This window comes from Sphaeramia orbicularis, chromosome 21 (genome assembly GCF_902148855.1).
Source record: "Sphaeramia orbicularis chromosome 21, fSphaOr1.1, whole genome shotgun sequence".
NCBI lineage: Eukaryota > Metazoa > Chordata > Actinopteri > Kurtiformes > Apogonidae > Sphaeramia > Sphaeramia orbicularis.
Window position 1 is genome coordinate 24,186,307 of NC_043977.1, and position 60,948 is coordinate 24,247,254.

The 60,948-nt window shown below is 36.4% G+C and overlaps 6 protein-coding genes across 9 annotated transcripts in view; 1 reads left to right on the forward strand and 5 right to left on the reverse strand.

Annotated features, from left to right (window-relative positions):
• uggt2 (UDP-glucose glycoprotein glucosyltransferase 2) overlaps nt 1-5,458 on the forward strand; it is a 57,069-nt gene extending 51,611 nt beyond the window's left edge. For all 3 annotated transcript variants that reach the window (XM_030125107.1, XM_030125110.1, XM_030125108.1), the window contains 2 exons: nt 3,563-3,728; nt 4,815-5,458. In XM_030125107.1, the coding sequence (XP_029980967.1) occupies nt 3,563-3,728; nt 4,815-4,837 (189 nt within the window). In that variant the 3' untranslated portion in view covers nt 4,838-5,458. The remainder of the gene's footprint in view (nt 1-3,562; nt 3,729-4,814) is intronic.
• Nucleotides 5,459-8,271: 2,813 nt separating this feature from the next.
• dnajc3a (DnaJ (Hsp40) homolog, subfamily C, member 3a) lies at nt 8,272-22,267 on the reverse strand. The gene is made up of 12 exons (XM_030125816.1): nt 22,186-22,267; nt 20,676-20,786; nt 20,471-20,595; nt 20,190-20,264; nt 18,769-18,921; nt 18,428-18,609; nt 16,121-16,240; nt 15,699-15,804; nt 15,487-15,607; nt 11,569-11,701; nt 10,461-10,609; nt 8,272-8,903 (listed from the first exon to the last, which is right to left on the reverse strand). Exons 1-12 carry the CDS (start codon nt 22,265-22,267, stop codon nt 8,755-8,757), a joined length of 1,506 nt encoding a protein of 501 aa, XP_029981676.1. The 3' UTR covers nt 8,272-8,754.
• Nucleotides 22,268-25,214: 2,947 nt separating this feature from the next.
• LOC115411834 (claudin-10-like) lies at nt 25,215-29,845 on the reverse strand. Of its 2 annotated transcripts, none has more exons than XM_030124041.1 (5): nt 29,489-29,845; nt 29,222-29,383; nt 29,045-29,126; nt 26,018-26,130; nt 25,215-25,932 (listed from the first exon to the last, which is right to left on the reverse strand). In XM_030124041.1, exons 1-5 carry the CDS (start codon nt 29,718-29,720, stop codon nt 25,781-25,783), a joined length of 741 nt encoding a protein of 246 aa, XP_029979901.1. In that variant the 5' UTR covers nt 29,721-29,845; the 3' UTR covers nt 25,215-25,780. The 2 variants fall into 2 exon arrangements, with proteins under 2 accessions (XP_029979901.1, XP_029979900.1); XM_030124040.1 differs by having other exon boundaries at nt 26,023-26,130; nt 29,489-29,842.
• A 3,105-nt stretch (nt 29,846-32,950) lies between these two features.
• On the reverse strand, nt 32,951-36,211 carry LOC115411833 (claudin-10-like). The gene is made up of 5 exons (XM_030124039.1): nt 35,868-36,211; nt 34,460-34,621; nt 34,281-34,368; nt 33,568-33,675; nt 32,951-33,480 (listed from the first exon to the last, which is right to left on the reverse strand). Exons 1-5 carry the CDS (start codon nt 36,097-36,099, stop codon nt 33,285-33,287), a joined length of 786 nt encoding a protein of 261 aa, XP_029979899.1. The 5' UTR covers nt 36,100-36,211; the 3' UTR covers nt 32,951-33,284.
• Nucleotides 36,212-46,255: 10,044 nt separating this feature from the next.
• LOC115411841 (claudin-10-like) lies at nt 46,256-49,182 on the reverse strand. The gene is made up of 5 exons (XM_030124052.1): nt 48,849-49,182; nt 47,767-47,928; nt 47,594-47,675; nt 47,410-47,514; nt 46,256-47,324 (listed from the first exon to the last, which is right to left on the reverse strand). The coding sequence occupies exons 1-5, from the start codon at nt 49,069-49,071 to the stop codon at nt 47,183-47,185; spliced, it is 714 nt and encodes a 237-aa protein (XP_029979912.1). The 5' UTR covers nt 49,072-49,182; the 3' UTR covers nt 46,256-47,182.
• Nucleotides 49,183-54,001: 4,819 nt separating this feature from the next.
• LOC115411842 (claudin-10-like) lies at nt 54,002-56,597 on the reverse strand. Its single transcript, XM_030124053.1, has 5 exons — nt 56,387-56,597; nt 54,697-54,858; nt 54,537-54,618; nt 54,347-54,447; nt 54,002-54,182 (listed from the first exon to the last, which is right to left on the reverse strand). The coding sequence occupies exons 1-5, from the start codon at nt 56,595-56,597 to the stop codon at nt 54,094-54,096; spliced, it is 645 nt and encodes a 214-aa protein (XP_029979913.1). The 3' UTR covers nt 54,002-54,093.
• Nucleotides 56,598-60,948: the final 4,351 nt, after the last annotated feature.

Here is a 60,948-nt window from a genome sequence, read left to right on the forward strand (position 1 = left end):
TGTTTTTAAAAATGTAAATAAAAGTGCTGGACAGGGGTCATTACCCACGTATTTGTCCACTTCACTTGTCACTGAATATACATCAAATTACTAAACAGAAGAGGTTACTTGGTAGTAACTAGTCAGACAACTGTGGACTAGTTTATCCTCTAAAATACAGGTGTCAAACTCATTTTGGTTCAGGGGCCATTTTTAGCCCAATTTGATCTCAAGCAGGCCAGACCAGTAAAATAATGACTTATTAACCTATAAATAATGACAAATCCAAGTTTTTCCTTTTTGTTTTAGTACAAAAAAAACCCAGTTACATAATGAAAATATTTACATTTTGCAAAAAAGATGTGAATAACCTGAAAAAACAGAAATTTCATTTGAAAAATTAGTGCAATTTTAACAATATTATGCCTCGACTTATTATTTATACATGTATATTTACACACAATGTTACATAAACATTTGGTAACAGGCAGAATATTGTTAAAATTTTGGACTTTGGAACTAAAATTTGAACAATTTCTACAGTATTACATCTCTTATTATTAACACAACTACAGATCACAGTGGATCCATGAATGCACAAAACATTTAGTAACAGGCAGAATATTGTTAAAATTGCACATTTCGGGTTGTTCATCTCTGTTTTTATTTATGTATTCATTTGCATTTTATTGTGAAAGAATAGTTTTGTAAATATTTCCACAGTGTAATGTTATTTTTTCACTTAAATTTTTTCCACATAATTTTTCACAAAGAACATTTATAGTTGTCATTATTAATGGGTTATTGTGTGGTTATTTTTACTGCAGATTGCATTGGTCTGTATGTGGAACCTGAACCAAAAAGATTTTGACAACCTTGACTGTTCAGGTTAATTTTTGCACTTTCATCCCGCGGGGTCGGAATGGAACGTTTGGCGGGCCAGATTTGGCTCCTGAGCCGCATGTTTGACACCTGTGCTCTAAAACTTGTACTTCAACACACAGTACTGAACTTCATACTCACACAATGGTTACTGTGATGGACCCAGTGGTCTGGTCTCTGGTCCCCGGGGTGCCGTGGTCTCTGTAACAACCCCATGTCTGTTTCCTAGTGCCTCGTGTCGGGTCTGTCCTCCTGCCAGTGTCTATCAGAGCTCAACACTTCATCCTCATGTCCACATCTGTTCTTAAGCAGCCTTGACTCGTCCCTTCTCATCAGTTGTGGTTCTGGGGGTGTGTCCCTGTCCCTGTTCTGCCGCAGCACACTGGCATAGAGCAGGGGTGTCAAACATACGGCCCATGGGCCAAAACCGGCTTCTGGCATGAATTTGTGAAATGCACAAATGACACTGAAGATCCGAACAGTCAAGGGTGTTGAAATCATTTTAATTCAGGGGCCACATACAGTCCACAAGGGGGTTGGATTAGTGAAATATTATCATAATAACTGATAAATAATGGCAACTCCAAAAGTTTGTCTTTGTTTTGGTGTAAAAAAAAAAAAAAAACGTGAAAATTCCCCTTTACAGCGTATCCTTTACACAAAATGTGAATAACTTCAACAAATACAAACGGCCTGAAATGTCTTAAGAAAAGTAAGTGCAGTTTTAACAATATTCTGCCTGTTACTAAATGTTTTGTGTCTTTTTGAGCCACTGTGATCTGTAAGTTATAAAGCACACGTGTAAGTGAGAAGCTGAGGCATTATATTGTTAAAATTGCACTTAATTTTCTTAACAAATTTCAGGTCATTTGTGGTTGTTGATGTTATTCACATTTTTAGTCGAACGTCCGTCCGTCGTCCACGTCATCCGTAAACAATTTTTCAAGAATCTTCTTCTCCAAAACCCTCTGCCAGAATCAGTTGAAATTCATTGCAGAGGTTCCTTGGGGCAAGGTCAGCCAGGTTTGTTCGAAGAAATGAGAATTATTGATTTTTAATTTTTTAATGAATTTTTGGTTGGTTGGTTTATAATGGGACAAATTTCAAAGTGCTATAATTTGAAAACAGTTAAAGATATTGATATAATTACTATTGTCAATAGATAGGAAGTCACATATGGGCTTTCATTTAGTGCCATGATCTTTGACCTTGACTGACCTTGAAAGATCAAACCCAAGGTCATCTACAGGGGTTGGACAAAATAATGGAAACACCTTAAAAAATCAACAAAATATAATTTAATATGGTGTAGGTCCGCCTTTTGCGGCAATTACAGCCTCAATTCTCCGAAGTATTGATTCATACAACTTGTGAATTGTTTCCAAAGGAATTTTAAGCCATTCTTCAGTTAGAATACCCTCCAACTCTTTTAGAGACGATGGCGGTGGAAATCGACGTCTTACTTGAATCTCTAAAACTGACCATAAATGCTCAATAATGTTGAGGTCTGGGGACTGTGCCGGCCATACGAGATGCTCAACTTCATTAGAATGTTCCTCATGCCATTCTTTAACAATTCTAGCTGTATGGATTGGGGCATTATCATCTTGAGGTGAAGGTGTTTCCATTATTTTGTCCAACCCCTGTAAGTCCACATTTCTTGAGACTTCTTCTCCAAAATAGTCTGCCAGAATCAATTGAAATTCACAGCAGAGGTTCTTTAGGGCAGGGTCTACCAAGTTTGTCCAAAGAACTGGGAAATATTAATTTTTGATTTTTTTAATGAATTTTTCAAATTTAAAAAATTCCCATTGGTTTATAAGAGGAAACATTTCAAAGTATTATAACTTTAAAACCGTTTAAGATATTGATATAATTACTGTTGGCAATAGATAGGAAGTCACATATGGGCCTTCATTTGGTGCCATGACCTTTGATCTTGAGTGACCTTGAAAGGTCAAACGAATGTCAGTTAATGTCTTTAAATATGCCATTGGACTACAGGACCCTTGGACCTGTTTTTTAAAGGATAGTTTGTAGATGTAAACATTTTTGTAATGTGATATTACTTTTTTCACTGTGGTCCGACCCACTTCAGATCATAGTAGCTCTATGTGGCCCCCGAAAATAAAACGAGCTTGACACCCCTGCCATAGAGTTCACTGTAACTCTGCGGGTGTAGGTTCTTAGATTCTTAGATTATCATTGGCAGGAAGTCGCTGCATAGTCAGTTACACACTTAAATACATGCATCATAAAGATACTTGGAGCCATAGATTATAGTCAGATAAAAATCAATAAAAGTCCATGACAGCCACGTGACACTTCTGTTTTATAGCTATGTTGGTTAGTGTAACTGCCTGCCTCAGCACTACAACAGTCATATTTCCAACTGCTGAGGTCTGAGACACTTGGCATTTAGGAAACAACTGAGGAGCTATCCCAGTCTCCTAAACTAATTTAGAGAATTACTGGACGGGCTCCAGTAGACTGGAATAGGAAGCGTTGTCTCATCGTGGTATAGGACACCACTTGGTAATTCAGACACAAGACATGCTCTAATGTCCTTTTAACAGAATTGGAAATCAGATTAGCTTCAAATGCCCGCCACAGACAGTGCTGCGAATTACGATCCGACTTGTTGGGGAGAAAGTGGGACTGATTGCATGAGTGATATGTTTTGTCTGCTTTTCTGCTGCAGTGTAATAACCCAAAGACAAAGGAGCCAAAGCTAACAGCGGCAGCACGAATTGTACCCGAGTGGGTCGAATATGACAACGAGATCAAGCAGCTACTAAGACGAGTCCAGGAACAGCAAGGCACAGCACCGCAAAGACCGACTTCATCATCCTCACAACACAAAAAAGGTTCAGAAAGAAAAACGCCACTGTGTCCAGACTTATATCAGGGTTCCCACAGGGTCTTAAAAAGTCTTGTACAAATCTGCATTTAATACCATAAAAAAGTCCTTAAAGGTATTGAATTTAATGTGGTAGGTCTTGACTTATGTTGCCATAAATGTGTTTAAATGTGTCTGGCAAGGTTATTATCGTTAACGAAAAGTGACGAAATGACGAAAACTAGAATTGTAAAAACATTTTTGTTAACTGAAATAAATAAAAATTATAATTGAAAGAAAAAAAAACAATAACTAACTGAAACTGTATTGTGTGTTTACAAAACTAACTAAAATGTCTAAAAATTATGGATAAAATTCCCTTCGTTTTCATCTTTGTCAATATCGGATTGATATGAAATTATATTTACTTCCCTCAAGCAATTTTAGCTGCTGGCACCATTTGATATTTAACGGTCCATCACTTCTCGTCACTTGTCGTTTAGAGTCGTCTTCTCGTCTCCACTCTACCTGGAAACATGGAGACTAAATTTGGGAGAAAGTAGCAGAGTCCTGTCTGGGATTTATGTGAATTCGACAGCGAAGAAGATAAAAGATATAAAAAACTAAACCAAAACTAAGCATTTAGAAAATAACAAAAACTAATAAAAACTAGCAAATCAGCTTTAAAAACTAATTAAAATTAACTGAATTAGAGAAAAAAAAAAGGCAAAACTAAATAAAACTAAACTATAATGAAAAATCTAAAACTATTCGAACCTTGGTGACTGGAAAATTAGAAATAACGTTAGTCGACTCGGTTCCACCCGTTCCAACCTGACAATTTGTATTGAAATTAGGAACTAATTATCGCTAACTTTGCAGCCCCCAGTGAGAACTGACTTGGAACGGTGGAAATCAAGGCTTTGGAGTAAATAAATACATTTTCCTAAATTATATGACACTTTTTTTTTGCCAGAAATAGGTACTGAATTCTGTTCTAAGTCATAAATTTTCCTTGTAGAAACCTGTGGGAACCCTGTATATGTTACACTGTTCAAACATTCACCTTCTCCTTTTGGTCTCATTCTCATGTTTTCCCTTCTCTCCCCCGTAGAGAACCGGCGCGATGAACTTTAGTGTCTGCCAGGATCACGCTGAAGAGTAAGGAGGCAGCATCTTTTGCACACAGGCCACCTGTGAATCTCCAAGACAGACATTTCCATCTAAACATAGCCACGGAGCGTTACATCCTCAGCCTGGGAGGACGGTGTATTTTCAGAGATGTCGTATCTGCTTCTGCTGTCAGAAGTCTTACTAAATCGACATGATACAAAGTGTTAACCGCCATCTGTGTCCAAAGGTGAGCTACCTGCACTACAGTACAATTAGATCTTAGGCTAGAATGTGGCTTCACATATATGAAGCAAACAGAAACATCAAATACCCAGTTTCAGAACCGATAACTGGCAGGGATTGCACTGATAAAGAACTGTATGCTCTGAATCAAATGGAGAAGCCACATCCCTAAGAGTTCTATCATTTTAATCCACTCTTTTTAAACATATGCATTAAGTATTATCGATCACACCTGAAATGGCCGAACGAGAGCTGTAACTGAAGGATATTTAGCTAAATGCTTTTTATAATTCACAACTTGTCACACAGTTGGCAGACAATCTACAAATGGGAAAACTGCTGTACCAAAAGTCCATGCAAAGAAATGGCAGATTGTTAAAACTCAACAGACTGATTTAAGTTCCAAAAAGGTCCTGATATTCACAGAATCCTCATTTGCACACTTAAGGTTATAGTTTATGCATAGAATATAGAATTTTAACTTATTACAGTATGTTTACAGCCCTGTGTCGCCAAATTTTTATGTTTTTGTTTCACTCTTCGACTTCAGTGAACCAGTGTTTTTTGTCTCAGGAATAAGATGGGTATTGCTGCTCGACAGAAACGGACTTTTTTTTTTTTTCTTTTTTGTCGTCTTAAAAGTCAGTAGTATGGGTGCAGCAAGTCTGCTCTCAGGGCACCCATCATTCACTGCGCTGTTTCAAATAGGAGTGTTTATATTACTGTCTTGTGAGAAACAATAAATCTTTGCTACAAAAGCTGTTTGTGGATTCTGCTGCAACTAGTGTGTGTGTGTGGTCAGAGAATGTGTGAATGTGTGTTCATGCTGGGAAAGGTGTAAATGAATGAATTTTCTTACACACTATGTTGCTACTGACGACACTGAAAATGCATTCAGAGCAAGATAATTAAGATGGATACTATAAGAAAAGCTCTCTGTTTGCATACACAACAATGCTTTTCTTTCAGATCACTTTAATGTACATAAATAACTCTTTATTTACAGTACAGAAAACCCCCCCACTGATAATAGTGGCATTTCACAAACCAAATCGTAGGAATGCGTGCAAATTTAACCCATAAAGACCCAGTACTACTTTTATAGCAGTTCCCAAATGAATTTTTCTCTATTTCTACCTTTCTTAACTGATTTATCACCAATTTTTTCATAATTTTATCCTCTGTAGTTTGCATTTTTTGGTGTAAATCATGTATTTTTCTATATTTAACTCACCGATCATGTACATGCTCCTGAAAACTCAGGGTAAATTCAAAGTTAATTCTATCAAAACAGAGAAAAATGAAGAAAAAGTGACTTTTTCAGCAAAGATATTGCTAACTGAATGTAAAAACAAGTGTGTCCATCCACTGTCATCGATCCAACTCCACAGGTTTTACTGGTGAATCAATGTTGTAGAAGATAACAGTGTTTCCATGGTAACTACAGAGCCTCTGAACATCCAAATGGGTCATATTTGAGGACCATGAAAAGGTGACAAACTGCATTTTACATGTACTGATAGGATTAATGGATCAGCAGGTATTAAACAGTTTATATCGGTAGATGGTTTGGGTCTCTATGGGTTAAGAGTGAAACAAAAGGAAGGAAAAGAAAGTAAGAGTTGTGAATTTACCACTTACTCTGAAACGATAAAAGCTGCTTCACAAATGTGCAGAAACTTGTTAGCATAGCAACAGACCTTTCCCTAGTGGACTCAAAGATGAATCGTTCAATACATCTTGGACCCTCTATGGTACATCACATATTCCCAGTGGTTAGAAAAATATTGCAATGTATTTTTTTTCCACATGACATAAAAATAAATTTTGTAAGAAAAAAAAAAGCTACAGGGGTATGCTTTGGGGTGCCCTGCCTTAAAGCAACACTGTACCGGTTAAAAATGTACAGATATAATGTATCTGAATGGAACCTTCAGGCGCCGCTGTAGTACAGTGTAACAGCCTGTTGGAATGAATGCATAAAGGAAACTAGATTTCAAGGGATTTTACATTAAACACAACCTAGACAAGCTGCCTTCCACTTGGATCCGTCTCTTCAGTTTTCTGCTGTGTCTTTGCATGTTAGCGTCTTTGGCTCAACCTTTATGGAAGCTGATAAAGCAGTTCTGTTTTTTTCAGCAGTGAAGCACAGGTGAGGGTTGACTTTTACCGTCCCTGTAGATACTGGAGATCACGTCGGGCCAGCCACTGTTCTTAAAGTGCAGTCTGGTTTTTTTGTGGCAAACGTGGCTTTTTTTCTGAATTTTATTTCAACTACGACAGTCAAATGTGAATCAATCAGAAAAATTTATAGTAGAAAATACCAAAACTAAGGCCTTATTACATTATGGTGCAATGTTATGTTTTTAGACAACATTACACTTGATGTACAGTGGTGGAAAACAGTTTTTGGACACCCCATTCATTTGTTATGTCGCATTAAGAATCACTCTTAAAGGGGTCATATTTTGCTAAACCCACTTTTATTAGTCTTGGTACATTTATTTGTGTATTTGGACCCGAATAGTTCAAAACGTTTGAATTTGAATCCTCCAGGTGCTGCAAAGCTATCTTTATATTCATTTTGTCAAAAATCGAGTGGACTTCTACAACCTGTTTTAATTCCTGCTTAATTTGTTGCGTCTGTAACTGGTTACATCACGACATTTGCTCATATAAGGTCAAGACTTCTGATGAACATTTCTCAGAGTACGACATAACTGTTTGTCAGCAGCAGCGGTTGTAGTTAAAACTGAAAATATGTCCAAACTTCGAGCCGATTACCTAAAATGTTCAATTGTTGGCTGAACGGGCAGCTACCTGGAGGGGGGGCGGGGGGGGCATGAAGTGGCTCATTTGCATTTAAAGGGCCAGCGCTCAAAACAACCTTTCTGGTGTCATTACTCAGAAATAGGGTTGAAGATGGACCTGTGGAGTTGAATTAATGAAGAATTCCGACCCAAGCATAGCATTTACAGTTTATGCAGACCACAGGGAAATGTTTTAAAATGTATAATTCCATTTTTTAAAAAGCTAAATATCACTCCTTTTAAGTCATTGATGTCTGCCAAGTATTGTTCCGGTATCCAAACCCACATGCTCCCTTCTGCACGTGCTCTGTTCCATCGAGGTCAAAACTGGATGTTAAGATAATGAAGCACATCCAGGGCATGGCATGTTGAAACTATCAAGATTTTTTTTTTATTTGTATAAAAAAAAATGTAAAAAAAAATTTGCATGTTTGTGTCTGATGCAGCCACACCTTATATAACGCAAAAAGGCAAATATTTCGTGATAATATTTGAGATTGTGTAAAATTTTAAGGGGATCCAAAAGCTTTTTTCCACTATTGTATTTTCAATTAAAATAAAATTGAAATCACTGGTTATGTAGAGAGCAGAGCTGAGCCATGTGTTAAAAGCAGCAGTAAAGGGATTAAAACAGGAGCATTAACATCACTTAACTATGCTCCTTCTTTCATTTGGTTCCTGTTTGATGTGAGTGCAAAAGGCCAAAAATGGTTTCCTAGTGGTGACACAGTACCATAGAGGGTTTATTAAGGTCACTGAATTAACGTCATCATTTGCTCCACATTGAGACGATTGGCTTGACCTGGCAGGACAGTCATTTTGCCAGGATTCTCCCTTTTAAATAGGGAGGAAAATACAAAACTCCAGATGTTCTGGATATGAGCTTCCTTAGTTAAAGCCAAATTTAAAGTTGAACGATCCAGAGCCAAAAGGGTTAAAACCCTGTGAGCCGTGGAAGCCATAGAAGGGATGGTGGTGACCCTGCTGGCTCTCTGGGTCCATGGGGTCTTCTCCACGGTCGAACTTGTTTCTCATATCTAGGAACACACAACATATCGTCATGTACAGCTTTAAATGCAACATCAATTCTCTCAGATTTTATATAAACAATAACGCTATATGGACAAAAGTATTCAGACACGTTGAACTCTGGTGTTTCTTTTCTAACGGGTCAGGGTTACAAAACACTGACAAATGTCATAATACAGTTTTATATTGACACAGACTCAGCTTATTGTTATTTGATCAATGGCACATGATAGAATGAAATATAGTTACTCAGGCCTCGGTTTTGTAGCATAAGAAAGATAAAGAATCAAATAGAAAATAGAATATATAAAAGGTACATAAAGTAGAATTAAAAACTACCATAAAATATGAAAATAAAAATAATACTAAATTCTTAATATGCTCAAAATGCAGCAAAAGTACAGTTAAAAAGTACTAAAATTGTGCTAAATATCATTGCATTGGTTAGTTTTGTTTAAATTATCTTTGCTTCCAAAATGCTTCCGAGATGGTTTTTACTTTATTCCTCTCAACATTTTTTTTTTTTTTAAATCTATGACTATGATTTTAAATGTTCTACCTCTAAATTTCTAAAACATTTTTCATGCTCTGACTGTAAATGATCATTTTGTACCACAACTAACTGTTTATGTTGTTCACATCTCACTTAGCAAGAAAAATATCCCGTTAAACTGTAAGGGAATATACTAACTAATGAACTAATGCAACCATATTTATCCCAATATAAACAGGGTTCCTCTAGGTTTCTACGAGGTAAATTTAAGACTATTTAGAACAGAATTTAATGCTCATTTCATGTTCATACTGGCAAAAATTCATGACTCCTAGAATATATGTATTGTAATGTATTTATTTACTCCAACGCCTTGATTCTCATTGTTCTAAGTTGAACTAACAGTTGCATATGTGTTGGGCTGAATGTTCTGTAATTATTTCACACTAGGGGATGTTATTAATAATTGGTTCCTCATTTCAGTATAAACAGTCGGGTTGGAACTGGTGGATCTGAGTCAACTAACGTTACTTTCTTTGCAGTTTGGACATTTAACAGACACATTTAAACAAAATACAGCAAACAAGTTTATACCAACATAATTTAAGACTTAACATATCAAATTTAATACCTTTTAAAGACTTTTTAAAGGTATTAAATGCAAATTTGTAAATTCAAGACCCCACAGGAACCCCGATATAAAACTGTATCACATTTGTTTATATTAGTTGTGGGTTGAATGCTAAATTAGGAAAAATGTATTGTTTGAAAAGCACATGAGGGGTAGGATTAAATAAGTTTATACTTCTTCCTACTCCTTTTCGACCATGCAAAATTCAGACTTGTATGTACTTGAACATAAATTTTGTTTTTGTCTTATTTTGCTTTGTTTTGTTTCTGTGCATGTTTGAAATAAAAAAAAATAAAATAAAATTATTGTTTTGTAGCCCAGACCCCTGTTAGAAAAGAAACACCTGAGTCCAACATGTCCCAGTATTTTTGTCCATATAGTATAGTTTAAGGCTAGAATACGAAAACTGCCTTTTTAGGTGGCTATAGACTGCACTTGTACCTGGATCAGTGAGAACCTCTTTAGCCTGAGCGATATCTATGAACTTCTTCTCAGCCGCCTTCTTTTCCTCTGGATCCTGGAAGTTGTCCGGGTGCCACTGTTGTGCCAGTTTCCTGTAGGCTTTGATAATCTCCTTTTTCTGGGCAGTTCTGTAGCCATGGGGAGAGTATTATCAGCAAGTTTTCTGAAAATAGCTCCCTGTTCCTTATTTTCTGCACCGAACTGGGTGTAATAATAATAATCAGATGATTTACCGTTGCCTTAGTGGCTCCAGTAAAGCAATACTACTAGTCAATGTCTGAAATGTGTTATGCGTTTCTGCTTTAACCCTTAAAGAATCAAATATTCACCCTCAACCAAAATCATCTCCTAATCTAAAATGTTCATTAACTGAACCTCTAACCCTATCATTTCAAGTAAATAACTGAGGTAAAATGCAGTTTCTTAGCTTTTCATCATCGTCATATTTGACCCATTTGGACGTTCAGAGGCTCCGTAGTGAACGTGGAAACGTCATCTTCTGCAACATTCATTCACTAATAAAATCCATGTGGTTTGACAAAGACAGTGGATGGACACTTGTTTATACACTCAGTTATTGATATCTTTATTGAAAAAGTCACTTGTGATATTGTGATTCTAAACGTTAAAGTCCAATTTAGTGTGACCCCTGATCCTCATGACAAGAACCAGCCACTTTTTCTTCAGTTTTCTCTGTTTTGTTATAATAACCTTTGAATTTAGTCTGAGCTTTTATGAACATCTACATGATCAGTGAATTAAATATGGGAAAATACGCAAAATACATGACTTTTACTGAAAAATACTAAATTCAGAGGATATTAGAATAAATAAACTTGGAAAAGGTTAAATGTAGAGAAAAATTCATGTGGAAGTTGCCACCAAAATAGCTGTGGGTCTTTAAGGGTTAAAAATATAAAATAAATAAATAAAATAACAGATGAATAATGTAATATAACGATTTATGAGGCACTGGATACAATTCCCTGTGACTTCAAATGTCTATGTAAATAAACAGTACCCCTCATCTTGAAATACACCTATAAAAATTCAATAATTTATCAAAAATTCAGAGATGTTCACCCACCTCTTCACCCCGAGGATCTTATAATAATCCCTCTTCTGAGATTGTTTGAGGAGTCTCTGAGCTTTTTCCAGGCCTTCTTTGATCTGACGATCATTCTCACTGTGCTGTCCGGCAGTCTCGTAGTCTTTAATAGCTACAAAATGAAAAGTGACACAAGAGAATCAGTATCGCTTAACAATTCACGACGGTTAATGGTAAGTGAGGTGGACGATCCTTCATCAGAGAAACGCCTTTGAGCAAAGTACAGAATGCTTCCACGATACAGGGTTCTCTGTCTGTATAAAAGAGTTTAAAGAGAATAATAATGGTCCTTCCTTTTAAGGGTTTTTACATCATTATGAACACCTTTCACACCTCATTTACTTTAACAAACATTGTGACCCTGTGTCTGAAGACGCTCGGTCCTATTCTGTAAACCACTTTACTCATCCGTGAGCCTCATCACCTTCAGATCATGTAGCAGAAGCTCCAGGGTGTGTGTGTGTGTGTGTGCACGTTTGAGTTGCTTTGAGGCTTGTTTACCCTGTGAGGTGTACTCAGGTGAAAATAACACCCATAGGTTTTGACAGTTTAAAATCCCTCTTCATGAGGTCTGGCTTCCCCACCTGCTGATGTGTTCGTGCCATGGTAATGACAGCACATACAAACCCGAGCCCCCCCACTCCCACCCCCTACAGCATCTCTACCGGCTGCTGGGTTTGTGGGATATTTATGAAAGATACCCTTACCTGTCTGCTGTGATGGTGATGAAAACCGTTGGGTTAATGGGACGTGCGTATGATTTATTATGCTCTTTTTCTTTGTAATAAATGTTTTGGTTCGCGACAAATTTAAAACAGTTTAATATATTTTCAGTATCTAGACTTTCCACCATGAAGCAGTGTCAAACCATAACTAAGAAAATCACCAATATTACAATCTAATTCAGTGTTAGGTTACACTGATTGTAAACAATGACTTCATTCTCATTTATTCAGGCTTGATTTTTCTGCAGAAGTGATTTTAATAACTTAATGTATAAAAATCAGTGGCATGAGGCTTTAAGTCTCTCTTATTATTTCTGTTTTCTCTCTGTTTATGACTCAAACTTCCATCATATGTTTGCTAAAATGAAAAATAAAAACCTGAGATATATCATTATCACTCAAAAGGACATGATGCATATTTAGTTAGGTTGTGACGTGCAATGTTCAATGTATGTGGACGTTCAGGGATCTAGAGGTGTTAGGTATGTTCACACACTGTAGTTAACCTGGTAATAATTTATTAAGGTGCTAAAAAATAACCATCACACTATATCTTTGCACATAAGTAATTTTTGTTTAGTTTATGCAGCACAAATCAATTGGATTATTGCAACCTGATACACAGAGAAGCTTCATGATGTTTTTTGTCAAGCTTTGTCAGAGAAACAATGTGTATTCTTGTTCAAGAATGTCTTGGATGCAAACAATAACACAGCAGAGACGATCAAAACTAATGCTTCATTTTTGAGTTTGCAAATAAATGTGCGCTTTTCCTTTACATGGCCTTTTCAAAAGTCCCTTTTACACAGCACTTCTGTTACAGGAATATTTCGCCTTTATTCCGGAACATCTGTGTAAACGAAATGGTGGAATCATTTGGTCCCACGTTCATCGTGGCTCTGTAACGCCTCTGGAGGTAGTAACAGAGCTGTGATAAAGGTGGAATCATGATTTCGGAACGCTACGTAAAAGGAACACCTCTCATTCCGCAACCAAGGTATGAGGTTTTGATGATGTATGTGTACGCGACCCCCACGCCGGAGGGATTTAAAAATGAGTGCAGGCCGTGTACAGTAAACAAACATATCAACGCAACCAGAAAAATGTTGAACTGGGGAGAGGCTGAGATCCGCGAGCTGTTGTCACTTCAGGCGGAAGACTCTATCCATGCTAACATTTGTGGAACGGTGAAGGAGAGGTGGAGGTGGAAAGGTTAGCAGCACCGCTATGTTTGGGGTGTTTCTGACACACAAGTTATACATCACACTATACGCTGTGTCACCGCCCCTTTGATTCCAGAACGCAGGTCCGCTGAGTAAAAGTCCAGCCTGTCTCACCTCTGTTACTCCTTTGGCTTGGCAGTGGAAATTGGTCAATGGTGGAAAAAAGGTGGGATCATCCTCTTGACTTTGTTCCAGGATCTCTGTAAAAGTAGCTAAAGATTCTTTTCTTTTCTTTTTTTTTCTTATTTCTTTCTCCCCCCTCCCCCCTCCCACCTCCCTCCTTCAGCTCATTAAAGTGATTGTGTGTAACTTACTGGTGAAAAAAGCCCAGATGAAGACCAGAGGTTGCAACGCTTTGGCTATATTTTAAATGATTGCCATGGAGAGATAAAGGCATTGTATTTTTACACAAATCTTACAGTGTGCCTTGGAATATTTTTTGAAATCTTGCAAGTTAATGCAGATTTTTCCTGACTCCAAATCGTAAGACACACCACAAGTTTCCAAAGACCACCTGTGGATAATGACCAAGAAGACCCAGCAGCTCTTCCACTTTGTTGGTTTAAGGCTTAAGATTTTGTTCCAATATATCATCCGTCATTGACATCAACCCTTAACTCAATTTTATTTGCACATTTTCCAGTCTGATTTTTGTTTGACAGGCAGATACTCTCACTCATGTGCTACATTATCAATTTTCTAAACTTCATCTTCTTCCGATATGTGGATTCGGTGTTTACAACAGAAGTCTGAGTAACACTTACACTTATGGGACTGAATAGGATCAAACTGTAATACAGTAAGATGTGTTATCATATTACAATAATAATAAGATTAAAAAATGTACGCAAGGGTGCTGACAAATATAGCCACAGCTTGCAATGCAGTAGCAAAAAAGGGGTAAAAAAAAACAAAAAAAAAAAAAACAGGTGACATGTAAATTGATGGGTCGGAGATGGACTATTCCCAGGGATTTCACCATCTGCCATCATTGGACTTTATGCTATTTGACAACAGATAGCAAAAGACCATTGTTTGAGACTAATCCCCTCTCTGCCATCAAAGGCTTTGTGGAGATAGTAAGTGATGTGTGTACATGAGTGTGTGCGTGAGTGAGTGTGTGCGCGAGTATGTGCGTGAGTGTGTGCGTGAGTGTGTGCGTGAGTGTGTGCATGCTCTGGCACTGTCAAACTAGAATGTCTTTAGGCTTGATAAACAAGAAAATCTGCATAATTTCAGCCATCATTGCAGGGGCAGCTCTACGTTTGGCAGGCTATATTTGCTTTTAACACCCTGTGCTCCACCCCTAATTCTATTTATACAGTACAGAAAAAATAAAATAAATAAAAATAAATAAATATTCACATGTTTCAGACATGACATTTTACTTCCATAGTAGTTTATATGCTTAAACCAGATTGAATATGGAAACCCTTGCTGTATTTATCTACATGTAGCTTTTGGTAGGCTTATATAAATTTATAGTCAAATTAATTTAGTAAAGAACAGAAAGTGGAGGTGTTTTTTCCTTTTTATCATTAAATCACAATTATTTGATAGGAGTTAATAGTATTTTATTATGGATGCTGGGTAGAGTTATAAGGACCCCTTGTGTTAGACTATGGCTGTGACATCAATTTCTGGGGCTTCAGTAACCCTTACTGAGCTTACTACTGTGAAACAAACACGGCTCAGCATTTTGAATTACCATATTGTTATGAAAAGTTTACTAAGACATTTAACAAAAGATAAAAATGTGTCATTGTTATTGAACTGTCATCCTTGTAATAATTGACCTTAGATTTCACCTCTTACCCTTTTCCGTGTGCCTTACAGGCAGATGAAGGTGTGCTAGAAATCCTTACTTGTTTGAGCTGTGATGCACCGAATCCTATAAATTGAAACACAAACAAAACTAGATGACGCACAGTTCCAGCTGGCAGCCTTACCTTCCTCATACTGCTCCTCTTGGACATAAGCCTCAGCTCTGTCCTTCAGCACGTTGACGTTCTGCGGGTCGGACTGCAGGACTTCACTACACACTGGGATGGCTCTGCTGGACTGCTGGCCCTGTTCACAACAAAATGTAAACACTTCGGTTGGACATCACACTTAACGCTGTCTGCTGATGCATCTTATGACGGCGGCGTGGGGGTCTCACCTGCACTAGTGCGTGGCAGATGCGCTGCTTTGCAAGGAGAGAGTAATGGTGCACATTGGGCTCGGTCTTCATCACTGCCTCATATTTGCTCACTGCATCATCATACCTAAAAGAGCACGAAGTAGGTAGGTGTTTCAACATGACTGGGACCCTGCCAGTAGTACAGAACGCAGCATGGATCATTGCACCCACAAACAGAATGCTACTCTCTTCATTTAGCGGAGTTAATGTGAAATCTTGTGTGTGTCAGATACGATGTGACATCCATTCACACTATGATGGAATGTGCATGCCTGTTTGTAACGCCAGGGTGGTGGGATGCTTGAGGATAAAGAAGCAGTCATCCGACAGCTGATGCAATCCAGAGGGAATGGTGTGATGGATTTACACGGATATACAATTACATAAACATACACACACACCTCTGCTCTTGGATGAGTTCCTCAGCAGACTGGATCTGTTTGTTGAGCTTCTTGACCAGTTTGTAATGGCTGTAACACTGCTTATGATCAGGATCCAGCTTTAGGCACTCACGCACCTCACTGCAGATAAAAGCACAGGAAGAAGGTACGTGTGGTTAAAAGAGTTTAGTGAACTTTTCCATTTTTACATCCATAATGTGAAATAAATCAGTTCTGGGCAATACACCAGAGAAAACAGACACGGTCTCCTACAGAGTCAAGACTGTAATGATTACGTTGTTGACATTACTTTTTATTTAAAGTTCTGATTTGAATCCTTTCATGCATGAATTGTTGATAAACTAGTGGTATCTTTGGCATAAAACCAATTGGATTTCTTCAATACATTTTTTCTTTCGGATAATACCCAGCTATTCACTGTAGTGGATTTCATACATCAACAGTTTAACATGTAATGGTATTTATTATTTAAGCGTAAACACATCCATAAAGCTCCTTCCACAAAGAGAACACATCGCTGCTTTAAGAAAACATCATTTCAGTGTAAAATGTAACTGTCCACTGTCATAAATCAGTGATTATATTCTGGGAAACATCAGTCACTGAGACAAAATGATAAAAAAAACAACATAAGTATTAAACTGTGAACAAACTATTCCCTAAACTGTAGCTTAGTAGAGACTTTATTTATAACCACATGTTTTGGATTCTTTAAGTAACATATCACAATAAGATAAGACATCATTTGACCCACAGTGGGGAAATCTAAGTGTCACAGCAACATTTATTGTAAAATGAGGCACAATTAAGAGTTGAAGTCAATAATGAAGCTTTAATTAAAGACTAAATAACTGTCCACTGTAGTAATGCCATGCATGAAAGGGTTAAAACATCACAGTTTGAACTATAAGATATAAACTTGTGTAAATGTTCACCCGTATTTTTATTTAACATATTGTATCATTTGGCAAGAAGTCAAGAAAGCCCTGTATTAATCATAGATTTCATTAAAACTGGTAAGACTAAAATGTTTTTATATTCTTTGTACTACAATGGAAAAACAAAGATCCAATCAGTCCTCTTCTTTTCTTTTCCCATCTTTTTAATTATTAAATATTGTTGCTATCATTGTCATGTTATCACTATGTATTGAAATTGAAATTGGGTATATATTTGTATTGACTGTGTAAGTAAGTTCTTGTTGCAACTATTGTAGAAAACAATAAAAAGGCCTATTTTTTTCTAATACAACTATATGTTTGTGTTCACTGAAACGTGTGCTGGAAAAATATTTCACAGATGATTTTCACAGGAAATAATGTCACAAGATATACACATAACTAAAGACAAGAGTGTTTTGTATAAAATGCACCACTGAGTTTAAAGGAATCACTCAAATGGCTCATGTGTGAATTCTCTGAGTGATTGAAAAGAGTTTCATTTCAACAATGGCGATTTTAGCTTCAAGTATCATGGTTCTTTGGGCTTTTTTGAGTTAAATTCCACAACAAATGACAAAACAAAAGACAAACAATGTACTACTACTACTAATAATAATAACAACAATGCTAAAATTTTATTAAAATACTACTACTACCACTATCACCACTACTTCTAATAATAATTACTGACTAAGGCCTTATTGAGTACGGAACATTTTAAATTAAGATGCAGTATGCAGGTGATTGACTATTATTATGATTATTACTATGGCTTTTGGAGATTTTAAGAACATTCTTTGGACACGCATTTGACACATTAATAATATACATGTCATCTGTGGTTTTTAGTGTTTATAAGATGTGGCCTTTTCATGTTTAACTCAGTGCTGTGTATTATTCACAAACTACTGAATCAACTGTTTTCAGGATGTGGTAGATATACATTCATGTTCAAAAGGAAAACCCACATACCACTCCTACTTTTAAAATATAATGAAAGAGTTTATTATCAACTCAAATCAGCAGGTCTTTGAATGTGTGCAAATTTCTCATCCTTTTCAGAAAACTGGTGGAAAAGGAACAGAAAAAAGTCTAATTTTGACAGAAACAAACACAATGTCAAAAGTTAATCAGAGGAAATAATCATTTTCAGTAGCTGTATTAGCTGTTTTGTTGGAATATTTTCAGAATACAAGCAAAAGCATATAAGTGTAGTCACTTGATGTAGAAAAACACCTGGGATTAAAGTTATCGGATGTATTTCTGCCACTTTAGATACAGGGATTCTCTTCTAGTGACACAGTGACATCTGTTTTCCGATCACGTTTTTTTATATTCTGCAGTGAAACATACAAACAGCACTTACTTGAGGGACATCTCATGGTCTCCGAGGTTGTAGTAGATGGTGCTAAGTTTGTAAAAGGCCTGGGTGTTATCGTTCCGTAACTTGGAGGTAGCTTTAAGGTCACTGATGGCTTTCCACATCTCTCCCATCTGAATGAAACACTCTGCTCTCATTTCACGAGACCTCACATCCCAATTGCAAGTCTGTAAGAGATGGACAACAGTGGTCTAGTTATTATCCAAATGGTCTGAGCGTTCTAGTAATGATAATGATAACAATAATGAAACCATAATGATAATGATAACACAGAGTTGCAAAGCTCACAGGAAAATTAGTCGCTGCAGACCAAGGAGGGGTCGTACCTCAATGATGGTGTCGAGCTGTGAAGCAGCTGTTACATAATCCTTGTTCTCGTAGCTGCTGTGCGCCTCCACCACCAGCCGCTGGATTTCATCCGACTTTGTGAGCTGACTCTGGGCTTCCTTCTCTTCTTTGTCAGTGGGGTTCGACTTCAGCTGGAGTGTTGCAAGGCAGGGTGTTACAATCATGTCTCCTCATCAGTATTTTTGCAGTATGCGCTCTGATACTTCTGAAGTGATCTTCATACTGGCTACATCTCCCCTTCTCCCTAAACCTATTACATGATAATCATCCCCATCATCGAGGTCATCATCTTCACAATGATCTTGTCTAATATTACATACTTTACAGTTTAAGTGTTTGATTCTAGCTCAGCTTAGGGAAGACGGTACTGAATAAAAGTGATGCAAGATGCGAGGCTGATGTTTGGGGCTGCACAGGCCTCGGGTTGGATCCCTTGACATTATAAATATAAAACTGCTTTAGCCAAGATGCTCAAAGAGTTATACTTTGGAATGCAGTTATTTTCCCTCTTGAAGAAAACATATGTTGACACAGTAACTATTTTAGCTGTATTAAAAACAACAATTACAGTTCAGCAGCTTGTACATTCTACAGTGTAACATACTACTATTAGGTTAAGTTTTAATGTATACGTGTTGAACTGAAGCTGATATAAATCTGATTAAGTCTGATTACTGTGAAAAATGAAAGGAATTCCTGAATACAACAAACCTACAGAAATGAAGTGACAACAAAAAGCTATTATTGTGTACTATTGTGTAACTTCATATTTAATATTGCAACTAATGGCCAAATACTTTAACTTGATATCATAATATCACCTGAAGATTTAAATGGAATCTAAGAATTGAAAGTAAACACAGAACATGCCTGTATGTCTTCTGGCAGTCAAAATGTCAATAGAAAATGATAATTCTAACGCATAATTCAATATTGCAAGAGGCAGTTTTATTTTCTAATAGTTAACAAGTACCTAAAATGACTCCTGGAGGCACAAATGAAAAATCACGGCCAATTTAAGTATTCTTTACGGTACATTTTGTAAGACGCCTAATGAATGCAGGGTTTCTCTGTTGTCTTGTGTGGAGTATGTGCATCTACTTAAATTAATTGCAACAAGCATGTAAACAAGAGAAAACAAAAAGTGAGATGAATGTAAAATTCCTGTTAGTGAGTACAGCACACTATGAAAAAAAAAATTAATCTGAAACCCTGTCATTAATAAAGAAAGATTCCAAATTTGGAAAAACATGATACCAAATTTTAAGACTCTGGTTCAGTTTATGGTTACAGGTCAACACTGACACCTCCTGGTGAACTCTGTATTTTCCTGCCAAAACACTCCGTTCCTATTCAGTCTTGCTGCCACAAAGTTTTAACCAATTACTGTGATACTTACCACCTTCTTAAAGTCACTCTCTGCTTCATCCAGCTTCCCATGCTTCAGAAGGAGATTTCCTCTCTGTAGTCGTGCCTGAAAAAGGAAGGACAATTTTTTTTTAGATACAGACCTATCAACCCAACCAACGAATGGCCTCCAGTTATGTTTAGAGCTCACATTAACTGTTATTTATGCCCATGCATGCTTCTCATGCTAATACATCAGAGGTATGTTCTGTGGCCAGCATTGTGCCGAGGTGAAAACAAGTTCCTTTCCCAAAATACAAGTGTCAAACTCACAGATGTAAAGTCTGGTTTGAGTTCAATAACTTTGCTTAGATCAGGTAATGCAGACTTTGACTTCCCCATTGCTAGAAAGACTGTTGCTCTTCTATAGTAGGCCAGGTAATTATTAGGATCTCCATCTAGCAAAAGAAAACACATACATTTAGTGAATTATATTTCCTGATGTAAACATTTTCCCCATAAAAGGCTTGTCACTTACCTACAGCAGCATGGAAATGAGACAAGGCATCAGCTAACTGTCCTGCAGCCAGCAGCTTCTTTCCCATCTCCATGTGATTGTCCACAACTCCATCCCTGCCACATTTCACACCTGATAAACGTGGACAACACTGATGAAATCCATCACAATACTAATTCTAATGTTAGTCCTTTGAGAAGTAATGACAGAGTAGTGACAGAGGAAGACTGAGTCTATTTTCAACTTTATTTTCAGCCAACATTAACATTGTTCCCATTAATACATTTACATCTATACCGTTTATGGCTTGCAGCTAATATTGTCCCCCCAGGCAATTAAGGTTTTTATTAGACTAACTGGACTTGTTCCACATGTAAGGCTACCTTAAATGAATTAGATCAATTTAACTAACAACCTAACAATGAAGCCTGTCCTGACCAACTGATGATCAAACCAACAAACTCTTTTTGATTTGACAAGCTGACAATAGCCAAAATATTTAACCACTGTCTGACACTGTTTTGATAAAGTCAGGGCCTTCATATCATTGATAATATCATGCCATGCCAGCTGTTAGCCTGACTTCTTAACAGAACACACTGTCTTATAAGATAAGCTAGCCTACAAACTCTTGATATTGATCTGGCAAGCTGGTGTTATCCATAATATTTAACCATTGTCTGACAATGTTTAATAAAATCAAGGCTATAACATTACTTATATCATGCCATGTCTGCTGTTAACTTGACATGTAAACTTTGTTAATTTAACTAACAAGCTAACAAGTAACCAACTAAACAGCTAACCCACAAACTATTGATATTAATTCAATGGCTAACGTTCTTATGTTAGGCATACTTTACTCTTGACTGAAATGATAACTGCAAAGTAAATAATAATAATATCATGTCATGCAAACTGTTAGCCTGACTTGTTAAGAGAACACAATGCCTTATTTTAACTTAACAGGCTAATAAGTAGTAAATAATTAAATATAAGCTAGCCCACAAATTCCTGATATTGACTGCACTAGCTAACATTATTACTGATGGCATAATATTTAACTCTTTAATGAAGTGAAAACTGTGACATTAGTACCTAATATAATTTCATGCCTGCATGTTAACAGAGGTAACTTTCTTAACTTAACAAGCTAACAAGTAACCAACTGATCAGCTAACCCACAAACTCATTGATTCTGCTAGCTGAGCTTAGCCACTATATTTAACCACAGACACTGATAGCCAGGGCTACAACACTAACAATAATAATAATAATAATAATAATAATAATAATAAGTCATGTCTGCTGTTAGCCTGACATGTTAAGAGAAGTAACTTTCTTAATTTAACTAACAAGCTAACAGGTAACCAACTGATCAGCTAACCCACAAACTTATTGATTTTGCTAGCTGACATGCGCTATAATACTTTTCTCCTGTCTGACAGGGTTTGCTAAGGTCCAAGCTGCTTCATTACTGATGTCCTGTCATGCTGTTAGCCTGACCTGTTAACAGGAGTAACTTTCTTACCTTCAAACCTCAAGTCAATCAAAACAAGAACATATGGGATGTAGTTCAGTATCCTGTGAGCCACATGGTCGATGGAAACCATATTTAAGTTTCTATGTGAAAGGCTCTCTGTCGCTCGTTCTACAAACTTTTGGAGTTATATGTGAAACTCGTTTTCTCCCTCGGTGTTCGTCCTCTTTTGCCACTGTCCCATGTGTTGACAGATTCTCCGCGTTGCCTGTCGGTTCGTCCCAGGCAGCATTAAAGCGGACCTCAACCTACCGGTCGTGGGTGACTGTGATTGGCTGGATTGTGTGGAAAGCCCCGCCTACTTCTATTGGCTCAACGGAGAGGAGCCACGGCAGCACAGCGGGGTCAGCAGTGAGCAGCTGTGAGTGTGTGTTTGACACAAATACACACACATCTGCTGTAAATGTGGAAGGCACTGACATGCATGGTTACTTATGTGCAACATTTTGACAAAATATACTGCCAACACAGCAGAATCAGGTATTCAAGTAGCAGTACAGATATAAAGTACTTCTATTTCTTCTAGAGTATATTACTACAGTATATTAGTATTTCTGCTTTTAACTCTACTGTATTTTATTTGGCATTATAATTTTAATATGCTCTCATCTGTGATAAATCAATGATTAACTCTTTCATGTATGCATTATGAGAACCTTAATCAAGATTTTTTTCCTGAGTGTTTTCATTCTCTTTAGGCATGAAAAAAACAATGCAACTGAAAATTTTCCTATGAACCTATTTTTCATGGAGTTGCAAAAATGTCCACTCAGCTAGGCACCATGAGTTTAATTTTTGAAGCAAAGAAACATTTTTATTTATTTTTATTTTATTTTTCCTTTAACATGTATTTACTGATATAGAGGGTGAAAACTATAAAATAAAACATTTTTAATGCTCCTAATCTGATGTTTTCTCACATTTTAACTTACTCAAATACTAGTCACTACTCATGTCATGGAGATAATAACCAAAAAAAGCAAACAAACAAACAAAAAACTTTTTGTTTAAAAAAAACAACAACAAAACTCTTAATTACAGTCTAATAACAAGCAATTAATTTACACTCAAACATGTTACTGCAGATCAGGTTTATCAAGAACAGCAAAGTTACAGTACTGGTATGAATTGCAGTCTATGGGGATGATACATAAGCATCTACTGTGTTGTCTGATATGGGACTAAAACAACAAAATTCATGAATATATAAGAGAACAGCTATAGAATAGCTGTCCACTGTAGTGACCACTATGCATGAAAGGGTTAAAGAGGCTATATGTAGTTTATACTTTCAAATCTAAAAAAAATTATATAATTATTGATACAGAATTTAGAATAAAGAGCTAAGAAGTTATGCCAAAGATGTCAATGTACTGGATTAAAGAGGTATGAACTGAATTTATTACTTCAGATACTTTATATAATCACTAGAGAGAGTAGTGAGTCACTCTGCTGGTCTCCATAGTGAGGAAAACTAACACTATGGGGCCTTTGACCAAAATACAAGAAGGCAACCAGATAGGATGAGAACTAAGAAACAACCATTTTATATTCAAAGAGAGTGAGAAAGTGATAAAAGCACTGTTGTTGTTTTCACCACTGGACACAACTCTAAATGAAAAGAATGGAGTTTGACGCTGCAATCACAGAGTTTCTTCTACAGTATTTGATTCTGAAGCTTATGAAGGTATAACGTTATGCATTGTTATGACCCCGCCCTCTGAAGGGGAGGCAAGGGGTATTGTTTTTGGTTTGTTTTGTTTGATGGTTAACACTCTAGCAGCAAAAATATTGGCTGAATTCATACCAAACTGAGTTTATAGATTGCCAGTGACCTAAAATAGATCTGATTATAGTTTGGGGACAGTAGGTCAAAGTTCACATTTTTCATGAATTTTTCAAATCAGTTTTTTTCCCATGTACTAGAAAAGGCCGAAATTTCAAATGTCTAAAAAAACATCCATTTTGTTTCAGTTTATTTCAAACTTGGCTCATATATAGAGGCAATTGATATGCTGACATAAGCAAATGCACAGACATGATGACATCAGCTGGACTGATGCCAAAATAAGCTACAATATGTACGAGGGGCAGGGTTTGTTGTGCCTGGCACTACTTGTTATATGTTATGTTATGTCATATGGTTTATGTTATATGCCATCTTTGCTAAGTTGCCGTTTGCTGATCTGCTGTTCAGACTAAACTGTGACAGTTCTGTCCTTGTGTGGATGATTCCAAACGGATCTTTAGTTCAGCTACAAACAACACAAACCCCAAACTGGAGGTGATTTGTGGATTTACTGTGGCTGTTTTCTGTCTAAAACCAGAGCTAAGCTAACAGAACTGTGGTGTAAACTATCAGCTGATGCAGCACGTTAAAATTATAAGACATAGTGTTATTTTGACTGACTGTCAAAATAACGGAGTTTTTGTTTGAAGAAGAAACTGTGATGATACCACATACAGATGTGTGTATACAACAAGCTTTATGCTTTTTTCAGTAAGTGATACAGTCTGTAGATATGGATATGCAACTTCTCTCTGCTGGTGTGAGTCTATGATCATATTAATTTTACATAGAACTACTTTAAGTGTTCCTTTTAGGGTTGAGAAAATTCTCTTGTTTATTAAACTATTGCTTTGTCAGATTTTCCTTAGGCCATGAAAAGTTGACTTTTTATGCATGTTTGTCACAAACATTGATGGTGCAGTCATGATCTTACAGAATGCGATTCACTATTGTGAATTAAACTACACTGCAAAGAAGAAAGTTAAAAAGACCTCCATGTTAAACATCTACAGCAGTAAAGTAACATTAATACAGCAGTAATCCTACAGTTCAAACATAATCATTTTCCTGTACCATAGCTATTTTTGCTTTTTATAATCTAATAAATATTTTGCTGATAAAATACGGTGTCAAACATACCTTTTCAGGTGCAGTAAAAGAGTTTTACTGAGTTCCTCCACCACTAGATGATGTATTTGATAGTAAAGGAAGAAAAGGAGGAGAAAGAAGAGGATGTTCATTGATCACTTTATTAATCACCCTCTTAATATACAAAAATAGTAAAAGTACAAGTGATGGAATGCCTTACATGTTTTATGAGTATTGCATTTGGTAAAGAAGACCTTACAGAACTATAACTTTGACCATTACTTTCAAGTTATGTGGAAAACAGTACAATATTTCTTGATGCCTCAGTTTTAATTGTAGTATTTCTGCTTCATGTTCAAAAAAGAATTTCATTGAGAGTTTAGGTTTTGTAATTTGTAACAGTCTTACAGAACTTGGAAATCATTTAATAGAAAATGTTAAAAATCATTGTCTGACATAACAAATATTACATTATTTGTTTGATTTGTTATTATGATTTTTCCAGCTGGAATGTCTTTTAGATTATTTGCCAGGGAGCAATAATTGTAAACGGTTCCAAATACCATATATTTGAATTCTGAAAATCACTGACTTTATTTTATTATGCGTACACATGAAATAGAAACTTAAATGAATGTGATATAATGTGAACAGTTTTGTGCAGAGGTCACACATATGAATTTGTAGATGATGTTCTGGTGCTGCCTGTCAGAAAAGAAACACTGCTGGCTCTTCTGTCAGTTGTCGTCTTCGACTTTCTGCTTTCACTCCTTTCTGTTCCAACTGAAGATGCAACACTTTTATTTGTTGGGATGGCTGTGTAGACATCTGGGAGCCGGAGAGGAGGGTATGGTTCTGAGCTGTGGGGTAGAAATATAAAGTTAAAGCAGAACAAAACATAAAAATCCTGGATGAACTGATAAATAAAAGTAAATGCAACATCACTGTACGTGGATTGACAGCCCTCCCGCCCTGCAAAGATGCTGTAAATAAGGCCTCCGACTACAAGTAAAGTGGAGCCTGCCCAGCCGATAAAGACGCCAACACCTATTTCAAATCTGCAAGTAAAAAAAAAAAAAAAGAAGTTAGAAAATAATTTGATGATCATTGATATGTGAAATGACATAGTTTGATACACACAAACCACTTTAATGCATAAAGATTCCGTGCTACTTTTGTGGCAGCTCACAAATGAATTTTTCTCTGTATTTAACCTTTCTTAAGTAATTTATCACCATTCATTACAATTATATAAATATGTAATTATCCTCTGTATTTTGCATTTTTTGGCATAAATCATGTATTTTCCTGTATTTAATTTACTGATTATGTAGACATTCATAAAAGCTCATAGTAAAGTTAAGGGTCATTATATCACAACATAGAACAATATCTCAACAATTTTAACCCGTAATGACTCAAACAACTACTGGTGACCAAAATCATGTAGTGATTTAAAATGTTTAATACCTGTTGATCCACTAATCCTTTCAATACATGTAAATATTTGGCGTTAAATGCAGGTTGTCATCTTTTCGTGGTCATCAGATATGACCCATTTGGACGTTCAGGGGCTCTGTAGTGAACATGGAAACACTGTCATCTTCTACAACATTGATTCACCAATAAAATCCGTGAAGTTGGATCAATGACAGTGCATGGAGATGCTTGGTTGATGTTAAGTTAATGATATATTTTTTGGAAAAAGTCACTTTTTCTTCAGTTTTCTCAGTTTTTGATATAATAACCCTCAATTTTGCTCTTATCGTTTTTGAAAATCTACATCAGTGGTTCCCAACCTTTTTTGTCTTGTGACCCCATTTCAACATCACAAATTTCTGGCGACCCCAGACATTCAAAATGGAGTCTTTTTTTTTTTTTTTTTTGCTAAAATTAATTTGTGTTTAATCATGTAATAGTCTGCTATGCTATGTTGCAAATAAACATTAATTTTAGATGACATTTAGTCTATATAATGTATATTATTATGGACAGAGGCAGAAAAGCCAGGTGGAGATTACTGCACAAAATGAGAATTTTGTTTTCCTTGGTCAGGATATGTACAGTCAGTCCAGCTTGGATTTACAAGGCTGACAATTAATACTGAACAAACAATAACTCAAACTATGAATTATGAAAGAGCTGCAGCATCTGAAATCGACCACAATGAACATTTGAAAGATAAACAGTACCACAGTGCTTCAGTTTCAGCTTCAGAGTTTGTCTTGTCTTATATGTATTGTGGTTGTCTCTCTCAACTCACCATATATTTTTTATTAGTAAGTGTTTTTTTTTTTTTTTTTTAACAATTACTAAAAATTTCAGGCAACCCCAGTTGAATTCCAGGCCACCCCATGTGGGGTCCCGACCCCAAGGTTGAAAAACACTGATCTACATGATCAGTGAATTAAATATTGGAAAATACCTGATTTCCACTGAAAAAAATGCAAAAATACAGAGGATAATGTTATAATAAATGGTGATAAATCACTATAGAGGGAATGCACATACGTCACTTCCTCCCTAGGCCACGCCCCTCTAAGTCAGACTGAGTGGCAAAAACAAACCGGCTCAACATGGCGGAGCATAGCAGTTAGTACCGCGAGACCGAGAAAAAATGTGGAATATAACATGAAATTAAAGACAATTGGACTGGACATGGATCCATGCAACTACCAAACAACAAGTGGTCTACGAACATTGATATGTGGCCGGAAATCACGTATCCTGACATTTATATGAACCTGATTTCAACGCCGGGAAAATCCACAATGCAAAGGCTGAAAGCATACAAAAGACAAAGAGTTGTTGACATCCTCGTCATCGTTAATTAGAGGATTACATACAGCTGGTGAGTGCTTTCAATTCAACATACTATTGTTTTGGAGGTTTTCTGTCAGTGAAGATGTATTTTGTTGGCGGTGATTGCCAAGGTAAAGGCCCAGCAGTAGTGCTCACAGTTCACTACTGATTTACTGGAGTTGAACCCTTAGTATTGGCCCAAGTGAGTGTATGATCTACTGGTACTGTGGATATTTAAGTAGAGTTGACATCAAATACTTGATACAATACAGCTACAACGGCTTTGTGCTAGAGTACCCCCTTATTTGAAAAACTAGGTTAGCTTCAGTTTAAGCTAGTTTACAAATCATATAGACCACAAGGTTCAGAATCACACAACTGAAGACAAAAACATTTCAGTTATGAAATATAAAACTAAATGACAGATGCTAGCGTTGAGAGCTTTACTAAGAAGTAACATTAGCCAAAATGATATGTAATTTAAGGTATGATTTTACGCAAGAATACAGCATAAATTAACATTACCTGACACGAATCCAGGTTTCATTGCCTGGATTCCAGTTATTTCTACGAATTGCAGCGATCCATCTGCTTCTTCTGTCTTTGGCTTTAGGTAGCCACTAAAACGATAGCTCCGAGTGCTTTTTAAACCAACTTGTGCAATCAATGGCACAACAGCGCTTCCCCATTTTTTAGATTGTTCTAAAGTTTTCGCAGTATTAAAGCCAAAGCCACGACTCATCTCCCTCTTTCTGCCACTCTGCTGCTTCTTGTCATGGGGGTCAGGGGTCACAATAAATGGTGGCTAAAACTTTTAGAATCACAACAATATCACAACAGACCAAACTGAAGAAAAAATGACTTTTTCAGTGAAAATATCAACAACTAAATGTATGAAAAGGGTCTCCAGCCACTGTCATTTGTCAAGCTAGATGGGCTTTACTGGTGAATCAATGTTATAAAAGATGACAGTGTTTCTGTGGTCATTACAGAGCCTCTGAACGTCCAAATGGGTCATATCTGATGACCACAAAACGCTGACAAACTGCATTTTACATCAGTTATTTTCATTTATTGATAGGATTAGTGGTTCAACAGGTGTTAAACATTTTAGTTCAGGAGATGCTTTTAAATGATGGTGAAAATGTCTTTTAGGGATGAAATTCTTACCTTTGAGCTCTGAAGGTAGGGTCTTGAAATTCTGCTCTAATTTTATTTCCATAGTAGGAGAAAGCCACCATAGAGCACATCCCTGAAACAACAGTAACACATATGGGACTTCCTAGGTATTTTATTATCATGTGTAAAACTGTAGATCCCTTTCTTATATAAAGATTGCTACCATACCTGAGACAAGGTAGTTCATCCCTCCTGCGAAGGTCACTCTTGCATTTGCAATCTCCGTTCCTCCGATTTTAGTGCATTTCATTCCCACTAAGACTAGAATTGATCCAAAGAAAGCCAGGATAATAGAGATGATGATGAGAGCCCGGCACATGTGAATGTCCCCTGGCCAAAGGTAGTAAAAAAAAAAAAAAAAGTACGGAGGGATATTCAGGATGTTGGTTATCATTTATATTTTCTTATGTTGAAATGCGTTTTTATTTCACTTACAGTTAAGTGCAAGCATTGATGGAATTCCTTTGCAGTCAGATACTCCAGTTGAGTCCGATATACAGTCTTTCCACAGGTTGGAGAAGTAGTTTGATGTAGTCAGGACTATGCTGTCTACCTCAGACCAAGTCCAGATCTCTGTGGGCATGGTAGAACAGACCAGGATCCATCCAGCTACGCAGATCACAAAACAGCCGATCTCCATGTACATCACCACTGTCCTGTAAGCCATTTTTACCCTCAAGTTGAAACACTTCTCTAAGAAAAAGGTACATCCGAGCCAGAGCACGAGCTCCTGTGTGTATGTGAGAGGGATGGATGACGGCGCCGTCTGCCCACAAGACCCTGATCCGACGCCACTTGACACACATAGCCTCCGACAAACACACACAGTCAACAGGGTTCCATGAAGGTCACCTTGATCATGTGTTTGTTGTGTGTTTGATGCACTGGATCCTACCAGCATGGGGTCAGTTTTGTGTTCTATTTAGTTCATCCTCGTTGCATAATGTTTTGGGTAGGATTCAACCTCTTACCTCATTTATTGTGCATTAGTATAACACATAGATCGATAGATAGATAGATGCAAATTTTCATTGAACTCGCTTACTTTTAACCTTAGAAGAAAAGCTTATGGTATGGCCTTTTGAATGAGTATCAGTTTCACTGATTTCAGTTCAAAGTCAATGATGTCATATCAGCCAGTTCCTCAGAAGACGTCCTGTGACAATTTTGTTTGGATTTTTTGGCTTCTACGTAAGAATTTGACTTACAATTCTTTATGTACAGGGTGGGGAAGCAAAATTTACAATATTTTGAGGCAGGGATTGAAAGACAGTGTATGACCAATTAGTTTATTGAAAGTCATGAGAATTTATTTGCCACAAGAAAATTTACATAATAGAAAATGTTTATATTCTGTGTCCTCCTTCTTTCTCAATAACTGCCTTCACACGCTTCCTGAAACTTGCGCAAGTGTTCCTCAAATATTTGGGTGACAACTTCTCCCATTCTTCTTTAATAGTATCTTCCAGACTTTCTCGTAATAGTTTTGCTCATAGTCATTCTCTTCTTTACATTATAAACAGTCTTTATGGACACTCCAACTATTTTTGAAATCTCCTTTGGTGTGACGAGTGCATTCAGCAAATCACACACTCTTTGACGTTTGCTTTCCTGATTACTCATATGGGCAAAAGTTTCTGAAAAGGTATGGATAATAGTGTTAGGTATGATTATGACATCAATATATGTTTGGTTTCAAAACAATTGACGTAGTGCCTGCTGAGAAAAAACAACTAAATGTTCATTGTAAATTTTGCTTCCCCACCCTGTAGAGTTGATATGATCATAAATCTGTGTGTATTATACACCATTATCTTTCTTTTTCCATTGTGAATAAAGTATTACCCAACAATTAAGTATATTCTAATATTAGATGAGTAAAATCATTACTTTTACTAACCCTACCCCCATTAGTTTTCAGTTTGTGAAAAAAATACATACCATTGTAAATGAATTTTGCATTCACTCTATTTTAAATATCTAGCCTCCAAAATTTTATTAATTATGCCCACCTACACAGGCTACAATTATTTTATATTATTTAGGCCCATTTATTTTCCTAAAGTGAGATCAAGTTTTTTTTACAACCAAATTTTCATATTCGTTTTTGAAACTGCCCACCAATTTGTTAGATTTTGACTTGCCCGGTCAATGATGAAGCCAATTTAACCAGCCAGAATCACTCTAGGAAGGCTTCTATATATCAATTTATAGTTCAACCAATAAAACAACTCTTGTACATGTTATGGAGTAATGCCTAATTGATTTTTTTTTTTTAAATTTCCGACTGACTGAATAGGGCTAAGATGCCAAGACAAAAGCCATCCAGGGGTGGAGGAAGGAAGGCCTCCTGGGGAGTATTCAAGGCTCACAGATGAAGAGAAGAAAGCATGTTATGTTTGATTTTTAACAGAAATTAAATGGTTAAATCAAGTAGTACATAGGCCAAATTTCATGTTTTTTTGTTTCAACCTTGTGTCAATAAAGGCTCAGTGATTTGAAAACCATATAAGATTTTGCATAAATGATTTCAGATTCAGATTCCTGAGAAAATTTGACCTTAAACTGACATATTTTCAGTCCATAACCAAGAACTTGAATGTTTGCCCTTAATGTCACTAAAATGCAACTCAAACCTTGAACCTTATTTTAATATTAACTAACAGTATACGTTTCTTAAAGAAATACTTAAACATATTAATAATTCTCATTACAGATACACTATTTGTTATTATTATTATTATTATTATTAATTAATCCCAGCGCGATTCTTAAGCTTGATTTATTTATCTATTCATTTGATAGGAACAATACATATAGGCATAGTTAGGTTTACATGAGACACAACTGGTGCCATTTACAGTCACGGAAAAAACTATTAGACCAGATCAAAAGTCAATCAAGTACTAACTGCTGTGTGTATCATGTGACTAAAACAGACAGAAAAGAAAACATGGAATGCCTAAAAGCACTGTTTTTGTCAGTACAATGCCATAGCTATCGATGTAAAAACTGAAGTGATTTTGGTTATAATCAAGAAAACATGGAAAATGTTGAGATATCAGCTCTGAAATTAAACTCTTATGAGCAGTTTTTGTTGTTATCATTATATTTGTCCAAACAAATTTACCTTTAGTGGTAGGCATTAAAATGACCAAGAAATTGAAGAAAACAAGGATGGTCTAATAATTTTTTTCCGTGACTATATATAGGACTTTACCCTGGTTAGACTACTATGTAACAATACCAAGACAAGCAGTAAAAGACTAGACTAGGCTAAAAGTATGACCAACTGGCACAAAGACAAATAATAAACTAACATAGACACTCTAACATACACTCTCAAAAATAGAGCTACCAGCTTGTACTTAAAAGGGTACGAATGCTTGTCGCTGGGGGTGTACTTTTTTGAGAGACATTTCTGTACCCTTTTGAAATGGTCCATTTTTGTACCTTAAGTACTTTACATAGAAAGAAAACTCTCATATAGTTGATAATGCCATGATGTTTAAAGTTTGAACTAGTGGCCTAATTGAGAAAAAGAAAATGGCATAGGCAAGGTACAACATCAAGACATGGAGGTGTGAATGAAAACTTGATAAAACAGAGATTATGGCAATAATCAGAGGTTCTAATAAGCTAAATAAATTATTAGGCTATTATCATTGAGCTAATTGGGCTATAAAATGAAAACACAAATTATTAAATATAATATAGATTAATAACAGTATGATATATAATAAATAATGCGCTAAGCCTAATGTTTTAACTATAATTAGGCCTACTGTTCAGTTCTCCTAGCCTATAGCCTATTCTCATGGTCTACACACATTTTTTAATGCTGCAGGGTACCTTATAGTACAAATTTGTACTTTACATAACTTTGGACCCTTTTTCATAGTCCAAAGGTGCAATTCTGGTCTCCTAAAGACCAATATTGTGCTTTTGAGAGAACATTCTTAAAAAATATACTTATAGGTACATAAATGTTCTGATCTCGTACCTCTATTTTTGAGAGTGTAGCTTAGTTACATTCACAAGGTAAATAAGTGGAATAGTAAACAAAAGTTGGTGTATTTTGTGCATATTTAGCTGCTGGTCCATGGCTACAAGCTGAAAGGAACGGATACAAAAATGCAAGAAGTACTAGTGTGCAGTAAAGACAAAGCAGAGACAGTGTTAGAATAAAACTCTATGTACAGAACAGTATATAAAAAAGATGTTTGAACTTCTACACAAATGCATCTCTTTGTGACAGTTTCTCCGGCGTCGTCTGAGAAATATTAGAGATCTTGGAGCTGCTAGATTTTCCTGAGCCCATGTAATATCCGTATTGCCTGGAGGGTCTGTAGTATCCGGTGTACATGGATCTTCCTCTGGAGCGGGGGTCCATGTATGTGCGGGAGCCATAGGCGTATATCACTTTACTGTAAGAGCAAAACATTTACAAAGTTAATGGAGCAAAATGACAAGGAGAGAGCACAGTGACAAGACTAAATGTAGATGGATTATACCTTTCAGGGAAGATTATTTGGTAGACTGTTGCAGCGTAGAGCACAGCCCCCAAGATAATGAGGAAACACCCGACTAATCCGAGAAATATGGGGGGTCCGAGGTCATACCTGAAATCATTGAAAATTTCACACAAAATGTCAATATTCCCCTTTGATACTTAAAATACATTGCATTTTGATTACTGTGCATTAAAACAAGATCTCTTTTGCATGATGTATTTATATATGTATATTTTATCTATTTTATTTGTATTTAATTTTATAAATTTTTTTGTATTTATTTATTTATTTTTATCTTTTTTTGAAATTTTTAAATGTATTTTTTTATTTTATTTTTTATTTTTATTTATTATTTATTTATTTTTCATATTTTTAATTTTTAACATTTTAAATTTTATTTATTTATTTATTTATGTTTTTATTTATTTAATCTATAATTTTTATTATTTATTTTTTTATTCACTTATTTTGTATTTTGTTTTTTAATTAATTTATTTTTATTTTTATTTGTTTTGTTTTTTTTACATTTTTTTATTTATATTTTATTTTTTATTTTATTTTTATGTATTATTTATTTATTTTTCATATTTTTATTATTATTATTTTTTAAATTTCATTTATTTTTTATTGTTCTTTTTTTTTTTTTTTTTTTAATTTTATTTTTTAAAATTTGCATGATATAAAAAACAAACTGATCAATAATCAAACTCTACCTTAAAACTCCAGGTGCTAAACTAGCAGCAAAGGCAGTTCTGGCGATCCTGTTGATGTATAAGCAGTAGGCAGCGAGATCTGACACACCTGTGTGCAGAGGTTTCGTTGATACCAAGACATGAGGGCAAAACATTTTGAAGATTTACAGAATCAACCACTGTGTGTTTTTTATACTCACTACCAGCCACATGAAAGACGGCTCCAGCAAAAACCAATTTGTCCTTAGTTTTCTCAGCTCCACCTATGTAAGTGCACTCCATCCCAGCAAAGCAGAATACAACAGCAAAGAATCCAAGAGTTAGACCGCACATTAATAGGCCCCGCACTCCCTGGATGTACGCTGTGGGAGACAAAGAATTAGAAAAGGGTCAACACAGGTCTTCACTTTCTCAAAAATGGCTAATTTGACATTTCTGTGAAACTGAAGAGACACTCAATTGGATATAAAATCGTTTAAAACAGTTATTAGGGATTCAGTTTTTATCAGAGAGCAACATCCTGACATGTTCTTTTTATTTTTTTCTCTCTTAACCCATAAAGACCCAAACATCCATCTGTGACCAAAACCATCTACTGATCTAAACTGTTTAATATCCGTTGATCCACTAATTCTGTCAGTACATGTAAATAACTGGTGTATAATACAGTTTGTCATCTTTTCATGGTCATCAGATATGAGTCATTTGGACGTTCAGAGGCTCCATAGTGAATGTGGAAACACTGTCATTTTCTACAACATTGATTCACCAGTAAAATCCATTGAGTTGGATCAATGACAGAGGATGGAAACACTGGGTTAATGCACACTTAATGAGAGATTTTGCTTAAAAAGTCATTTTTTCTTCAGTTTTCTCTCATTTTTGATATAATAACCCTCAACTTTACTCTGAGCTTTTATGAACATCTACATGACTAGAAAATTAAATATAAGAAAATACATCATTTACACCAAAACACCCACAAAATACAGAGGATAATATTAAAATAAATAGTGATAAATCACTTAAGGATGGGTCAGTATGGAGAAAAATTCATTTGGGAACTGAGACAAATGTCACACTGGCCCCCACCCCCGATGTAAACCCTTCCCCCACTATGTCCATGAGCTCCTAGCATTAAATCGAACAATAAACCGATCAAATGTGACTTTTAAAGTGTTTTATTCTTCTATTCTGCTACATCTTAGAAGCAGGATTTGTAAGTTTGTAGAGAGCTGAACTTTTATTTTTAGTGGAATATTATCATTTTGCTATTAATAATTAAAATAATATTTGTTTTTATTTTTCAGAGCTGCAGTTTTCTTTTCTTTGAACATTCATCTTGCTGCTGTTATGAAATAAGAACACTTGGATAGTGTATTGATATAGGATATGACATAATGAAGAAGTTTTAAAGCATTTTTGTGCATTTCTTGTTGACTCGTGCATTACATATATATGGGATTCCCACATTCTTTCATCCCACGCAAAAATGCAAAGACATCTTACCACTCCATGTAAAATTTTCAACATCTTCCACTGGATAAACCTTTCAGTGATGGTATCTGAAACCTACTGAGTCACAGCATTCCCACTAATGACACTTACGGGTGACACTCCAGAGCACTGCGAAGTCTCTGCAGTTTGTTATTGCTGTGGAATCGGTGAAACAGTCCTTCCACAAGTTGGACCAGTACCAGGCCACCTTGATGATGAAGGAGCCTCCTTGTCCTCCAATTTGGCTGATCCTCCAGTAGTCCATGGCCATGGTACACAGCACAAACAGCCATCCCAATGACGAGATCAAGAAGCCAAATACCTGAATGAGCCGTTTCCTCATTTTTTTAAACTAACTGAAAAAAAGCTGCTTGAGGAGAACTACAAAACTCTTCAACTCAGACTTGATGTCTTCTTGGCCGGAAGCAAAGTGATAACTTGTTCCTTTTTGCATTTCAACACGTGACTGGTGTGTTTGTGCCACTTGCTGTCAGTGTTGATGCAGGTTCTGTACCATTACATCAAATATTTACTGTAAACATGTAGAAGTGTGCAGCCCACTTGGATTATTTTAACACTACTACTTATGTCTTATATATCCTTCATATGACGTGTCATTATGCATGCATTACACAATGACGATAAATGACTTAAAGCTCTTAATATATTTAATTACACAGGGCTTTAACATGCTTCAGGATGATGTTTTGTTGAAAAGTAGAGATTGAACCGAAAAGAGAATGCTGCCCTCTTCTGACATGTTAGAGTACTAGTACATCATCATCATCTGCTGCCAAAAAAGAGATAGACAAAAAGAATATACAGACTCATTTTTATTTTCTGTTATTACCCTGCACCCCAAAGGGGAGGCAAGGGGGTGTTAGTTTTTTAACACTCGAGCAGCAAAGTTGAATTCATACGAAATCGGGTTTATAGATTGCCAGTGACCCAGAATAGATGCCATTACATTTTGGGAAAAGTAGGTCAAATTAAATTTTTTTTTGGAATTTAAAAAAAAAAAAAAAAATCCCATTTACTTAGAATGGGCAAAATTTCAAATGTCTGTCGTAGCAGAACTAGTGGTTGAATTTGTACTAAACTGGATATATAGATTGCCAGTGATACAGAATAGATGTGATCCCATTTTGGGAAAAGTAGGTGACAGTTTAAATTTTTTATGAATTTTTAAAATCTTTTTTTCCCCATTTACTTTTAATGGCTGAAATTTAAAATGTCTGCAACAGCAAAACTATTGGTTGAGTTCATACCAAATTGAGTTTATAAGCTGCCAGTGACCCAGATAAGATGTGGTTACATGTTGGGAAAAATAGGTCAAAGTTCACATTTTTAATGAATTTTTTAAAATCTTTTTTCTTCTCCCATTTACTTATAATGGGTACAATTTCACATGTGTATAAAAACATCAGTTTTGTTTCAATTTACTTCAAACTTTTCACATCTATAGAGGCAATTGCTATGCTGACATCAGCACATGCCTAGACATGATGACATCAGCTGGATCAATGCCAAAATAAGCTATAATACATGTGAGTGGTGGGGTTAGTTGTGCCTTGTCACCACTTCTTTCTGCTTGTTTTCTTTGATAAATTTGCAGATAATTTAGAAAACGTTTCACTACTTTGAAAACAATGTCAAGGTATATCCTTTTCAACTTCTTTTCAGCTTCTTTATGTACAGTATTATGTAAAGGTAAGTCGCTTTGGAAAAAAGCATCTGCCAAATGCATAGATGTAAATGTAAAGGTCACAGGGAAACATTAGGTTTGTTGGTTTAGTAAAGTTATAATGACTAAACATATGCATTTCACAGTCTCTATTAAAAAGATACAATCTGGAAATGTTAGAAGTACGTACAGCTGGAAAACAAAAGTCTGAGGGAAAATAACAGCTTCTAAAGTAAAGAGGTAGCATTTAGTGTTACCGCTCTTTACATTAACATGTCTTTATTGCACACATTTTCTGATGTTTTATACCAGGCTCTGATGTTTCTAACTGTTTGTACTGCTATGTTTCATAGGGGACACACTAAATAATGACTTTAACCTTTAGAATCTATTTAGTTCAGTTCTTTGAGTGTCTTGTGCATATATATATTTCTTGTATTTTCTTGTTGTATTTGAAAGAAATACAATGAGAAATAAATATATATGTTGATTTGAACCCTGCAAAAACAACAGAGCTAAAGGTGGCCTAAGACTTGTGCCAAGTACTGTATAAAACAAAATCATGGTTAGGCTATGTCATAATAAATGAAAACCAACCAACAAAAACAATGAAATCTGTCCCTACAGATTAACAACATGTTGAGGATAGACAATAAAAGATAATCCTACACAATGTATTATCTCCTAAGGAACCAGGAGGATGCAGAAATGAGTCTTTTTATGTATTTGCAGCATAACAATATCATATTCAATGTATGAAAGACGTATGTCAGCAGTGTTCAGTTTTAGTACAGTGTGCTCTGTTCTGTGATCTTTATGACAACAACAGCAACAACAACAATAATAATAATAATAATAATAATAATAATAATAATAATAAACTGTATTTGTAAGCATCTTTCACGAAACCCAAGGACACAGTACAGCAAAGGATAAAAAGACAATAAATAAAATACAAAGGAAAAGTGCAAGAAATGTAGTACAGGTAAAATGATGGGTATTATTATGGTACATCTTTGACTAGTGGTGGCTTCAACATAAATAGTTTCATATTCACATCCCTCACAGTTACATACAGTTGTGTAAAAAATTATTAGAACATCATAAGTCATCAAAAACAATGGTTATGCAATCAAGTAACTCCTGTGTGTATCATGTGACTAAAACAGACAGAAAAGAAAACATGGAATGCCTAAAAGCACTGTTTTTGTCAGTACAATGCCATAGATATTGATATAAGAACTGAAGTGATTTTGGTTATTATCAAGAAAACCATGGAAAATGGTTAGCTATCAACTCTGAAATTAAACTGTTATGAGCTATTTTTGTTGTTATCATTATATTTGTCCAAACAAATGTACCCTTAGTTGTACCAGGCGTTAAAATGAACAAAAAATTGAAGAAAACAGGGATGGTCTAATAATTTTTTCCGCAACTGTATATCGTCTAATCAAAGTGCTGCATCCAGGAGGAGTTGCTGTTGTCTGGAGGAGGCTGGTTTACAGATTAAGGAGGAGGAGACATGTAAATGTGAGTCAGAGCCTTTGGAAACATAATTCAACTGACAAGACAAGTACAGGTGAAGCTACCAGAAGAGGTTGTACCAGACTAACAAAAGCATTTCAGCTTTTTAATAACATGCATTTGAATTGTCAAGCAAGAATAGCATTTGAACACCAGAAAATAGACTGAGTTTAAAGAGCTGATTTTTTATTACCTCCGCCAAGGAGGTTATATTTTTGCCAGGGTTTGTTTGTTTGTCTGTCTGTTCGTTTGTTTGTTTGTTTGTCTGTTTGTCTGTCCGTTAGTGTGCAACATAACTCAAAAAGTTATGGACAGATTTGGATGAAATTTTCAGGGTTTGTTGGAAATGGGATGAGGAAGAAATGATTAAATTTTGGGGGTGATCGGGGGTGGGGGGGCCCACGGGGGGGGCCACTGATCGTTAGTTGGCAACATAACTCAAAAAGTTATGGACAGATTTGGATGAAATTTTCAGGGTTTGTTGGAAATGGGATGAGGAAGAAATGATAAAATTTTGGTGGTGATCGGGGGTGGGGGGGCCCACGAGGGGGGGCCACTGATCGTTAGTGTGCAACATAACTCAAAAAGTTATGGACAGATTTGGATGAAATTTTCAGGGTTTGTTGGAAATGGGATAAGGAAGAAATGATTAAATTTTGGTGGTGTTCGGAGGTGGGGGGGCCCACGGGGGGGGGGTCACTGATCAGCCTTGGCGGAGGTCTGCGCTCTCCAAGTGCTTCTAGTTAAATATGTTAATAATCCAAGATATCTTTTAAACAATTTTACCTGGTTATAGTATGATACCGTAACAGTTTTCTTTGAGGAGTCATCGTTTTGTTTTAAAACCATCATAATTTAACTTGATGGGTCCATAACACCTTCTTCCAGTCTTCAGTAGTCCACTGGTGGTGTTTCATGGCCCAGGCAAGCCTCTTTTTCTTATTCTGAAGTCTCAGCAATGGCTTTCTTGCTGCAACTCAACCCATCAAACCTGCAACTGGACGTCTTCTCTTTACAGTTGAAACTCAGACTTGCTTACTACGACCACTATTGAGCTGTGCTTGAAGCTGTTGTCTTGTGAGTCTCCTGTCATGTAAGCTGTTGACTCTCAGAAACTTGTCTTCTGATTCTGTTGTGTCTTTGGCTCTGCCAGACCTCTTCCTGTCAGCATTTCCCCCAGTTTCTGAGTGCATTTAGATGGTGAAGGAAACTGGACTTACTGACACCTTGACTTTCTTGGCAGTTTCTCTGTAGGACAGACCTACATTTTTCAGTGTTCTGATGGTCTGTCTCTCCTCTATCATTAATTGCCTTTTCCTCTTTTCCATTTTTATTGTAACACACTACTTTCTGCAGTCCAATACTGTTCAAATAATGCTCACAACGGTATGGTACCAAAGTGTGTTCCAACACTACTTTTATGCAGACAGAGGGGGTTGGAAGGAATTAAGAAACGTTGGGACACCTGGAGGAATTGGTAGCACCAACTTTCGAGGCTTGATCAATCTCCATTGCTGCAGAACTCCTTTAAGTTGTTAACCTATTTCCTATTTCTTGTTCGCCTTTTTGTATAATTCTGAAATGTACATTATTTTTCAGTTTTATTTCACCTTACCTTTTTTTTTTTTTTTTTTTTTTTTACCTCTGGTAGTTCACCGCTTACCTTTGTACCATTTCAAGCTGTTCATTGGACTTGAACTGCTTGAATTTCACTACAAAACTGGAAAAATTGGGGTGTTCAAAACCTTTTGACTGATAGTGTATCAGCCAGCCGATATATCGGTCTACCTCTAATTAAATGAGTCAAAAAACTTCAATATCTACTTTTCATTTTGTAATAATTTGCAGATCTCAAAACCAAGGTTATAATAGTTTTGGATTTTTAATTATAGTTTAGTTTTAATTAGTTTTGACTTTTTTTCTCTAATTCAGTTAGTTTTAATTAGTTTTTAGAGCAGGTTTGCTAGTTTTTATTAGTTATCGTTTTTTTCTGAATGCTTAGTTTTAGTTTAGTTTAGTTTAGTTTTAGTATTAGTTTTAGTTATTTCATATATTTTATCTTCCTCACCATCCTATTCAAAGAAATTAGTGAGGTGCGAATCAGCAGGTTACCCTGGACACTTTATTTGGGGGTCGGGTTAGGGCGGCTCATTGACTGAGCAGAGACACAAACACATGTACAGTACAATGTATAAATTCCCTATAGCAGGTTAGGGAGGGTGCGATCCATACACAACGTCACTTACGTGAAAACAGTGCGAAGATGTGCAAAGCGTGAGAGGAGATGCATAAAGCAGCCAGCAGTAAACCAGATAGAAACATACATAAACCAGCTAACCAGCAGTTAAACCAGATAGAAACATATATAAACCAGCTAACCAGCAGTTAAACCAGATAGAAACATATATAAACCAGCTAACCAGCAGTAAACCGCACAGAAACATATATAAACCACATAGAAACATATATAAATCACTTATAAACATATATAACCCAGTTCATCAGCAGTAAACCACACCTTAGCAGATATCTCATCTCTTAATCATCTATAGTTCCATTATTTGCCAACTTTGCTTCAGTTCAGTTCAGCTAGCTGTAGCTAGTAACATCAAACGTTTTTTTAACATTATAACAGGTTCCATACCTCTGTAATTGGATTAGTTTTCATCCTCCTCTGTTCTCCTCTTCTAAACTGTGCAGTTAAGGGTTTGGAAGGCCTTTTCATGGTGATAAACTCTCCAGTCTTTACCTGGATGCTTACACCTGTCTGACGCTGTCATTTAGCTCCGCTCTGTCTCTGTCACTCACGCACTCACATGCTGCGCAAAAAAAAAAACAAAAAACAAAAAAAAAATGACCCATGCATCACTAAAGTAAATCCCAGACAGGACTGTGCTGCTTTGTCCCAGCTTTAGTCTGTATGTTCCAGGTAGAGTGGGGACCAGTGGCGGCTGCTCGTCTTTCAGACAAGGGAAGCTCATTGTTGGCTTACATCAAAAAAAGAAAAAAAAAAAAAAAGTCAAGTTATTTAAACATACATTCGGCCCTCCGTTCCTTTTTAAGAAAATGGTCAGTGACCTTATCGTACCAAGTAGGCGTCTTTTCCAGGGACTGGACCAGTGTCCTCTGAATGTCCAGCAGAGCTAGGCTGCTTAGATTGCCTTGGCCCATTGTGTTGCGAGTGTAAGACTTCAGCCTTTTTAAACAAGAGATGCTCCTTTCACTCCAACCTAGCCGACAGTATGATTGATTTAACTATCTACAAAACGATATTAAACTCGAACAAGAAATGATTAAATTATGTAACTGAAACAAGAAAACGCTGAAATTATCTTAAATTGAAACAAGGAAGTACAATGAGTGTGTTTTATTTACAGTGCAAGAAATGAACAAGTAATTTCGGAGTGGTTTCTCTCCTGATTTCACAGCAGAATGTGCGGCAGTATGAAACTGAACTGTGTCAGTGAAGGAGTAGATCTCAAACAAGCTGTCAATCAAACGGGATTCAGCCTTTCGACTGATCCTCCAATCAGCACGTGGGATTCTGGCGTCCAGCCTGGCTGAGCTCCGCCCACAGCTCCATTCACCCCCAGAGACCCCCGGCATCCGGGGGTGGGACAACATTGTGGCATTTATCCAATTACCATCCAGTTTTGAGGCAATGAAAAAAAACTGTTCCACTCAGTCCCATTGAAGCCCATAGACGCCCGGCGTCTACAGGCAAATGCACTGAGCAGAGATGGATGAGAAAACAGCGCAACGGGAATGGAGGAGAAGTGAACAACATCGCATCCGTTGATTTGTGATAAAGCTGATTCTGAACGAACTCGTCTTTGAGATGAACGTGTTCTAACATATTTGTAGTCAATAAAATGTCAACACAACCGAACATATTTAACCATTGAATTTTCGTAATTTTAGGGGAAGCCAGGCTTCCCTTGCAGTCTATGAGAAATCGCCACTGGTGGGGACCAGAAGACGACTGGAAACCACCAGTGACCGGACATGACAGACTGTGAAGTGCCCTGTGGTGCTGCTAGCTAAAACTGCTTGAGCGAAATAAATCAATTTGATATCAATCCGACATTGACAAAGACGAAAATGAAGGGAATTTTATCCATAATTTTTATATGTTTTAGTTAGTTTTGTAAGCTCACAATACAGTTTCAGTTAGTTATAGTTTTTTCTTTTAATTAGAGTTTTTATTTATTTCAGTTAACGAAAATGTTTTTTCAATTTTAGTTTTCGTCATTTCATTCGTTTTCGTTAACGATAATAACCTTGCTCAAAACAGCCAATGTTCCTTCAGGTCACAACTGTTCATAGTCAAGGCAGGTCTAAAGCTGCTGTGTTTGGGACAGATGGATGACTGTATTGTCTGCCCACACGTCCCTGTTTATACATTGTATCAGACCAACACATATACCTGAGGTTAAATAAGGATTATGCACATGATTGTGTTTTGGTTTTGATAACACAGTCCTTTTACCCTTTCTTAGAGCGATGGATTACAAGTTCTGCAAATACTTAGTGTCTAACGTCATGCAGGACAAAAAAAGAAATTTACAAAAATGCAAGTTAAACTTTAACACAAAATGTCTGATTCTATAATCTACATTTAAAAAAATAGAATTTAGTATATTCTGGGGAGGTCACCTTGATATGTTTACAGTTCGTTTGTTCAGTACTTGGGACTTCCTCCATTTATTGTTTTGGGTTAGTCTGAAACACTTTGATTGTCAATGTTGCATGTGAGCACAGCACACAAGGATATATTTGCAGTTTATACTATTTTGTCACCAAACACTAACGCCCATATGTCAATCTGGAGACTTGGAGTATTGTGATCCTCCAGAGATGAATAAATGGACCACACTTTCTCAATCAAGCAATCAATCAATCAATCAATCAATCAATGAAATTGTAGCTATATAGAGCCATATCATTACAGGAGACACACAGGACAACAGCTTCAAGCACAGCTCAATAGTGGTCGTAGTATGCAAGTCTCAGTTTCAGCTGTGAAGAGAAGACTTTGAGTTGCAGGTTAGCATGATTAGCATACATAAAATCAATCATGTTTAAGACTGTCCTATAGGAAAATGGTGTTTGATGAATTGTATAAATTATGTTAAAATGATAAAAGGGAGGAATGACGAAGAAAAGTGGAATATGCTGCAATTTCCAATGTTCTCATTTCAAACATGACAGGACATATGAGCACCTGCTGTGAACATGTCAGGCTTGTCCAAACTGACATGTCAGGGTTTTTCCATTTACCTGAAAGGAATACCTCACTTATCTCACTGTCCAGGTATCCCTTTTACTGTTTAAGGTAAAATGTGTGCATAGGAGTTTGCCCATCCAGTCCACATGTGTTTTGTGGATCTGGAGAAGGCTTAAGACCATGTCCCCTGGGGCATCCTGTGGAGGTTGCTCCAGGAGTATGGGGTGGATGGCCCCTTGCTAGTGACTATTCGGTCCCTGTACTGAAGGAGTTTGACCCTGGTCCACGTAGCCGGTAATAAGTCGGACCTGTTCCCAGTGAGGGTTGAACTCCACCAGGGCTACCCTTTGTCACTGGTTCTGTTGATAACTTTTATGGACAATTTCTAGGTGCAGTCGGGTAGGGGAGGGGGTCAAGTTTGGTGGCGGGAGGAGCTTGTCTCTACTTTTTATGGATGATGTAGTCCTCTTGGCTTCATTGAGCAGCATCCTCCAGCTCTTGCTGGGGTGGTTCACAGCCAAGTGTGAAGTGGCTGGGATGAAGATCAGCACCTCCAAGTCTGAGGCCATGGTCCTCTGCTGGAAAAGGGTAGAGTACCCACTCTGGGTCCGGAAGGAAGTCCTGCCTCAGGTAGAGGAGTTCAAGTATCTCGGGATCTTATTCACAAGTGAGGGTAGGATGGAGCGGGAGGTCGACAGGTGGATTGGGGCGGCATCTGCCATGATGCGGACACTAAACCGGTCCTTTGTGGTAAAGAAAGACCTAAGCTGAAAAGCAAAGCACTCGATTTACCGGTCAATCTACATTCCGGCCCTATGGTCATGAACTCTGTGTAATGACCAAAAGAATGAGGTCGCGGGTACAAGTGGCCAAAATAAGTTTCCCTTGCAGGGTGGCCGGGCTCAGCCTTAGAGACAGGGTGAGGAGCTCGGACATCCAGGAGGGACTCGGAATAGAGCTGTTGCTCCTCCACATCAAAAGGAGCCAGCTGAGGTGGTTAGGGTTAGGTGGTCCAGGAGGCATCTAGTGAGGATGGCTCCTGGACGCCTCCCTGGGGAAGTGTTTTGGGCATGTCCAACTGGGAGGAGACCTTGGGGCTGAACCAGGACATGCTGGACGGATTATATCTCTCAGCTGGCCTGGGAACATCTCGGGATTCCCCCGGATGAGCTGGTGGAAGTGGCTGGGGAGAGGGCTGTCTGGGCTTCTTTGCTGAGGCTGCTGCCCCTGCGACCCAGACCTGGATAAGCAGATAAAGACGACAACGACGACAACTCTCCAACAATATATGATTTATGAAAAGTGTTATCCATAGGTTTATGTTTCTTCATCTTACACTGGAAAAAATCTGAGTCGTGAATATATTCTAAAGTGCAGACACTGTGTTGGAACCTATAGCTCAGAGACAAACATTCAGTTCAGTTCAATTTTATTTATAGAGCCCAATATCACAACAAAGTGCCTCACAGGGCTTTACAGAAATTGTTGAATTGATGAAAAAAAAAACAAAAACAACACAATGAAAGTAAACAGTTGGTGAAGCAAATGGATCAATATCCCGGACATCCCCCGTCTTTAGACCTTCCTTCTCAGGCAAGGAATAACTCCAAAAAACCCGGTGGTAAAACAGAAACCTCTGGAAGAACCACAGTGAAGGAGAGATTCACTCCCATGGATGGACAGGCTGTAGATGAGACCAGGACTGACGGACATCCATTTGCTGAAGTAATTCCAGTCTGTAGGGATACAGTAAGGTGAGGGGTACATGCAGACTGCTGAGGGGGGGGGGTCACATTCCTTATGACTAGTACCCATTCTCTAATTCATAGATTTTCCAAGTTCCGTTTAACTGGTGACCAAAATGTGTTAAAGTTTCACTATTTTATTTGTAGTTGTAGTTTTCATTTATTTATTTCATTCACACAAAACACAGAAAAAGAAAATCTGCTTTTTCATGTCAGCAAAATGTGCACATTATTAATGAGAAGACCAGTATTGTAGGCTGCTAATAATTGAGAAAACCACGTGAACAGACGCAAAGATACTTGAACATGTTTGAAGAAACTCATGGTTTTTATTACAATGAATTCTGTTGAATACAGATCAAACCTCTACTAGAATATTATACAAACTTCAAAAAGCTGCCATACCATCTGCTGATAAAAAAAAAAAAAAATTCTAGAACAATAGGAAAAACAATTGCTTCCTCTTTTGTTTGTTTATAGATAAAATAGATGTGCTGTGTATATAAAGTTCTTAATGCTATCATCGCAGATTAACAACACATGAAGCTTAGAATTGCTTACAATTAAAATCATAACCAACCAAGCAAACGTCCCTCATATTGCTACATAATTAAGTATAACATTTAATTTTTACAACAAAAAAAGGCCCAATATGATTTCCCTTCACTATGATTTTCTTCTGTATTTATAGCACAGACATGTTTTTTTGTATTTTATTTATTTATCTAGGCAGGGTCAATGCACAATATACATTAACCTTAAACAGGAGAGCTGTAGTGTGCCAGGTTGTAGCACTAGTGCTAATTTCCACCTGTTGTCCTTGGGCAGGCTGATGTTATCATTAAAAAAGCAAACATTAATAAAAATTAAAACATACACAGAGCAGTACACAGTGCATTTCCATAACTCCATCTATATAAAAATATCATTCGCATCCAACCATTCACTCTTATTCATCCCACTCCAGTCCCTCACACACACACTCTAAGCATGTTTACATTACATTGCGGCTACAGGTTTGGTAACATAAATTTAACATTGAGTGCATGATTAACAAATTATTATTTCTAGTCCTATATGCAACTATAAGTCATAGAAATTCATACTAAATTTTTAACTTGATACTTGTAGGCCACAAATTAGTATCATCAGCTGTCAGTTTTAGTGGTATGTGCTTTGTTTGACACTTTATTTTACAGTATATCTAGATATATATCAGGCTCAAATCCTTTCATACGCACATTTCTCACACAATCCTCTCAAAGTATTTTGTCTGGGAGGATTTGCTGTCATCTGAAGGAGGCCGGGTTATATTTTCTGCTTGCCCTGTCAGGTAGGAAGAGGTACGAGAATGTGAGGCAGCGTCTTTGTAGTTATATAGTTCCTCTCTGAAGAGACACAAAATAGACAAAATAAGACCAAACACATCTAACTGATACATTAGTCTAAATTTCTTTAAGTTCTCATACAAACCTTTTGGTAAAAGCACGTTTGATGGAGTAACAGAATATACTCCCACCAGAAATACAAAGGACAGACCCTCCCCATCCAACAAAGAGAGCAACTCCGAAGTCATACCTGAGCAGAACAAGTAATGTTCACTGGCGGTTTGTCATAAGTGGTCAATTCTGGCCTTTCAAATCATAATGTTTCTTACTTTAGTTCCATAAACATCGGGTCAAAAAACTCTGATGTAATCTGAAACGCATAGACTGAACATCCTGAAAATGAGCAGAAACCTACAAGGGGGAAAAATCCAAACGACATTCATGTTCCATCAATAGAGAAACAATCCAACAGATAATTATACAATTACTACACCACACTTACCACTGAGAATGAAAATGACACCAGCAATGCATGCGATCCTTGCTTTGGTTTTGTCACTTCCACCTATTTTTGTGCACTTCATTCCAATTAGAGCAAATAAACTACCAAAAAACCCTAGACACACAGCTGAAATCATCAGTCCTCTGCAAGCCTGAATGTAACCTGTGGGAAAAGAAAAGAAGTCAGCAAAGTCTGCCATGGACTGAGCTTAAATTCTGTAAATTCTGTATCTTAACATTTCCGATTTCCAGTATTGTCACTTGTAACTATAACTGTTTTAGTATTTTTTTTGTAAAATAGTGGCTGTTTAGGTATAAAACCTTCCATTCAGGTGTGATTTTGTAACAAATATTAGTCAGACAAGACAAGTTATTTATTTTAACTTACAGGGTGGGGAAGCAAAATTTACAATGAACATTTAGTTGTTTTTTCTCAGCAGGCACTACGTCAATTGTTTTGAAACCAAACATATATTGATGTCATAATCATACCTAACACTATTATCCATACCTTTTCAGAAACTTTTGCCCATATGAGTAATCAGGAAAGCAAACGTCAAAGAGTGTGTGATTTGCTGAATGCACTCGTCACACCAAAGGAGATTTCAAAAATAGTTGGAGTGTCCATAAAGACTGTTTATAATGTAAAGAAGAGAATGACTATGAGCAAAACTATTACGAGAAAGTCTGGAAGATACTATTAAAGAAGAATGGGAGAAGCTGTCACCCGAATATTTGAGGAACACTTGCGCAAGTTTCAGGAAGCGTGTGAAGGCAGTTATTGAGAAAGAAGGAGGACACCTAGAATAAAAACATTTTCTATTATGTAAATTTTCTTGTGGCAAATAAATTCTTATGACTTTCAATAAACTAATTGGTCATACACTGTCTTTCAATCCCTGCCTCAAAATATTGTAAATTTTGCTTCCCCACCCTGTATCAAGAAGATAAATATTAATAAAATACATCCACTATAACAATCACTTTTAACTCCTTGATATCTTTTTACATATAAACAAACTGGCTCATTTGTAATGAATGTCAATATAATTAAAAAAAAAAAAAAAAATCCAAACAAACAACCATCCAATGCCAGCATGGAGGGAAAGCCTTTGCAGTCGCTTGTTCCTGCTGAATCAGTGACACAGAGTTTCCACAGATTGGAATAGAGGGCGTTTGTGTTGATCACAGTTCCATAAAGTGAAGCTATCTTCCAGTAGTCCGTATGCAAGGTTGAAGATACCAGTATCCACCCTGAAGTGGTTAAAATAAAGCCCAAAATCTCTGGAAAGACCTCCAGAAACATGATGCTCACACAGAAAAAAAAAGTTAAGTCTACAACTGTGTCCAATAATTAAGCTTATAGGACCTAAAACTGGTCTATAACAGGAACAGGTTTGAGGAAAAGTTAAAGAGGCTCTGCAGAGGTAACTCAATAGGCTGCATTATGTTTAATATAATGTATTCAACAGGGAGGAGTTTGTCCTTAAATGACATCAAGTGGCCAATAGTATATTATTAGCTTGAGACTTCCCCCTCAGCCATAAACATCTGTGATGGAAAGATGTTGTGTACTGAACATGATCTAATGTGGGTATACACACACAGAAAAACCTATCCTAATTTCAGTGGTTCTGAAGTATTAAGTAATATTCCCTCTTATGTGTTTGTACTCACTTGTGATTACTGCGCTTGGGTCATCAGATGTTGCATGAGTTCCAATATTCTCACAAAAAGTTAGAGAAAAATATATTTTTCCATTCTCTACCTGGTTAAACTATACCTTGGACAAATTTGATCATATGAAATTTGCATGAAATTTGGAGAAAATATATTTTACCTCTTCTATGAAATGGTTGTGACAATGTGATTTATCCTTTTTTTGTTGTTGTTTTTTTTTTTTTTTTTTTATTTTTTTGAGCAATATAACAGTACATACAAAGGAACAGAATTACAATGCATTCATTATACATTGCCTTTTATATTATTTTCCCCATGCCCAAACCAACCCCAAGGCCCTCTGAGAAGGAGCAACAGCAGGAATAAGAACACTATAACATAGTCTCTGAGCAGTAGAAAATCAAATAAGTACAAGCGGTAACAAATCTGTTATGTACAAGAATATTAACTGAGCTAATGGAAATAGAAGAAAAAATGTAAAAAAATAAATAATAATAATAATAATAATAATAATAATAATAATAATAATGATAAAAAAAAGTCATAGCTTGTAGATACCTATGCTTACTTTAAAATATTACACATGACATAGCTATATGAAGTGTGACAATAATTGGTAGACAGAATGAATTTCGACAAAAAACAACTACACCTAAACAATAACAAAATAGAGTAGGGTGGAGGTGTGAGATCAGTCTGAAGGCAGTGTTCGTAAAAATCAAAAGTAATCTCAAAAAGATTGTATTTTATTAAAAAAAATTAGTTGAAGAACCTTGTAGTGAGAGCCTAATCTTTTCTAATTTAAGAAAAAACATAACATCCCTATGTTAAAGTGAAATAGACAGGGGTTTAGGAGACTTCTACAAAAATAAGATACGTCGTCTTGCAAGGAGAGATGTTAAAGTTATTATATCAGATGCTATTTGGTTAAAACAGGAGTCAACAGAGAGCCCAAATATCGCTATAAAAGGGCACATATTGATATTTTTCCCCAGAATATTAGTCATGATCATTAAGTAATCACCCCAAAATTTCAGTAACATAGGACAGGAAAAGAACATATGGGTTAAGTTGCAGGGAGAGACCTGACACTTGTCACATTGGTCAACAATATTTGGACTGATTGTAGAGAGTCGAGATTTTGATAAATGGATTCTATGCAGCACTTTGAATTGAATAAGTTGAATTTATTCTTGATAGATAAAGTGTAACTGGGACATCGTTGACCCTGGGCAAAGGTGATTACTGATGTGTAGAAATGAGTATAAATGTGTCTGAAAACATTCTAACTTTATGGATAAATACTTGAGACTCCACAGATACATAAGAGACATTTGTGATTCACCTTGTATTACTTGGAATTTTACTATTACAATTAAAACACAACAGAGTGCTTGATTAACCAGATAAATAAAACAGCAGATTTTTGATAACTTTAGCAAAAGGAAAAACAAACATACAAACTGAGAACTGTAAAAAAATGTTTTGTCATTTTGCAGGAATGTGGGTTAAGTAAACTGGAAAACTCTGATTCAGAAACATGTTCATATATAGAGTCTCAGGCAAAAGCAAGTAAAAAGCAGTTAAAACAACTACTTTTACAATTTCACTCAGAGCTCCCTCTGGTGGCACTTGTACACAATATGGATATAATCATCACATCCCCATCATCAAATTATATCAACAGATATTTGACACTGTGCAGATTTTCCAAAATCCCGTAGTTTCACTAGAAGACACTGAGTTTATAGAAACAAAGATTTAACATCCTGAAATGTTAGTTTTATTATATCTGATTTCAAAAGAAAACTAATATTTGAGACACTGCTGACTGACAACATGCATATACATGTGGCGCTCCACCCTCCACCCACTCTTTAGCCCGTTCCTCACTTATTATATGAGTAAATTAAAACAAACTATTCCTTATGGCATGGGCCCAACGTTGAACAGAAGTGCACATAAAGACTCAGTAGACTTATTATCTGAGATATGTAATACATTTGCTGCTAACTGTGTTTCTGCACTTTATTCTAAACATTTACGCTATTGTCAGATCTGCTGCTATTGTCAGTCTATTGTCAATAAACCTTATACAGTGCCCCTCGTCACTTCCCATCACTGTTATTGTATTTACACTACTGCCACTAAAATGTAAATAGGTTGAATTTACAGTGTCACCTTGATTTACAAGTGCACCAACGTGAATTTGACGATTATAGTGATATTAGGTTTTACAGATATTATCTCCTGCTGCACAAACAAAGTCTGGTCGCTGTCCAGAGGGGAGGTGCTGAAATGCCACAACATGTCAAATATGTCTGCATATGTCAATATTTGTTGGAAATAAGTTCAATATAAGTTACAAGTAGGTTCAAAGCATGTTACTTAGAGGTTAGAAATAAGTTTTGGTTACCCTTGATATTGTCTTGACATATTTTGTCTTATGGGGCTGCAAAGGATTAATGGCATTTCAATTAGCCTAATTTAAATGGGGAAAATTGATTTGCTATACAAGCAAATTGGGTTACGAGCTTGGTCACGGAATGAATTAAACTTGTAAGTTTATATTCTATCTTAGTTTATCTTTTAAACTATTTCATTTATTCTTATTCTATTTTTATCTTTTTATTTTAACTGCATGGAATTAGGGAGTTGAGAAAGAAATGGGATTTCAATTCTCTGTTTGTCCTGTGCACATTAATAAATTGTTAATAAAAAATGAATAAATCTTTGAAGACTCACAAAACTGAGTCTTCATGTCTACTCAGCAAGCACAGGAAAAAGTTGCTTCTTGTTGCGTTTTTAGATAATAAATGTGCAATATGTAATATGTATATAATATGGATAATATGTATCATGCAGGTCACAATACAACAGATATGTGTTTAAAGTATGCAAGACCAGATATGTAAGTAATGAAACATGTCTAATTTCTTGCTGCTAGAATATTTTATAATACATGTTATTTTAGAATACAGTCCATTTGAGCCAGGATAGGGTGTGGCACTCACGAGGACCAAGCGGTTCAGAAAATGGATGAATAGAAGTCTGTTTGGAGACTGCAAACTGACCCTCAAGCAGAACATAAGCTGCAATAATGCTGCCCTCTCTTGACCAGCTGTAATATCATCACATTATCTGCTGCCAAAACAAGAATCCCCAAAATTAATCTGCTCCAACAGATTTTTATTGTCTACAATTGATTTGTGCTTTTATTTGATAAGTGTGTCTGCAACTTAGGATGTATTTTATTACTTAAACAAACAAGGACAACATGAAGGTTACATGCACTTAAAGTTTCAAGAGGCAAAGCAAAAGTTTTTCATAATGTTACATATAGATTTTAACAGCAGAAGAAGGTAGAGAAATTAGCATAAAAGGCAGTAAGATGTTTTCCTTTCCTTAATTATATTACATGCTTGAAGCTAACATCACTGTTCTACAATTTCAAAGAAAATATCTGCTTCAGACATTAACTGCGCTAAATCTTACATAATTAAATAAAATAAATTAAAAAAACAAATTACAAAAGTGCTGGTTAGCTCATGTTTTCAATATATATGATGGTGTGTTATTACACCGGACCTTGGGGGACCGAGCCTTCGCTGCAGCCGCCCCCACCCAATGGAACTCACTCCTACAAAACATCAGGAACTCGGACTCAATGAAAAACTTCAAATCACAACTCAAAACTCACCTGTGCACACCCACATTTTCTTGAGCCCCTTTGTTCTTTTGTTTTCTTTTGTTTGTGAAGCATCTTTGAGTGTCCAAAAAGTGCTATATAAGTGTATTATTATTATTATTATTATTATTGTTATGTTGGTTTATGTACATTTACCAGCAATGCATTTTTGTTCTCTGCAGTGGACAAGTTTCACAGCTTTATTAAAAAAAAAAAAAAAAAGTCAACTAAAACGCTATATAAATAAAATTTCATTGATTGAGTGATTTAATTGGTTTTCCCCTGTAAGTCGCTTTGGAAAAAAGCGTCTGCCAAATGCGTAAACATAAACATAAAAAGGACATTATGTGTAAAAAAAAAAAAAAAATTAATTAAAAATGGATCTGAAAAAACTTGCATCGTGCTTTTTCCAATTAAAGCAATTATTTAATGTAAAATGGTAAAAATGTTTACTTACAGGGTCTCAGGAGGTTATACAATGGATTTATAAATGTTCCACTAGAAAAAAAGAAATGTGAATGTATTGCAATGTGCAGACACTGTTTAGAGGTAGATCTGATGGGTCTGAGACAAACATTCCTTTCGAATAAAACCCATTCTCTCAATAATTCTCAGAATTTCACATTTTCACCCAAGACTTTATCTTAGAAATGACAACCAACCACCCCTTTTGACTTAATTTGTCTTTATTAGTGATTTCAAAGTTTACCTACTTTTGTTCTGGAAGCATTTCACTTGTAGACCAGTGTTCAGTGTAGAAAAACTACTACTATTCCTGTTTAATTCCAGGATCAGAAGGAAGTGAAGTGTGTCACATTTTCACATTTATGCTAAAACTGGTGAGTCTCAAATCAGTATCAGCTTCTATCAGTCTTGTTATATGTTTGTTACCTTATAAATGCTTTGTAGACTGTAAAATAGTACTGACTTAAATCATGAATGATGTTATATTCGCATCCCTTACACGTACATATTCTTGTCAAAGTGCTGCATCCGGACGGAGCTGCTGTAGCCCGGAGGAGGCTGGTTTACAGCCCAGTTGGATGGGACTGCAAATGAGAATATGACACATCACCGTTAATACAGCCTGACTATGACTGTAGAGATAAAAAATGCAGATTCAGATTCATCTTTACATAGAAATCACTGTAATGACCCACCAAATCTGCCACATACAGGACAGTAACAGTATATCTCTTCTGCTCATACAAACCTTTTGGTGACTGTACAATGGAGAAACAGAGAGCAATGCCTCCCAAAATGCAAAGGATAGAACCTGCCCATCCGATAAACAGAGCAGCTCCCAGCTCATACCTGAGGAGGAGGAAATAACCTTTAATGCCAATTTAGTCTAAATTAAGGAAGGAACATTTCGAAATTCTGAAGGTTGTCATGTTTCTTACTTCATTTCCACAACCATTGGGTCATAAAACTCAGAGGTTATCTTGTATGCATACAGTGAACATCCTGAAAGTGAACAGCCACCTGGGAAAATCATGTTAGAGAATAGAAAAAAAAACACACAGATAAATAGACAGTTATTTTAAAATCCGTTATACTTACCACTGAGAATGAAATCTATTCCAGCAAAACAAGTGACCCTTGATTTGCTTTTGCCACTTCCACCTATTTTGGTGCACTTCATTCCAACAAGGGCAAAGACACTCCCAAAAAATCCCAGACACACAGCAGCAATCATCAGTCCTCTACAAGCCTGGGTGTAACCTGTGTGAATAATAAAAATGAAAAAAAAAAAAAAAAAAGAGGTCAACTAAGTGTGCAATGGTCTGTGCTTTGTCTACCCTCTGTCTTCACAAAGTCAGTGAGGTATTGACCTGCTGACCAATTTGCACGTGCAACGTGCAAAACAATTTGTCCCAGTGACCATAATTGTTTAAGGGTGTGTTGTTTCGATGTAGTGGGTCTCACCTTATGAAACCTTCTGTTCAGGTGTGATTTTGAGGAAAACATTACCTTGAGGTTTACCCCTGAAACTAGTCAGCTGTGGCAGAAATTGCCTGAGGTTCTTACTAAATCTCCTTCAGCCTTCAAACTCCAAGGACTGAAGCTAAACATTGACCTATTTGGAGGTAAATGAGTTATTCCTTAGAGATGTGAATAAGTCCCGATTAATTTGGAGAAGCAAGGAACATCTTAACATTTATTAACTAAAGTCGTAGAAGTAATGACCACTAACTCAACCTTGAATTTCCTTCTCTCAACAGCAGGGGGAGACCAGAGCACACTTTGAACTACCGAAACTCTATCACTCACTGAATTAAGTATAAAGCACATTGTTTGCGTCTTCAAAAACTCATTTTGCCAGTCAACATAACACTGTGTCTTATAACGTTCATGTGCTATGTTAGTTGATAGTTTACATTATTAGCATAGCTTTGTAAGCTTAGCTCTGTTTTTAGACAGAAAACAGCTACAGTAAAACCACAAATCTTCATTTTCTGTGTGGTGTCATCAATAGTTGAAATTAAGATCTATTTATAATCATCCAAACAAAGTCAGAACTGTCACAGTTTAATCTGAACTTGATCAACAAACAGCAATCATAGTAAAGATAATAAAATCACATAATTAGATTATACCTCCTTAAGCCTCATAACCAAACTCACTCTGCCATTTCAACATCAGACGCCATTATTTCATTTAGAGCTGTGTCCAGTAGTGAAAACCACATCAATGTTTCTACCTTTAATCATTTTGTCACATTTTTGATACTTTTATTATTATTTTATTATTGTTTTATTATTTGTTGTTTCTTAATGGTTCTCATCTAATCTGGTCGTTTTCTGATGCTTTGGTCAAAGGTCCTGTGTTGTTAGTTTTTGATCTCCATGGGAGACTGGCAAAGACTCCCTACTCCCTCTAGTCATAGAAATCCGTCAGACCATTGGTATAAATAAATTCAGTTTGTAACTCTACAATCCAAAACACTGGCATATTTGGTATAATTTTATAGATCTTTAATATAAACACTCTAATGCAAATTTTAGGTAATTTTTTAATATTTGAAAATAAAAAAATACTCATTATAACCTCTTTAATAATGCACAAATGCACAGATAAATTAGTCAAAATCTATATAAACCCTTCATATCAATACCCTGAGAATTTAAAATTAGTTGAGACTGATAAACAAACACAAATAGTCAACACGATTTATAATATATATAATATATAAAAACTATAATATTTAACAAGTGGCATTAATTGCTGAAAACCAAGAAAAACAACCAACCATCTAATGCCAGCATTGAGGGAAAGTCTTTGCAGCTGCTGGATCCTGTTGAATCAGTGACACATGACTTCCACAGATTGGACCAGTAGGTGTTAGTGATGGTCACAGATCCATCAAGTGTAGACACCTTCCAGTAGTCTGTTGGCAAAGTTGAAGTTACAAGCACCCACCCTGAAGCAGCTAAAATGAAGGCCAAGATCTCCTGAAACATGTTTCAGACAAAACAACTCTAGACTTCAGTGTCTAGTAGTTAAGTTTGAGGATCCTAAAGTTCCCTGACTAGAATAGACTTGGCAGTGAGCTCTGCAGTTTTAATGCATGTGATGATATAATGATCCAAAGCTATTGGCCAATAAGTGGCCAATAGCATTTTCCACTCCCTTACCCAGAACATGTCACTGTGAATGACTCTAAAAGATGCTTTGTCCTGAATGTACCCTGATGGGATTGGCAATGAAATGTGTTACCTTAAGTGTAGGTTAATATACATCCACTGATTTAGTTTCAGATGATGTTAATTAGCCCTTAAAGACCTAGAACTATGTTTGTAGAGACTTCCAAATGAAATCTTCTCTTCATCAAACCTTTCTTACATGATTTGTCATCATTTATTATAATATTATCCTAAAGCAGGAATATTCCTATTTATCTAATTTACAGATCATGTAGGCCAGGCATGTCCAAAGTCCGGCCCGGGGGCCAATCGTGGCCCGCGGTCAGATTTTATACGGCCCACAGCTTTGGTGTTAGAATGTATTATTTATGGCCCGCTTGGACTGTTGAACTGAGTACATGAATCATAAAAGGTTCAAAATGCAGTTTCTCCATTCACCTCATGGTGGCAGCACCACTATAACTCTATCAGGCTCTGTGACCATGCCATGAACCCTTTTCGTTAATTTCTAACCATGGTGCCTGTAAATAAAAAAAACGGAAGTTGACAGTGAGGGCCGCCGCTTCCAGGAGAGATGGGAATTACAATTTTTTTTCACTGAAAATCAAGGCGATTATGTTTGCCTAATTTGTCTACAGACTGTTGCCTTGTTTAAGGAATTCAATGTAAAGAGACACTAGCAGACAAAACATGCTAACGGATACGACAAGCTAGCAGGGAGTGAGCGCTCCGAAAAAGTGAAGCAAATTCAAGCTGCTTTAAACTCACAACAGTGACTCTTCATGTGAACCTGGGAGTTCAATGAATTCACCACCAAGGCAGGCTACCGAGTTGCCAGGTTAGTTGCCTATAACTGCTGGTGTTATGTACTTGGAGATGTGACACAAAATATTACTTTCTGAATGATTTTGTGAAAGACAAGAGTAAGAGTCATATGTTTTCATCTTAAATGTTAACAGACTTTGCATTACTGAGTAATATATGAGTAATGATTACTCATATAAGTCATGTTTAAAATGAATGTGGGGTTACGATTTTTATTAACTTGGAAGTTTAAGATACTCCATATAGTTTGTTCTATGTTATCTGACTCCAGATGTGAAAGGAAGGCAGAATTGTTTTTTTGTTTTTTTGTTTTTTTAAATTTGTTCACACCTGAGTGGCTTAGATTTGGTTACATTGCCATTTAAAAAAATGATATTGTGACAATGAAAATAAAATTGTTGTAGAACAGCGCATTTATATGTAATTTTTACTGTTTAAAAAATGTCTGAAGGGACCACTGGCCCCTGGCAATCTCCACATTATCAGATCTGGCCCTCTTTAAAAAAAGTTTGGACACCCCTGATGTAGGCGTTCATAAAAGTTCAGAGTAAATTCAAAGGAAACCTTGAGTGTTTCTTTTCTGCCCGTTAAAATGAAGTTTTTCCTCACTACTGTTGTGAATCTTAGAGGATTCTATTGGGTGTTTGTGAATTAGTTTATTACAGTTTTTCTCAACTACTAAAACACATTTCACAAAATTTTCCTCAGTTTTTCCAAAACTCGAAACACAGCACACTTTTCTAAAGCCACATAAACAAAACTACACCTTCTCTCTTCAAAATTCAAACTTTCACTCCAAAACAGCTGCTCAAAGCCTGCAAAAATTTAAACGCTACACACATCATTACACACTATAAAAAAAAAAAAAAACAACTGAAAACACAGTGTTCAGTGTGTGAGAATGTTCTTTTTTTCCACAACTGCCAAAGCATATTTTTTTTAGAAACCTTACAGCATCTGTTCTCAGAATATATCACTGTAAAGTATTGGGCCTCCATAGATGTGTGTTTCATATGAACAGTATGTAAATCTACAGAAAATACAGTATGTACACTACTGTACTGGATCACAACTCTATGCAAACACTACAGAGGATCCAGTACACACAACAATACTCATTGAAAACAATGTTCAGGGTGTGATATTTTTTATTTACAGTATTTATCCCACACACATATATTATGAGGCATCACGTCGTTGTACTGGGTCAGGCCACAGGACCTCATCTACATCACAGGCAATATTGTCCCTTGCCAGGCAACGTGGGAAAAACGCCTTGAGTTGACATTGTCATCAATGACTCTGTCCCTGATTTCTTGGAGTCTGATGGTGTTGTTCTCCCGTACCATATCCACAATGAGGGTTTCTTGTGCTGGTGTAAATATGGCAACTCTCCCACCTCCATGTGGCATTCTTTCAACTCTAGAGAAACAAACATGCATTCCAGTACTGACTTGTATGTACTCTACTGTAAAAAACATGCATCTACATCAGTAGAAGCATCAGTGGACATGCTCTGCAATAAAGCAACTGAGATGAAACCAACTGTACTCCACTACAGGGTGGGGAAGCAAAATTTACAATGAACATTTAGTTGTTTTTTTCTCAGCAGGCACTACGTTACTTGTTTTGAAACCAAACACATATTGATGTCATAATCATACCTAACACTATTATCCATACCTTTTCAGACACTTTTGCCCAGATGAGTAATCAGGAAAGCAAACGTCAAAGAGTGTGTGATTTGCTGAATGCACTCGTCACACCAAAGGAGATTTCAAAAATAGTTGGAGTGTCCATAAAGACTGTTTATAATGTAAAGAAGAGAATGACTTTGAGCAAAACTATTACGAGAAAGTCTGGAAGATACTATGAAAGAAGAATGGGAGAAGTTGTCACCCGAATATTTGAGGAAGACTTGCGCAAGTTTCAGGAAGCGTGTGAAGGCAGTTATTGAGAAAGAAGGAGGACACATAGAATAAAAACATTTTCTATTATGTCAATTTTCTTGGAGCAAATAAATTCTCATGACTTTCAATAAACTAACTGGTCATACACTGTCTTTCAATCCCTATCTCAAAATATTGTAAATTTTGCTTCCTCACCCTGTATACTGTAAAAATGTATTGTAGTGACCAACACAGCAATACAGTACAATACCTGTTGTGTTCTCTGAATGCCCGGATAATGGTGGTCCACTGAGAACCTCCTCAGGTTTGGACCAACTCTTAGTCCTGCTTCAGTCATTGTCATGCCATGGACAATGACATGATCAGTGACTGTTGCTCGCATCTCGTCTGTAACGGTGATGCGAGTTTGTCTTGCTCTCCCTCCCGGGCCTGCTCCTCTCCCTCCTCTCACTGGAACTCCTCTGCCTCTGACCATTGTGTTTGTTTGAACCTTCAGCTAACTGTGCACTCTGAACTGGCTTTTATAGGTGTAATTACATCATTTGCAACAAGTGTCTTCAATTTTGAGTCATTGTGTTTGATGTATGAACCCAGGTGTGTTCATTGTGTTCAAATTTTGCTGACTGTGGCAAGTATTTTGCATCACATGAGCTTTAATTTGAGAATTTGAGCAGAGTTTTTTGCAACTTGTGTTTTAGCAAGACAAAATGTGTTTAGATTTATGAAAAAAGGAGGATTGTGTTTTGTGAATTGTGTCTTCATGTGAAATGTGTTTATGGTTTTGGCAAACGGGGGCTACTTTTATTAAATGTGTTTAGAGGACTGGTCATTTGGTTTAGAGAATTGGCTTTTGTGTTTTAGCAATTGGGAAAAACTGTAAGAGTTTGGTCTACACCAGCTCTAAATGTAATGTGTCATGAGATAACTTTTGTTATGATTTGATGCTATTCATTCATTTATTCATTTTCTGAACCCGCTTTATCCTCACTAGGGTCGCTGGAGCCTATCCCAGCTACTTATGGGTGAAGGCGAGGTACACCCTGCACATGTCGCCAGTTCATCACAGGGCTGACATATAGAGACAAACAGTCACTCTCACATTCACACCTATGGGCAATTTAGATTAACCAATTAACCTATCAGGTAGATATGATTTGTTGCTAGATAAATAAAATTGAATTAATTGATTGATTACATCAAAACAGAGAAAACTGAAGAAAAAGTGACATTTTCAGCAACATTTATCATTAATAATGCAGAAATCCAGTTGTCTAAAACCACTGTTTTGTCAACTAGTGAATCAGTGTTGCAAAAAATTAGTTTCCACATTCACTGAAGAGCATCTGAACTTAAAAAAAAAACACACACCTGTCACTGCTGAAAAGCTGAGAAACTGCTTTTTAAAAATTATTAGACCATCAAAAGTCATCAAA

Coding starts and splice junctions, on each gene's coding strand:
- LOC115411834 (XM_030124040.1), bottom strand. CDS start 29,720: ATGGCTTACAGGACAGTGGTGATGTACATGGAGATCGGCTGTTTTGTG. Junction 29,384..29,488: donor ATCAATGCTTGCACTTAACT/GTAAGTGAAATA, acceptor ACCTTTGGCCAG/GGGACATTCACATGTGCCGG. Junction 26,131..29,044: donor CCTACCTTCAGAGCTCAAAG/GTAAGAATTTCA, acceptor TTTTACTTGCAG/ATTTGAAATAGGTGTTGGCG.
- LOC115411833 (XM_030124039.1), bottom strand. CDS start 36,099: ATGAGGAAACGGCTCATTCAGGTATTTGGCTTCTTGATCTCGTCATTG. Junction 34,622..35,867: donor AGTGCTCTGGAGTGTCACCC/GTAAGTGTCATT, acceptor TGTCTCCCACAG/CGTACATCCAGGGAGTGCGG. Junction 33,481..33,567: donor CAAATAATCTTCCCTGAAAG/GTATAATCCATC, acceptor TTGCTCTTACAG/TAAAGTGATATACGCCTATG.
- LOC115411841 (XM_030124052.1), bottom strand. CDS start 49,071: ATGTTTCTGGAGGTCTTTCCAGAGATTTTGGGCTTTATTTTAACCACT. Junction 47,515..47,593: donor CCGATGTTTATGGAACTAAA/GTAAGAAACATT, acceptor TGTTCTGCTCAG/GTATGACTTCGGAGTTGCTC. Junction 47,325..47,409: donor AAACGTGCTTTTACCAAAAG/GTTTGTATGAGA, acceptor GTGTCTCTTCAG/AGAGGAACTATATAACTACA.
- dnajc3a (XM_030125816.1), bottom strand. CDS start 22,267: ATGGTTTCCATCGACCATGTGGCTCACAGGATACTGAACTACATCCCA. Junction 16,241..18,427: donor GACCATGAGATGTCCCTCAA/GTAAGTGCTGTT, acceptor TTTTATCTGCAG/TGAGGTGCGTGAGTGCCTAA. Junction 8,904..10,460: donor AGAGGTTCTCACTGATCCAG/GTACAAGTGCAG, acceptor GTGTGTTCCTAG/ATATGAGAAACAAGTTCGAC.
- LOC115411842 (XM_030124053.1), bottom strand. CDS start 56,597: ATGTTTCAGGAGATCTTGGCCTTCATTTTAGCTGCTTCAGGGTGGGTG. Junction 54,859..56,386: donor CTCAATGCTGGCATTAGATG/GTTGGTTGTTTT, acceptor TTATTCACACAG/GTTACACCCAGGCTTGTAGA. Junction 54,619..54,696: donor AATAGATTTCATTCTCAGTG/GTAAGTATAACG, acceptor TGATTTTCCCAG/GTGGCTGTTCACTTTCAGGA.